Below are 71,502 nucleotides of genomic sequence, written 5' to 3'. Positions count from 1 at the left end.
GTATTCCATTGTGTAGATGTACCACATTTTCCGTATCCACTCATCTGATGATGGGCATTTGGGCTGGTTCCAACTCTTGGCTATTGTAAAGAGTGCTGCGATGAACATTGGGGAACAGATATACCTTCGACTTGATGATTTCCATTCCTCTGGGTATATTCCCAACAGTGGGATGGCTGGGTCGTATGGTAGATCTATTTGCAATTGTTTAAGGAACCTCCATACCATTTTCCATAGAGGCTGCACCATTTTGCAGTCCCACCAACAATGTATGAGAGTTCCTTTTTCTCCGCAGCCTCGCCAGCATTTATCGTTCATAGTCTTTTGGATTTTAGCCATCCTAACTGGGGTTAGATGGTATCTCAATGTGGTTTTGATTTGCATTTCCCGGATGCTGAGTGATGTTGAGCATTTTTTCATATGTCTGTTGGCCATTTGGATATCTTCCTTAGAGAAATGCCTACTTAGCTCTTTTGCCCATTTTTTAATTGGGTTGCTTGTTTTTTTCTTGTAAAGTTGTTTGAGTTCCTTATATATTCTGGATATTAATCCTTTGTCAGATGTATATTTTGCAAATATTTTCTCCCACTCTGTTGGTTGTCTTTTAACTCTTTTAATTGTTTCTTTTGCTGTGCAGAAGCTTTTTAGTTTGATATAATCCCATTTGTTTATTTTTCCTTTGGTTGCCCGTGCTTTTGGGGTCGTCTTCATGAAGTCTGTGCCCAGTCCTATTTCCTGAAGTGTTTCTCCTATGTTTTCTTTAAGAAGTTTTATTGTCTCAGGGTGTATATTTAAATCCTTAATCCATTTTGAGTTGATTTTAGTATACGGTGAGAGGTATGGATCTAGTTTCATTCTCCTGCATATCGATATCCAGTTATCCCAGCACCACTTGCTGAAGAGGCAGTCCCTTCCCCAGTGAATAGGCTTGGTGCCTTTGTCAAAGATCAGATGGCAGTAAGTGTGTGGGTTGATTTCTGGATTCTCTATTCTATTCCATTGGTCAGTGTGTCTGTTTTTATGCCAGTACCATACTGTTTTGGTTATTATAGCTTTGTAGTATAGCTTAAAGTCAGGTAGTGTTATGCCTCCAGCTTTATTTTTTTTGCTGAGCATTGCTTTGGCTATTCGTGGTCTTTTATTGTTCCATATAAATGTCTGAATAGTTTTTTCCATTTCTGAGAAAAATGTCTTTGGAATTTTGATGGGGATTGCATTGAACTTGTATATCACTTTGGGTAGTATGGACATTTTCACTATGTTGATTCTTCCAATCCAAGAGCATGGAATATCTTTCCATCTTCTTGTATCCTCTCTAATTTCTCTCAGCAGTGGTTTGTAGTTCTCATTATAGAGATTTTTCACCTCCTTGGTTAACTCAATTCCTAAGTATTTTATTTTTTTGGTGGCTATTGTAAATGGGCAGGCTTTCTTGATTTCTCGTTCTGCATGTTCACTATTGGAGAAAAGAAATGCTACTGATTTTTGTGTGTTGATTTTGTATCCTGCTACTGTGCTGAAATCATTTATCAATTCCAAGAGTTTTTTTGTAGAGGTTTTAGGCTGTTCGATATATAGGATCATGTCATCTGCAAACAGGGACAGTTTGACTTCATCTTTTCCAATCTGGATGCCCTTTATTTCCTTCTCTTCTCTGATTGCTCTGGCTAGTACTTCCAACACTATGTTGAATAAGAATCTGCATTTTTAGCAAGTGCTCAGGCCACTGTCATGCACACAGAAGCACACAGAGACCCATCAACAGGTTCTCTTCCCACTCAAAAATTCTGTATTTCTCATGACCCAAATTTTAGCTCTATTTTTCTGTGATCAAAGCAATACTAAAAGGAGAAGGAAAACAACAAATGTTAAGAATCTACTATTTGCCTGACACTATGTTTAGGCCCTTATGTACACTGTCTTATTTTTCTGTACAATAATTCTTTGAAGTAAGTATTATCACCATAGTACACATAGAAACAAAGTCAGGACTCTGATTTCAGTCAGTGGTTTTTCTTCTGTACCATACCACACAAAGAAACTACAAAAGAGCTTGTTTTACATGATACGCTCCAGTGTAGTACCTTATGTATACAATAGATTTCTTTAGGAACTCTTTCTTCATTTTTTGTCCACCGAGTTTCTTCTATTGTGAACATTGATTACATAGTAGGGTGATGATAATATAAAAACAATGTTTCATCTGCATTTCTCTTTGCTTTATTTTTCTTATCTACTTAAAATTTGTTCTTCCTATATTCTATGCATTTTTGTAAGGCAATTCAAATCCTTTGTGTGGTGGGGGATAAATTTAAAATAAATAATAATCAAAGGAGCTACAATTAGAATTCATTTCATCATTGCATTCACTTAAATAAAAATACATGAAATTGTGACAGCCCAATATAACTTCAATTTATGAGATCTCAAACCTATATAGCTAGCTAAAAAGATGGAGGGGAAGACAAATAGATGAGAAATAGGTTTAAATTTATGAGATCTATCTTTTGGATGCTTTTACTTGAGTTATCTTTTTCAGATAGAGAAGGGAAGGAGCGATGGCAGGCTAAAAGACATGAAGTTCAGGTGGGGAGAAGGAGGTCTGTTTGGCAACCAAATCAAGATGAAGTCCATGTGAAAGAGGTATTACCTTTTCCTCTCCAAGTTCAGGGGCGATTAGGAAAGTAATTAGGTCAATCAAGAAATTGTTCTTGCTGGTGACCAGTATGCATTTAGTTTGAACTGGTTGTGACAGAGATCATCTGGCCTCATGACTCATTACTTGTTATCCATTATCTTGGTCTCTAGTCCAGGAGAAAGGTAATTTTATCCAATTTCGAGCTCAGGTGAACAGAAGAAATAAACACAGGAATATTTCCCCCATGGTTGGATGGAGCTGTCTTGTGACAAGGGAATAGCAAATATCATCTGTCTGGTTTGAGATAATGTTTTTGGAAAGGACATTGTAAAGCCATATACAACGTAAGGTATTGTTGTTGTTTTGATTAAGATAATACAGCTGAAAGGAACCCTAGATATCGAGTCTAACTCCTTCACCTTACTCAGGCCTGTATGGGCACTGAGGCCTATAAAGGTCAAGCAAGTTTATTACCAAAAAGTACACACCAAGTAGAGGTAAACAGTGTAGTTTCTAGAGTCAGACAAACCCTGTCTGAAGCCCAGCTGTTGAGCTAGGGCTGGGTCTGGAGCTCACAGACCCCTCAAGCCCATTGTCCAGATTGGGTCACAAACCACTCACACACTAGGCTGGGTCACTAGACCCCTCACATGCAGGTCTATGAGCTAGGTAACCGGCAAAAAGTTCCTTGGAGCCATAGGTTGGAGAGCACCGCCACGCAGGGCGGATGCACGAGGCAGTCAATGCCAGCCAGTTGGCAGCCGCGTGCAGGTGCACTTACTCCACTACACACAACTTGCTTATGAAGAATGCACTGCACCACCCACAATTGGACCTAAGGTGTGGGGCCTGATTAGATTATTCCATTTTCCCAACCACAGCTCTGCCATTCACTGGTTTATGATCTTAGTGCTGGGGAGTGCCTTGCAAAGGTGAAGAGCTGAGTTGTACAGAGTAGAGTTTACCAGAGGGTCAGGCATTCTAGACAGAGGGAACAGTATGTCCAAAGAGAGAGTTATGAGAGGGAGAGGGAGCTGCATGAAGGAGGGATGCAGGAGGGAGCACATGTACTACTGGGGAGGGAAGAGAAACCATGGGGAAAGGAAGGCCGTTGCCCTGCCTCTGGAAGAGGAAACTCCACTGCCAGCTTTTGTTCTTGCTATTTCAGTATAACTTTGTATCAATAACATACCCAAAGAAGGCTGAATTGCTACAAACCTTAGAAAACATGGTATCGTCAGCAGTCTCCTATACTTTATAGGCCCTGACGGTATGTTGGCAGGGCCTGGGATATTACCCGTCCCTTGAAGCCCCTTCCAGTTCCCCTGTAAGCCCAGATCTTCTCTTAACCCAGTGTCCAGAAAGGCTCTCTTGGGCAACAAGGCCCTGGGCTTGATTAAAAAACATTAATAATAGCTACCATTTCTATGTGCCTGGCATTATTCTAACTGTTGAATGTACTGACTCATTTAATCCTCACAAAAACCTTATGAACTAAACACCATTTTTTTTCCTTTTCTCCTCAACTTTTCAAAACATTTTATTAGAAGTATAATACATACAAAAACATATATATCATAGGTGTACAGCTTAATGAATTTTCACAAAAATTATATACACATGTAACTAGTTCCCAGAATAAGAAATAGAAAATTACCAGCACCCCAAAGGCCCCTTGTGGCCTCTTCCAGTTTCTAGTCCCCCCACCTCCCACAAAGCAACTGCCATCCTTACTTTTAACAGCAGAGTTTAGTTTGCTTGCTTTCGTGTAGCATGTATTTGCATGTAGCTTCTTTCATTGACATGATATTGCATTTAGTTAGTTACAGGTCTGCTCATTCTCCCTCATCACTGTACAATATCCTTAACTTTTAATTTTGAAATAGTTTTCTAAACCCACAGAAAAGTTGAAAGACTAGTACATGAACACCCATGTAACTTTACCTGGAACATGAAGAACTATTATTATCTCCACTTTATCCCTGAGGACATGAAGGCAAAGAGAAATTAGGTAACTAGCCCAGGTCATGCCCCTGGGACCTAGTCTTCCCTAGCTTGCTGCTGAGTCAGTCATTAAGTCTATGGGCTAATCACATAACTTCCCGGAGACTGTTTCATTATTAAGATGAGAGTAATAATTCCTACTCCATCAAGTTTCCAGGCTGTTGTGAGGCTCAAATATGAGTGCTTTGTGAAGAGGAAAGTGCTGACTACTCCAAAGGGGTATTGTTAAAAATGCAGGCCCTTGAGTCCCACCCGCTATAGATTCTGATTCAGTAGGTCTGGGGTAGGAAGCAGAATATTTAATAAGCACCCCAGATGATTCTGATGCACTAGTTCCCAGACCACACCGTGAAAAAACACTTCCGTGAAACAATGGTTCTCACACTTCAGAGACTATCAGAATTATCTGGAGGATCTATTAAAACACAGATTGCTGGGCCCACTCTCAGAGTTTTTGATTTACTAAATTTTGGGTGGGGCTTGAGAATTTGCATTTCTAACAAATTTCCTCATAATGCTAATGGTGCTGATCAGGACCCCCACCTTGTGAACCATTGCTGTTAAGCATTTATGAAGGTCAGTTACAAGTACTATTGGTTATCTTGATAATCCAGGAGAATTTTTGCTTAAGAGTGACTTCTAAGAAATAATAGAACGGTATTTATGGAAAATAACCAGCCACTCACAAACTGAAATTTAACTCATTTCAACAACTATTGAACACTTGCCCAGGGCAACATTATTATGTGTGTTAGGGACTACAAAGAGAAAATAGAACTTTCTTGACCTCAAAGAAAAAGAACGTGTAAAGAAATAAATAATATTGCATGATAAAGGCAAGCATAAAAGTGTGCACAAAGTACAGAGGTACAGCAGAGTTGTTTGAATGATGGATTCTACCTAAGGTAATCAGGAGTTGGTGACATCTGTCCTGAGTTTTGAGGGATAAATTCCCAGTGAACAAGGTAGAGAAAACTGCATGAGCAATGATACATATGAATACAATACTAAGATATTTGGAGGGCCGAGGAGGCCATGATATGAAGGTCGGTCTAATCCTGGAGATAACTGAAAACGTCAGGAATCTCAAGTCATCGCAATCCATGGTAATGGCCTGGTACTCCCCAGGACTGGCCTCACTGCACACATCCAACGTTGGGTGTTATTCTTGCCACTAGTTCGATGTTCTCACAGACTCGTGAAGCTGAAAGGAGTTGGAAGTGCAGAGTTCGGTGTGCTTCATCCTTTATGGGCTTGGAAAGTCTGGTCCAAAGATTAGTCCCTGGAGCCTTCTCCTTCACAGGCAAATAAAAGCAGAAGAAAGCTTGCTTACCCTTAAATAGGGGAAGTGACTCACAGGTTTAAAAAAAAAAAGGATAAGATGGAGGCATTTTGTAGGTGAAAGGGCAAGAGTCTTCTGATACAAAATAAAGAGGTCAGATTGATGAGAAGTCACCAGAGCAGGGTGGATTCACAATAGGCAGACCAAACATTTCTAGAGCACCAAAAAAGCTGGAACACCAAAAGAAAGGGAAAAAGTAATAATTTGATTCTTTAAAATGCTGAAGATGTCATCACAGGAAAAAAACAAAACCATAACATTTTTTGACTTCCAAACACATTTTATGGTTTAGACGGTGGGGGAGGAGTGGGTGGTGGAAGAAATACCCTAATTTTTTTTGCTAAGGGCCTTTAGGTATGAATTTAGTCCTGTGTAATGGATACATTTTTAATGGGTCAGTTTGGAGCTTGGAGCTCTAAATACGGTAAACAGGGCTGACCTCTGTCTGTCAGAGGGCGGTGTTGACAACACCAATGTCAAGGGTTCAGATCCCCTGACCGGCCCGCCGCCAAAAAATTAATTAAAAAAAAATAAGATAAACATTATCTGTGTGTATGCAACATTGGTTAAGTAATTGAGATGAATCCCTTTGAGGGCTCCCCACAGTTCAGACTCCATAAACGAACAAAGCCCGTCACCGGGGCTCAGCGCTGTGGCTTCCTCTCTTTTGTTCCCCCTTCTAGAAGAGGGACCCGCAGCGGCCCAGGCGCCAGCTCCCCTCCCACCTCGCCACGGCCCTCTTTCGGTACCTTCCGCGAGAGTTCAGGGAGGTCGAGGCAGGCGACAACTTCATTTGGAGATCCCCTGCCACCCACTTGGGAAAAGTCCACGGAACCCTCACCTGGCCCCGGGCGTTTGCACAAACTTGTTTGCTCAAGTAATTTGGTTTCGCTTCCTGCATTTTACACAAGAAAAAACTGGGACTCAGATGTTGACGGTTTAAGTTTCTCTAAAAAAAGTTGGCCATCCTGCTTAAGCGTAGGCAGCTGTCATCCCCGAGTGACTAAGTCTCGCTGGGACAGAAAGAAGTGGACCAACCAGCGGCATTCTAAGGCCCTGTTTGGAAATTCCGGTTCAACTTTAAATTAGAAATACGTGTAAGGAATTAACTTAAAAGTCAATAGAGCAGTAAATCTGGAATCTCTTACAGGTCCGGACGTTGGGTTAGAATTTCACAAAACTTTATAAGTTCTTTTGCTCCCTCAAGGCAACAGCCTAGAAACCATTGTCTCCATTTTTAAAGCGTTCTATTCTGAGGACTGATGCTAATCAACAAGTTAGTTGTCATCTGTTCCCAAAGCCAGCCCGGGCGCCATCCATACTTGCCACCAGCCTGTCAAGACCCCTTAACCCAGGCAGGGTCCTCCACCCGGGGGGGATCCGCCCCTCCCTCCAGGCAGGGAACCCCCATCCCCGGCAAGACGCCCCCTCCCCCAGGCGGGCGTCGGGGTAGGGCAGGCGCCGCGACGCCGCCGACGGCGACCCTGGGGCTCTGACGCAGCGTGTTCCACGTCCCCGGGCCGCCTGTCACGTGTTGCGGAGGCGCGGGGGCGGGGCGGGCCGGGCGTGGGTATATAGCCGGGCGCCAGCTGGTGCCCCACTACGAACGTGTGGGGGTTTCCGAAGCCGGTCGAGTCTCTCGCCTGTCCCGCGTCCCTTCGCCGCAGCCGGTCGGTGGGTGCGCGTCCCCCTCTGTGCACAGCGGGCTGTCCCGGGCCCCCCGCAGCGCCGAGATGGAGGCTCCGCGGGGCTCTAAGCTGCACGGCCGGGGGTGGGGGGGTGGGGGGGTGGGGGGAGTGGGGTCGGGGTCTGGCCGCCTTGCCGCTTCCGCGTCCCGGCTGGGCAGGGGCGGTCTCCGGGACCCGCGCTTTCGACCTCGCTTTTGTTCGCTCAGGCTTGGCTCCTGCCGACTGCTTTAGTGCGGTCGTCACCGAGTATCTCTTGGCCTGCTTGGGTGGTCTTGGGGCAGCAACTTGCATTTGTCCCGCGGGGACGCTGTGTGAGGGGACACGCGTGAGAAAACCGTCGTCTGGCAGAATTCAGGGTCCACAGCCACGGGAGGCTCTCGGTTCTGGCGCCTGCCTTCCGCCTGCAGCGCGGCTCTTGGCGGTTTCTGGCGGGAGGGCGGCGGCGGCAGACCCGGGAGCGGCCCCGCGGGCGGCAGGGAGCAGTGTGTGCGGTGTGGATCGCTGGGGACACTGAAGTTACACTTGGACGCGTCCTGAGGTGTTTCTCAATTCTCGGAGCACCTCCTCCTTCTTGGGCTTCGTCTCCCCTAAAGTAGTTTCAGTCCTTTCACAAGGGAGGTAAAAATAATCCGCCAGAGAGCTGCGGCTTGACAGTCCTGACGCTGTGACCCCAGAGGAACACTGACGAACCCAGATGTCTCCTAAGAAGTCTCTTTGGGCTTAACATGGATTTTAACCTGGGTAGCATTTTGGGGAACAGATATTGCCCTTCCAAAGGGCAAATATTCTAGTATTCTGGCCGAGAAACAAGACGAATACACCACCGACTTCTCCTCGAGCCTCTTTTCTCCCCGTGTGTGTGTGTTTGTTTTTGGCGGTTGGCCGGTGCCGGGATCCGGATCTTTGACCTCGGTGTTACAGCACCGCGCTCTAACCAGTGCCGCCCCCCTGCTTTATCGGAAGTTTACACACAAGCCCGGAAAGCTTGCAGGCTGGGAGGGAGTGGTGCAGACTACTCTTAGCTCGTCTTGATTTTTTTTTCTCTACTTGAAATGAGCATTTGCTTGTGTTGGAGAATGGATCTGGGAGTCTTATCCCAATGTCTTGAAATAAGTCTCTCTTCCACAGATTTCTTCTTTCTCTAAGAAGAAAAATGGCATCTGTTGCAGTTGACCCACAACCGGTATGAATTTTAAATAGCTGTTTCTTGACTCCTTTCTCTCCCGAGTGTTTTGAGAAGTTGCTAACCCCCGCCCTTTGGTTGCAGAGTGTGGTGACTCGGGTGGCCAACCTACCCTTGGTGAGCTCCACGTATGACCTCGTGTCCTCGGCCTATGTCAGTACAAAGGACCAGTATCCCTACTTGAAGTCTGTGTGTGAGATGGCAGAGAAGGGCATGAAGACCATCACCTTGGTGGCCATGACGAGTGCTCTGCCCATCATCCAGAAGCTAGAGCCACAAAGTGAGTTGTGATTTTTCCCTCCAGATGCCATGGGACTGGTCAGGGGTGAGCCCCTGAGCAGCAGCAGCAACATCAGGGGGTCCTCAGCCCTTCCTGAGGCACATACTGCCTTTACCTAGAAACTGTCCAGTGACCCTTATTGTCATAGAAGGCCTGTTTCACAGCAATGGCAGATGTTCATGATACTTTAATAAAAAAATCCCTCAGAAATGCTTCTGTATTGGCACCTGAGATCAAAAGGGAAGCAACCAGGGCCGGCCCATGGCTCACTCGGGAGAGTGCCGTGCTGTTAACACCAAGGCCGCGGGTTCGGATCCCATATAGGGATGGCCGGTTGGCTCACTGGCTGAGTGTGGTGCTGACAACACCAAGTCAAGGGTTGAGATCCCCTTACCGGTCATCTTTTAAAAAAAAAAAAAAAAAAAAAAAAAAGGGAAGCATCCAGGTGGTGAACTGAAATAATTGACTTTCTTGAGACCACACAGTGATATGAACTTCTTTTTATTTTTATTTATTTATTTTTTTGGTGGTTGGCTGGTAAGGTCATCCAAACCTGTGACCTTGGTGTTTCTAGCACCATCTCTCTCAAGTGAGCTAACTGGTCAGCCCCTTCTTTTTATTTTTGATAGCATTGAGATAAAATTAACATAACATACTATTCACCCACTTAAAGTTTACAATTCCATGGTTTTTGTTATATTTACAGAGTTGTACAATCATCACCTCAATCACCCCCCCCATCCCTTTTAGAACATTTTCATTACCTAAGAAAGAAACTTCATACAGGTTTCTGTTTGGGATGATGAAAAGATCCTGGAAATGAATAGTGGTGATGGTTGTACAACATCGTGAATGAATTTTTTTTTTTTTTTTTTTTTAGTGGCTGGCTGGTTATAGGGATTGAACCCTGGACCCTGGTGTTATTAGCACCATGCTCTAACCAACCGAGCTAACTGTCAAGCTCTGTGAATGAATTTAATGCTACTGAATTGTACACTTAAAAATGTTAAAACGGGGCCGAGCCCGTGGCGCACTTGGTAGAGTGCTGCGCTGGGAGCGCGGCAACGCTCCTGCCGCGGGTTTGGATCCTATATAAGAATGACTGGTGCACTCACTGGCTGAGTGCCGGTCCCAGAAAAAAAAAAAAAAAAAAAAAATGTTAAAACGGTGAGGTTTATGTTGTGCATAATTTATCAAAAAAAAAAAAGGAAAGAAAGAAACCTCATACTTATTAGCAGTCACTCTACATTTCCTTCCAACCTTCCCTAGGCAACTACTAATCTACTTTTTGTCTTTATAGATTTGCCTATTCTGGAAATTTCATATAAACAGAAACATAAAATATATGACCTTTTGAGACTGGCGTCTTTCACTTAGCATGTTTTCAAGGTTCATCCGTGTCATAGTATCGTTTCGGTACTTCATCCCCTTTTATTGTGGAATAATATTCTATTGTGTAGATTGATCACATTTTATTTATTCATTCATCAGTTCATGGACGATTGGGTTGCTTCTACTTTTTGGAGATTATGAATAATGCTTCTGTGAACATTTGTGTACAAGTTTTTGTGTAGACATGGTTTAAATTTTCTTAAAGTGGAATCACTGGGCCATATAATAAATCTGTTTAAGCTTTTGAGGAATTGCCAGACTCTTTTCCAAAACAGCTGCACCATTTTACTTCCCCATCAACAGCGTATGAAGAAGGTTCTAATTTCTCCACATCATGAACTGCTTTTGAATAAAGATCTAAATCATTTTCCCAAATGGTTGTCAGGAACTTTTAGGATTATAAGAAACCTTTAGAGGCCATCTATTCCAACTTTGCTACTACTAAATAAATTTGGTACTATTTTTTGGCTTCCTCCTAACAGTGACCAAGCCTGGATTAAAATCTGGTCCTTGTTAAGAAGGTCCAGTGTGCTGTTAGCATACTGTTTCCTAGTGAAATCCCTAAAATACTAAGTACAGGTAGGGATTAAACTAGCATGGAAATGCTAATTTTGAGAGAGTTTTCAGATACCTTATCCCCTGAATGACGGTTCCAGGGAAGCCTGGTTACTCTTGGCATTAACAGTAGGGGCCATTTGATGAGGAAGAAGCTCATTAGCCAGCTTCTTACCTGGCCTGTCACTACCTCTTCCTGCTTCTCCCTCACACGCTTTTGTTGCTCTGTCGGTGGAAGAAAGTTGCCGGTAACCTGCTAAGCCTCTCTCTGAGTTAGAGAAACCAGGCAATGCATTTGGTCTTAAAAGATTCAACATTGTTGCTGTTTTTTATAACAAGGCTAAAGGTATACGGTATAGTAATGTGTGTTCATTCTTATAGTGTTACATTAACATTTTTCCATTTGTGATTCCTCTAGTTGCAATTGCCAATACCTATGCCTGTAAGGGGCTAGACAGGATTGAGGAGAGACTGCCTATTCTGAATCAGCCAACCACCCAGGTGAGCTTAGGACAAAAGTTCCAAGGCTTGCCACCTCACATGTTTTCGTGTTCTACCTGTTTAGCACAGGCTGGTGATGCCACAAACAGGCAGATATTTATTTCTTCTCTCAACCTGCATCTGGATGTATTTTTGAAAGAGTAATGGCCACTCCATTGTGTGTAAGAAGCAGAGAACTAGACCCCTTTGGAGTGGAATACTTTCAGTCTGATCTCTGTCAATTTGTGGCTTTCACCTGAAGATGAAGTTGTTCTCTCAAATAACATTCCGTGATTCCATGATTCCCATGTGGTACTGGATAAATGCAGAGGTGATATATAGAAACTTTTCTTACTTGGCTTGGTGCCGTGCTTAAAGGGGCCACACTCCATATGGGACAGCTAGTCAATGTTGACAAAAGTGATAGGCTCATCCTGGTGATCCTTTGGTTCAGACAATCCTTTAGTTCTGAAATTTTCTTTCAAATTAAGAATACAGCATGGCACAAAATGATAACAGTTAGAGAAAAATCTGGCTCTGTCTTTTATAATCTAAATAGATCTTAGTGTACAGCCTTTAGAATGCTTGTGTGCATCTCTTTAAATTTTTCACTTACGTTACTTGAGACACTTATTTATTTATTTATTTTTAAGATGACCGGTTAGGGGATCTTAACCCTTGGCTTGGTGCTGTCAGCACCACGCTCAGCCAGTGAGTGAACCGGCCATCCATATATGGGATCCGAACCCGTGGCCTTGGTGTTATCAGCACCACACTCTCCCAACTGAGCCACGGGCCGGACCAATTTGAGAGTATTCTAATGGTGAGAGTTATTTTCCATTTTGGGTATTTTCTTTAAATTTTGGTAACTTGTGTATAATATTAAGAGTCAGATTACCTTATTTAAAATTAACAAAAAAGTTAGGTTGGTTTATTGAAAGCTGAAAGCTCTAGTAAATGATAGTTTGGAGAAGACCTTCCCTGAGGTATTAACAAGTAATTTAAAGAAGGTTTTCTTGCCAACATTCCTGTTGCCATATGCCTCCTCCTTTCTCACTCTTCCCCCATATGCATTTTCTCCTAATCTAGACAAACTACATGCTGATACGTACAGGGCCAAGTTTAGCTTGATCTTTAGTTTTCTCACTGGATTTATGTGACATCAGAATGAGCTATATAATAACTGCATAATATCACCAACGAGTAACATGTTACCACCTTTCTTTTTTGGGGGCTGTTGGCTGGTCCTTGATGTTACAAGGTTGTGCTCTAACCAACTGAGCTAACTGGCTACCCCTTATGACGTTTATTCTGAGCCTCTTTTTTTTTCTTTAACTATATGCCTACAAGCACATGTGACATTTGTAATATTAACTAAGGTTTAGTTTTTAAAATAAACTCTAAAGATTTTAAAAGATTTATAAAGATTCTAAAAGATTTAAAAGTCTTTGAAATCATTTGAATTGGTTAATGATGACAGGCTTTTTTTCTGTTGTGTGCTTTGGTTAAAAGCCAGTGTAAGGGCCAGCCCATGTCTCACTTGGGAGAGTGTGGTGCTGATAACACCAAGGCCATGGGTTTGGATCGCTATATAGGGATGGCCGGTTAGCTCACTTGGGAGAGTGTGGTGCTGACAACACCATGTCGGGAATTAAGATCCCCTTACTGGGCATCTTAAAAAAAAAAAAAAGAAGAAGAAGACAGCTTATCACCTTGACAAATTTCATATCTGTTCATCTCATTTTCTCCTTCAACAATCCTTGTGGTATAGCAGATAAGGCAAATATACCTGATTAGGAAATTCAGGCTCATCAAATCTTAGTGATTAAGAGAGAGTGAAAGGGCCAGGTTACTTCTTTAACTCTTCAACTATGCTGCCTTAGTTAAGACCTTAAATATGTATTTGTGCCTGTGTTTCTCACCAGCCAAGTGATCTGCTTTTCCACTTGTAGGTTGTTGCAAGTGCCAAAGGTGCTGTGACTGGTGCCAAAGATGCTGTGGCAACTACTGTGACCGGGGCCAAAGATTCTGTTGCCAGCACAATCACAGGGGTGATGGATAAGACCAAAGGAGCAGTGACTGGCAGTATGGAGAAGACCAAGTCTGTGGTCAGTGGCAGTATTAACACAGTCTTGGGGAGTCGGATGATGCAGCTTGTGAGCAGTGGAGTGGAAAATGCACTCACCAGATCAGAGCTGCTGGTCGACCAGTACCTCCCTTTCACTGAGGAAGAACTAGGTAATAGGAATTTTGTCTTAGAATAATGTTTCATATGTTAATCTGTTTAAAACACCTTCATTGAGATATACTTGTTTTCAGTCTCAATTTAGAGTTGCACAACCATCACTACAATCCAGTTTAGAACATTTCTGTCACCCCAAAAGATCCCTCATGCCTGTTTGCAGTCAATCACCATTTCCTCTCCCAAGCAACCACTTATCTTTTTTTTTACTTTTTTTTTTTAGTGCACCAGCCATTCCTATATAGGATCCGAACCCGCGGTGGGAGCGTCGCCGCGCTCCCAGCGCCGCACTCTCCCGAGTGCGCCACGGGCTCGGCCCCCACTTATCTTTTTGTCTCTAGAGATTTTCCTTCTTAAAGCAATCAAGGGGGCCGAGCCCGTGGCGCACTTGGTAGAGTGCTGCGCTGGGAGCGCGGCAACGCTCCCGCCACGGGTTCGGATCCTATATAGGACTGACCGGTGCACTCACTGGCTGAGTGCCGGTCACGAAAAAACGACAAAAAAAAAAAAAAAAAAGCAATCAAGTTTCACATTGAATTATACATAGTAAGTTTTAAAAATTTAGGAGAAATTAGCTCAAAAAATTTTTCTGTAAATGAATCATCATCATTGGATTGCTTTACAGAATCATCATTAAAAAGAATCATTGTTAAAGTAGGCACATTAGTGCCTACTTTGTGCCAAGTACCATGTTCCTCAAGAAATTCAGTCTAGTGGGAAGAAACGTGTAGATACATGTAATATGTAACAGATACAGTAATATGTTCAGTGTGGTCAAGCCCAGCAGCAGACATGAGCAGTCTTGGGAAAATGAGTGTGTACTTGCTAGGTGGGTAGGTAGACTCAACAAAGTCAAGACCCAGGTTAGAGTCCAGGTCTTGTCACTTATAACTATGATCCCTTATGTTTTTTTTTGTCCTTCCTAATTTCAGAAAAAGAAGCAAAAAAAGTCGAAGGATTTGATATGGTTCAGAAGCCAAGTTACTATGTTAGACTGGGATCCCTGTCTACCAAGCTCCGCTCACGTGCCTACCAGCAGGCTCTCAGCAGGGTTAAAGAAGCTAAGCAAAAAAGCCAAGAGACCATTTCTCAGCTTCATTCTACTGTTCACTTGGTAAGTAAAACTTCATTTTAAGATATCTGAAGTGAGTTCATTTATCTGAAGGGATGAGAGTAAATGTAACCGTGAAATCCATTATCTTACTTTGTAAACAACCCAATAGAAAAATGGACAAAGAGTATACAGACAACTCACAGAAAAGGAAGTATAAATCGCTGAAATACATGAAGTAATGCTAAATCCACTCTGAGGGATCAAATACAGACTCCTCTGTAGTCCTATCACAATGGCAAAGTTTGACGCTGTTGACAGTGGTGTAGAGAAAGAGCCGTACTTGTGTACTTCTGGAGGATTTGAGGGACTGATTCAAGGGACTGTTCTAAGAAAGTTACAAACAGACCTAAACCTTGAGCAGTTTTACTTGTAGGAATTTATCTTATAGATATGTGTACTTGTTTGGAATTGCAAGAGACTGTAACAATGCATATCAACTAATAAGGGACTAGTTAAATTGATACATCACAATAGACTGTTGTGTAGCCATTAAAGATTGCCAAGGTACAGAACAGTATGTACTGTACTGTCATAAGAAAACACTTTCTTCTTGGAAGGGGAAATAGATGGCTGGTAGTAGGGAAGAGGAAGATTGAATTCCTTTCTCTTTTGTAATTCTAACTTATCCTTCACACATATAAAAATTTTTTAGTTGTCTTACCTGTGCTAACCTGGAGGTAAATTTGGAGTCAGTGGTTTAAGAGTTAAGTAGAGGCAGTAAAGAGCTGCTACTACTTGGATGACTTGCACACTGATAATAAATAGCACTGATAGCAGAGATAGCTCTTATTAAACTCATGGAAATTCTTGGTTTTTGTGTTGCCTGATTTACATCATAGATATGCAGACAGGCAAACATGAATGTCTGACTAGTTTGTTACTTTGTCTTATTTCAATGTGTTTTAGATTGAATTTGCCAGAAAGAATGTGCATAGTGCCAACCAGAAAATTCAGGATGCTCAGGATAAGCTCTATCTCTCGTGGGTGGAGTGGAAGAGAAGCATTGGCCATGATGATACTGACGAATCCCATTGTGCTGAGGTGAGATGATTGAGTCATCTTTAGTTTACTATAGTTTACTATAGTTTCTTATCAGACTTTTTATTTCAATTTTCCCATAATTCCTCTTAGTACTCTTCTCTATCAAAAGCTTGAACAATATTGTATACATAAGTTACTTGTTATGAGGAAAAGAAGAAAAACTGGGGAGGGAGTAACTTTATCTAACAACCTACTGACATGTGTGTTGCCCCAATGTGGTACAACTAAATGAGAAGCATGATCCTTGCCTTCATATTGGGTACAGACTAATAGAGGATACAGGCAGCTATACTGTCACAGCATTTTTTTGACAGCAGAAATACAGGTGCTATGAGAATATATAGAAAGGCTACCTAATGCAGCCTTGGAGTGGGGGGTGAGTCAGGTGGCTTCGTGGAAGACGTGAGTGCAAAGCTGAGAACTAATAGGGAAATGAACTAGGTGAAAGGGCAATGAGGGCACTAATGTTCCAGACAGAAGAAATAGCATGGTGTAGTCCTAGAAAGTGGTTCTTTGTGTCCCCAAAGCTAATTTGTGTTTACCTTTAAAATCAGTATTGACTATTTATATCATGCCATCTTATTTGAGGAGGATATATCTAAATTACATTACTAACATGCAGTATATTTTCTTTTTTTTTTGTGGTGGCTGGCCAGTATGGGGATCTGAACCCTTGACCTTGGTGTTATAACACCATCCGCTAACCAACTGAGCTAACTGACCAGCCCTATGGAGTATATTTTCATTCTGTCTGGTCTCCCCTGCCTGTTATGTTTCTTCAGCTTAAGGTGCTGAACTTTGGAGACTCAGGCCCTAGCTTAAATCTTCACTCAGCTATTTTCTAGCTGTTAACTGGGGCAAGTTACTTAAACTCTAAGTTAATGTTCATATCTGTGACATACAAAAAATGTGCTGCACTTGGCATTGTTATGAGGATTTTTAAAAAGTCAAAGAATCCACGTATGTGATGGACATATAACCAGCTTATGGTGATTGAACTAATTCATACATAGTACTGTTGGATCTACTGCTAATTCTTATTTGTTTTATTTTTAGCACATCGAGTCACGTACTCTTGCTATTGCCCGCAGCCTGACTCAGCAGCTCCAGACCACGTGCCACACTCTTCTGTCCAGCATCCAAGGGTTACCACAGAACATCCAAGATCAGGTCAACCACTTGGGGGTGATGGCAGGTGACATCTACTCAGTGTTCAACAATGCTGCCTCTTTTAAGGAAGTGTCTGATGGCCTCCTCACTTCTAGCACGGGGAAGCTGCAGAAAATGAAGGAATCTTTAGATGATGTGATGGATTATCTTGTTAACAACACACCCCTCAACTGGCTGGTAGGTCCCTTTTATCCTCAGCTGACTGAGTCTGAGAATGCTCAGGACCAAGGTGCAGAGTTAGGCCAGACCAGCCAGGAGGCCCTGCAATCTGAGCATAAAACTCGCTAAACCTGTGCCTATAAACAGTACGTGTATGCAGCCAGCCAGATGATGTCTTTTTTTATGTTGAAGTTAACCTGCTAGACCACTCTAAATTGGGGGAGCAGCTAGCAAGGAAAAAGGTCCTCAATTGTAGTCATTTTCAGCCGGATTAAGAGTTTTAAAGTTTCTGGCATTAGCAGATGAATCATGCTTGGCTCTTCCAGATCCTAGCCAGAACTCACAGAAAGTTCACGTGCACTTATGGTTTCATTCTGGGACCTTGTGTTGCCACTGTTACTGTCTATTTGTAATGAATAAAAATACTTTCATGTGGGCTGTGGTATAAACTGGTGTCTGCTTTAGTATGGGCTGAACAGGCCTCATCCTTGGTTTGTCTCACGATGCATGCTTGTACAACTTGATTTTAGTTTTTTATGTTTTATGAAGGAATGCTACCTTTGAATTCAATAAAATTCACTGCAGAATAGATTAGTTTTATGCTGTTTGTTCCATGTGCTTTGTGTGTTGCTTTCATAGAGCTGCTTGATCTGCGTGACAGTTATCAGTATACATACATGAATTCCAATTGGCCTGTTAGGGAATTTGGCAGAGTGATAACATTGGAAGACTAATGTTAGAAATGAAATGTTTGATAATAGGTTTTAAACAAATTCCAAACTAATATGCATATTAGAATTTGACTAGGTGATAGTTGTCCCTTCATTTACCAATTTACTGGACCCCTGAGAGAGGGGTTTTAAGCCAGTAGAAAGACCTAGTTATGGCTGATTGCCTTGCTGAAAAGAAATCAAAACTGAAAGGAAAGGCTGGCGAGTTAGCTCACTTGATTAGAGCGTGGCCTTGTAATACCAAGGTCAAGAGTTTGGATCCCTGTACCGACCAGCTGCCAAAAAAACCGCCCCAAACAAACAAAAAAACCCAAAAACAAAACCAAAAAGAAGCAAGTGAGTGACTATTTGCATCAGTTTCACTTTCTTGCAAGGGGCCAGTTAAAGTGTGAGCCCTAAAGTGAGATTGTTCAGTGTCCAGTCTCAGCTGGACTTAATTCACTGAGTTGTCGCTTTAGGAGAAAGTCATTAACCTTAGTTGTTGGTGAGGTACCTATAGAAAACCGTGTGAGAATAATAATAAGTAAAAAGACATTGGGCTCCCTGTAGAAGGTGTTCTTCTTACCTCCTGCCTAGGGTATCCAGACTTCTAGCCCCTTCAGTGGTGATCACTTATGTAGGAACTGTCATGAATCTCCTTATCACAAAAGCTGCAGTGTGTCAAACTATTTCAAAAAAGTGAATCTTAGAACTTGTGAAATAGAGCTACGTGCTTCTGCTCATCTCTGCTAAAAGGTAAACAGAGCTGCCCTTCAGCAGCCCCTGAAGTCTAAATCAAATTTGTCTCCTCTTTCTACCCTGGCTCACCCCTTCCCACAAAAACAAGGAGGCAGCACATAACTTTACATTCTCCTTTGGTGTGAATTGCATCTATCAGAGTTTTACTTTTATCAAGGTGTAAATTTTTTCTCCTCAGTGTAACTCAAGGAATCAAAATAGGTGAGTTGGAGAACAAGGACTCACTGAGATACTTGAAGCTGCTCTTTAATTTGTTCTGCAGATAAAGGAGCTTCTGATTTCTAGGAAGGGTGGACTTTTGTGATTTATGGGCTTCCAGAATAGAGCCTGTCCATTCACTTGCCTGCCTGTCCCTGGTGACTGGCATTTTCTAGAGCCTCTGATTCTTAAAAAAATTGTTTTTCTTAGTCCAAATGCAGACATTACCCTGCTCCTCTTTGCCTCAAAACTGCAGGGCTGGTATTTTGTGGTTCATCTCAATCGACTGAAGCATTCATATGCTATAACTATATGCATGTTTTCTAATCGTGAAGATACAGCTTTGTGTTTTCCTGTTGTAAAAGTTACAGTACTAGGGGCCAGCCCGTGGCTCACTTGGGCGAGTGTGGTGCTGATAACACCAAGGCCACTGGTTCGGATCCTATATAAGGATGGCCAGTTAGCTCACTTGGGAGAGTGTGGTGCTGACAACACACAAATCAAGGGTTAAGATCCCCTTACCAGTCATCTTTAAAAAAAAAAAAAAAAAAAATTACAGTAGTAACAATTGCTTATGAAAAGGAGACAGGTTTCAAAGCTATTCTTGGTGAGCAAGGACAGAATATAACGCAGACCATTCTTAGCTTCTAGTAGACCACCACCAGCCTCGATGCTTTTGCCATGAGCTGTGCACATTGGACATGGTTTTGTGTATCTGTCTTTGTGTCTCAAATTTGACTGTGCCTACATACGTTTTATTCAGTTGTCAACGTGTCTCAAAATTTGTGGTGTCCTCACATCTTTCAGCTTCATTGTTGCGTAACCTGGCTGAAAATTTTAAGTTTAACAGACTTTTTTTTTCCCCCAAAGAAGACAATTCTTTTGAGGAAAGAAAACACAGTATCTAACCAGTATCTAACACAGTATCTAACCATGGCAGGCCCATAAACATTTGGATGCATGCAGCCTGGCATGGTGTGCCTGAGTGTTCAAGGATGTTTTTTCCATTGCACTTAATAATACAGACTTTCTCATTTGTCCTGGGCAAAAAAAATCAAAAGAACATGGTGTACTGGCCGTTAATCTCCTTAGTTTTCTCATCTGTAAGGTAAAATTAATGATGCCTCAGTAGATGGAAGTGAAGTGTCAACGATGGAGTGTCTTTTTCTAATTTGCACTATAGGCATGGGGACACCATCCTTAGGACAGCAACATGGCAGTTCAGGTGTTAGTATATAATACCAGGTCATTATTAGGAAAATACATCTAATTTTTAAAAATAGTTTTTAATTCAAAATATTTTAATATTTACTGTTACATATTTGTGGGGTACAGTGTGTTGTTTCAATACATGCATATACTGCACAATGATTCATTTAGGGTAGATAGCATAGTTTTGTACCCACTAGTCCACCACTTTTCCTTCCCTCCCCCACCGTTTCACCCCCCAGCCTCTGGTAACCATTATTCTACTTTCCACTTCTATGAGAACACTTTTTTTTTATATTCCACATTGTCCTTTTGTGCCTGACTTTTACTTCACTTAGCGTGATGGTTTCCAGTTCCACCCATGTTGCTGCAAATGATGGGATATTATTTTTTTCTTATACTGTGTATATATACCACAGTTTTTTATCCATTCATCCGTTGGTGGACATTTAGGTTGATTCCATCTCTTGGCTGTTGTGAATAGTACTATGAATTATGTCCACTTTGATAATAGGAATTAAAGAGCTAATGAAGTGAAAAGGGGAAATTTAAAATTTGGTTTACCTGAGATAGCTCTTTTAGAGTGTCACTTAGCTCATGAGTAGAAGGGAAGGAGGAGCAGGACAAATCTTTAAGAAATTAGATCTATATTATGCCTGGAAGAGCAGGTTTGAAGGGATGAAAAGGAGGCCTCTTGCCAGCTTGACCTTCCCTGGGTTCTTATGGACTTGGGACCTGGCCAGCTAAGCCTCATTCCTGCTCCAGCTCCAGGAGTGACCCAGCACTGGGGCCTGCATGTGTGATGGTCTTGTGAGATGTCCCTGCTCCATAAGCCAAAGTATTTATTGCTTGTATCTCAAAGTACAATACCTTCATGCTATAGGTGTCATATTTCCAACAGATATCCTATAATTAGAATATCCTATAATATTTCCTGATAGCCACTTAGTAAGGAAAAGATGTTGAATAATTACACTGTTGAGTAAGTTCCCAGGCTAATTATAGCAGGCTACTTTATGTGAAAGATGGAGAAACTGGAAAGGTAACAGACTTCAGAGAGATGGAGTAGAATAAGACATCTCTCTTCGGCGCTTGAAGTCTGCTTAGGCCAAAGACAGATTTTTATGGTATCTTTCTTCCTCCCCTTGCTTACCTTTTGAGATTCTGATGCCACACCCCTACCGCCAAGTTTTAGAAGTTACTGGCTCCTTAAGTATATGGTGACCCTCACTGGTATCGGCCCCATTCATATTTTCAGGGCTGGTGAGGATTGAGGTCTTCTAACTCACCATCTAGCTGAGGTTGAGCTGAGACTTAGGGGTGGAGTGCTCAGGAGGAAAAGGCTGAATTGGAATACCATACTTTGAATTGGTGGTGAGGTGGTGAGAGTCAGGCAGCCTATGCCCTGTTGAGTTTGATAGGTGAGCTTGCTGATGAACACAATACATCTTCAGTTGTTAAGATTGTCAGGAAGATGACTAAGTGAAATGATAGGAAGGCAGTGTGAAAGGAAAATGCTTGGGTTGGGGGATGGCAGAGACAGAGTTGCCTGGGATTCTTCTCTCATGCTTAACTTGCTTAAACTGGGCCTGCAGATTAGAGAGAAATGGGATATAATACAATGAAAGGCTTTGAATCTCACAGGGAACCCAGTCTTGACATAGAACAGTCCTTCGAGGTTTTTAGCTTGGTACTGATTTTGTGAAAGTGCTGTTTGAGAGAGCCATGTAAAAGATATTAGAGCCATGTCATAGTACCTACATTTTGGGCTAACACTGAAAATCTACTTGGTACATTCATTTGATAGAGACAATGTGGATATGTATAGCTATATTAACAAAATAATTCAATATTTGGGTTCCTAATAGTATAAGGCATGAACTCTGACCTGCTAGGAATGTAAACGCCATAAACTGTCCTTGAGAGACTTTTAACAGTCTTAGGGGAAGATTGTTAATAAATATTCAAGTAATATTCTGGTAGAATGCTCTGTCCTTCCCTTAATGGCCCCAGGCTGCTAATATTTTTAGTTCTTTATCATTATTTTAAAATTAACATGCAAAGTATGACACTTCAGCATAAGGCAGTATAGGACAACAATTTATCATTATTTTAAAATTAACATGCAAAGTATGACACTTCAGCATAAGGCAGTATAGGACAACAATTTAGGTTTTAAGTTTTATTGACTAAAGCAAAAGAGAATGTTGTCTTAGGTGATATTTCCTATATGGGGAAAATAAAACATCTACTGTCTTACAGAACTTAAGAAAGTGAGAAAGATAGTGGACAGTGTTGTTAATTGACATTTTACAAAAGTAATGAATAGATTAAATGGGCTTTTGTGTAAATACCAGTGAGAAGACTGGCTGACCACTAAACAGGTTACCATTTATATGAAATTTTCATTTCTCTTGGGTATATAACCATGAATGGAATTGTTGGGTCATATGATTACTATGTTTAATCATTTGAGGAACTGCCAGACTCTTTTCCAAAGTGTCTGCACCATTTTATATTCTCACCAGCAGTGCATGAGGGTTCTGATTTCTCCACGTCCTCATCAACATTTATTGTTATCTGACTTTTTGATTCTAACCAATCATTTAAATTCCAACTTGGTAGACGTTGACTAATGTAAATCAAGCACTTTCCCCTTTTTATTGTCTACACAGATTAGATAGAGCACTGGAAAACTCAGCTAAGGAGGTAGCTAAGATATCTATCAGACTGACTGACTCCCTTGTGAAAAATGGCTCAAGTGAGCTCTTAGCATGGATAAAACCAAATCATCTGTCTCTCAGTGTGGGCTCCATAAATGTTTAAGAAGATCTAATTTTAGGGCCGGCCCGTGGCTCACTCGGGAGAGTGCAGTGCTGATAACACCAAGGCCATGGGTTCGGATCCTATATAGGGATGGCTGGTTCGCTCACTCGCTGAACGTGGTGCTGACAACACCAAGCCAAGGGTTAAGATCCCCTTACCAGTCATCTTTGGGGGAAAAAAAAAAAACACAAAGATCTAATTTTGATGTACCTGCTCAAATGAATTAAATACAAAGAGGTTAACACTGACTAATTGAATGTTGTACAATGGATACCAAGGATCATTTAAATTTTGTTATGATCCATGCTTACCTTCTCCCTAGGCTGCAAGTTCTAACTGCTTCTCTCAGACTCTTGTTAGCCAAGAGCAAAGCATTGGTATACAAAGCATCCTACCTTAGGGCAGGAGATGAGCAGCGGCCCACTCAGCCATACCAAATTGTTCAGTAAAGGGTAAAGAAGAGAGTGAGACAGAACTAAGATGTCCCTGGTCCTCTAATTTGCAAGCACACAATCAAGCTGCATAAGCAACTTATTATAGATAATCAGAGGTTTCTGTTAAAATCAAACCCTCGACAAGGTCAGTCATCACGTATTTGGTGTTATAGCTAACGATTACCTCTTGCACCATCCTTTTATAGCCCTATACATTAGGATCACTTTCATATAACTAACTGTTTAGGTATTTTTTTACTTCATTGACTATTCTCCATTTCAAAATAAATTTTTCTGATACCTTGTCATGTTTATAGGCACTGCTTGCAACTCACCTTTACAGCAAATTGAATCTCCACAGGTAGTGTTTCTATTCCTATAGTAGTTCCACCTATTTAGGGCCCTGGGACCCCACTAACCCAGCTTTATGCAAATTAGAAAGAGGCACCTCATCTTCCACATGTTTAGTGCCACTTTCTGGAAATTTGTCATAATAACTATGTGAACCTATGAAATCTATGATGTGAAAGGTGCCCCCTAAGGTTGCATGGTGCATAACCTTCAAAATGTACCCAGTGTCCTGGGGAATCTTAGCATGGTCAGTTGGTTTTCTTGAAAAGAATGTATTGCTGGCTTCCTGTCCTTGTAGGGAGGGTATATGGTTACCTCATTAGCTTCATAGTAAGCATCTGATTCTGAGTTCAGCCTCCATCCATGATGGGCATTCTCAGCAAGAGACTCTTTTACACTTCTGCTTAACTGTACTGCTTAATATACATAAACTTCAAAAAGTTCATGGAAATATTTATATTATGTTTTAATTCTATTTTGTCCATGAACTGTTGAAAGCACCCTCATATTCTTGTCCATAACTATGTTCATGTCAGTGAAAAGGGGATTCATTTTATAAATCTGCAAAGTGATTTCTCTTGTGGCACATTTTTTTTTTTTTTTTTTTGATGGCTGGCTGGTAAGGGATTCCTAACCCTTGACCATGGTGTTACCAGCCCCACACTCTAATCAAATAAACTAACCCAGTTGTTCCATTTCTACAAACCCCAATGAAGATGGTTAGGTGAGATCACCACATTTTAAATTAAACTGACTGTGGAAAGGTAGCATACCTCTTAGCTGCCCCATCTTCACCTATTTCCTTCACAGCCCCAAAGTAGGCTTTGGTGAGAGCCTGACATTGGTGATAGTCTAATGGAAATTGGACACTGAATCATTCTGGATGTGTCGAAGGTGAATAATTCATATGGCTCTCCTAAACCATCTTGGGACTAGAAGTACTTTTTTTGGTGGTGGTTGTGGGGACTAAAACCCTGAGTATGGGTTCTCTAACATTCTGCAAAGAACTCCACTTTAGGCCAACAGTTAACTGGTCTATAGGTGACTTTGGAGGTTTGTGTGTGTGTGTATGGCAGGGGTAGGGGGGATGGGGGGGGAGAAAGGGTAGTATTTAAGTAACTAAAGAGAATAAAAGCTACTATTTATTGAGGACCTTTTATAAGGAAGGCTTATAGTACCCTTATTCCTTACCTGCAACCCAATTAGGAATTTTTCTCACTTGAGACATGAGGAAACTGAGGTTGAAAGGGAACAAGTCACAGGGTGAAGACCTAGCCCAAAGTCTTACTGATGTCATAGTGCATATTGTTTTTGTTCTAGCACTCTTGCTCTCTGCCAGGAGAAAACTGCAGCTTGCTTCCCTGATTGGGACCCAGAAAATCCCTCTGCCTATATCCTCTGTGTTGTAGCTTCCTGTTCTATTTTACATTTTTAAAAAACAAATAGAGTGACATTAAATAGATAATAAAATTTAATAAGATAATAAGAGATGATAAAATTAATAGATATTAAAAAATTAACAAGTGGAGTTTATTTCATGTTAACATATACATTTAATAGAAATAGTTCAGAGAGCTAAGCAAGGTACATCTTTTAACCTAAAAAGGCCAAAATTGCAATAATTGGCTTTCCTGGCTGATTCCCCAAACCAATTTGTATAAGCATGGCTGGCTTTTGTGCCTATCAGGTTGGATATAATCTTTGCAAAGTGAACAGTCAAGAAGAGCTGAAGTACAATTTGATCTCCCCAAACTGAAAGCCTCAGGAACAAACTGGAAGTTTACCTGAGACCACACAGTCCTCTGAGCACGTGGGTTCTTAGAGAAAAGAGCACAATAAGGGCCACAAACACCAGGTAAGGGCCTGATGGCTGGCGAACAAAGCAAGATTTTCTTTTATCTTTTTTTTTTTTTTTTTTTTTTTTTTACCATTTTTTTTTGTGGTGGTGGTAAAATACACCTAACATCAAATGATGAAATAAACCATTTTGGCCATTTTTAAGCGTACAATTCAATGGTGTTAAGTACATTCACAATGTTGTGCAACCATCATCATTATCCATTTCCAGAACTTTATCATTGCCCAAAGTGCAAATTCTGTACCCATTAACAATAACTCCTCAATCACCTTCTTCACTTCTATCTCTCTTTTAGGGGATTTTTGTTTGTTTGTTTGTAGCTGTTAGTTTTTTTGCATCTGTTAGGTAATCAGCTATTTTTTACCTCAACTATCATGATTCCAATCTTTATTAATATATGGTAGTAATTTTCTTCTTTCAGTCTGTTGTTGGGTAAGAAACATTACTTAGCTTATCAAAGTTGTATGTAAAATGAGAGTAGAGCTCTCATCCCTAAAGACATTCCTGAGCAGAGAAGAGCCAGGATTTTATGATGGCTATTTTAATTATTAAAACACCTTTTGTTTGCTCAGTTCCTAGACATTTCTCAATGGATTCATATTATTGGAAGTCAAACTTATGGAAAAGTGGAGTTGTATCATGTTTTAAGAGAATAATAAACTAAAAGGTAGATGAATAACCAGAAATGTTTTGTGTCTTGTATTTTCAAAAGAGACTTTATTTAATAGGTTCTACCAGTAGTTAATTTTCCTTTAAAGAGAAGTTTCCTTAGTGTTTTTATAATATGAGTGAAATGAATAAAGCAAGGTTCACCCACATGTAGTAATTAATGTCTCTCAGAACTCACATGGACCTGGCTATCCACTTCATTAGTGCTTGTTTTAATATCCAAGATTCTTCTTTTACAGGTGTTTGATTTCACCACCATAGACTTGACGTCTGAGATGGATGAAATTCCAGACATTATAGCTTTGGAAGAGGAGAATGGACCACATCATTCACATGCTAATAGTCCTGTAATCTCAGGGCAAAATATTGAATAACTAATTTAAAAAAATACTCTTTTGGGTTGAATATGCAATTTGTGTCACATTAAACTTCATGTGCGTTCATGTGTTTATTCCTGTGGCTTTAGGGAGTGTTAATCTATTTTTTTTGCTACTTGGTCTTAATTGCAGTAAAACTCTGTGATCTAAACTTTTGTAAGAGATCCTAATTCTATGTTATATGTCATTTTGTATAGTTCTTCAAAGTTTAATTGCTGAAGTACCTATAATAAAAATTGGGCTGTATAAACTTGAATCAGTGATTCAAGTGATTTTTTTAAGTGATATTGTGGACATTTGTTGTCTCTTGGTCTCTAAGGATTCATCATGCATGCTTCTTTTGGTAACAGTGCACTGTCTTTTGGGGGTCTCTGGGTTTGCTGGTCAAGGTTTTTTGCTTCCCCCTAGTCTATGGGTGGGCATGTGACCAACAGCAGGTCAACTGGGAGTAAGCATAGCATGATGGGTAAGGGCTCAGGTTCTATTCTCACTCTGCCACTTACTGTGTGACCTTGAGCAAGTTACTTAATTTCTCTGTGCCTCAATGTTTTTGTTTTGTTTTGTTTTGTTTTTGGCGGCTAGCTGCTACAGGAATCCAGATCTTTGATTTGGTGTTATAACACCATGCTCTAACCAACTGAGCTAACTGGCCAGCCCAGATTGTTGTCTTGAAATACCATTTCCCATTAAAATAAACCAGAGCTTCTTGGAGAAATGGCTGATTCCACATCTGAAGCAGGAAAAGTATAAAATAAGCCTTGAATTTCTCACTATGCCACACTACAAGGAAGCCGATTTGAAGAGGTTCCCACTGGCCAAAGACAGGACAATTTGAGCCTCTATAACAGTAATAATTGCAATAGATTGAGTCCCATAAGTAAGTTTAAGTTCATGAGTCCATAATGTCATATGTATCATTATGTATGTATATATAATTACATATATAAAGAACCTAATTGGTCAACCTCAGAGGATGATAGCAAATCAATTCATTATCTTGAATTATTATTATTATTATTATTATTATTATTATTATTTTGCTAGCCACTACAGGAGTCGAGCTAGACCTGGCACCATGCTCTAACCAACTGAGCCAGCCAACTTGCCTCAATTCATAATCTTGAAAACTGATAAGTAAAGGGAAGGGATCAAGAATTTATTCTTCCTTTTATTATATCTTTATCACTAGGTAACCAAACAGCAATTGAGGGAAAACTTTTCATAAAAGTATCCCCACTAAAAAAAATGAAAAAGTGTTGATAAATTAGAATAAAAACATTTTGCAATCCCCATGAATTAATGGATCGAGGCATTTAGCATCAATACCTGTCAATAACACAGAGATATTATGTGCTGCCTGATGAAAGAGCAAACATCATCATTTCTAGTCCTCCAAAGGGACCATGTCTGACTCTCATTAATCCTCTAGGTCCAAGTCCTAATTTAAAGGCAGTACAGAGGATAGGGACAGTGGAACATGTTGACCTGCCCCTTGAGGATACAGTCAGTAAAACCCAGACTGTGGGGAACTATTTGGGTGAAATAGCCCCAATTCTTTCACAGATAAATTGTAAGGGGGAAAAAATAAGGAGCTGTGAATGATGGAGAACCTCTGTAATTATATTATTTAAAAAAAAAAAAAAAAGCCAGGGAAAGACTAAAAAAACCCAAAAAACAAAAAAGGCAAGACAAATATAAACACTACATTGTCTAGAGAAGCACATTTGGGGCATAAAACTATATGACAATGTGAGGAAGTAATCACTGTAAAAGTGATTACTTTTGGTGGTTACTTTTAGGGGAAGGAGGGACTTCTGGGATGTCTGGAAAAGTTTCAGTTTTTGTCCTGGGTAGTGGTTATGAAGATGTTTACCTTATAATAATTCATTAAGCTATATAAAGATAAATTGGACTGCCTGGGACATAAATCTTGAGTAGATGGACACATGGGCCTGCCTTTCCTGAATCTTATTCTTTGGTTTTTCCATCCTTGCTTTAGGCTACCCAATATCATCTAATAAAACTCTGTCACAGACTCAGTTCTGCTGCTTGCAACTAAAGAATTCTAATCGGTATAAGTGACCTTGGCAAGTTATCATCAATGGTGAGGTGGGAATAGACAACTTTTGTTCTTTTTGGTGGGTGGCCTGTATAGCGATCTGAACCCTTGACCTGGGTGTTACCAACACCATACTCTAAGCAAGTGAGCTAACTGGCCAGCCTCTAAAGTTATTTATTTATTTTAGTTAACTTTTTGTAGAAGTCTTGCTATAAAGAGAAGTGGAGTGGTAACTAGAAAGGCATTGGAGGTCAAAGGTTTATTTCTTTTTTAAATTTTTATTGAATCAATTATACATATCTTTGGGGTTCAATGTTGACATATGTTGATCAAATCAATATTATTAGTATGTATATTGTTACAAATAGTACTTTTCTTTATGCCCCTTGTCCAGTCTCTCCCCATCTCCCTCTCACTCCCCTTCCCACCACTGATATCCCTAGATTTCTTCTGTCCCTCTGAAAGACTAATGGTTATTCTGTTGATTTGTTGCCTAGACGATCTGTCCAATGCTGAGAGGTCTGTTCAGTTCCCCCAATATTATCGCAGAGTAGATGCTTCTTCTGTCACTCTGGAATGGGCTTTGTGGAGAGAGACATCCTCTTCTTTTCTGCTGGTGACTCTCCTTGTTTCAATGCACTCCCGTGGCTGGTGGAGCATCTGTGTGGTGGTTGTGACGTCTAGCCACTTTCACAGCAGCCGTGGTTACTGTGGTGGCTGTGGTGAGCCACCCGCATGGAGGTGATGTTTTTGGCATGCTCCTTATAACTGGCAGTGTGCCTGGTTGTGGGAGGGGGGGGTCTGGTCCCAGCTCCAAACCTCAGACCCTTGGGTGGGCCCCGAGGCACCAGTGGTGTAGCTAGACAGGCACTGGAGGTCAAAGGATTTTTTTTTTAAATGGAAGATATACCATGTTTATATATTGATAGAAGAATTGACGATGCAGGAGAAAGTAGAGTACAAATACTGCATCAAACTCTGTGAGTAGGAGAAAAGAAATGTGATTTATCGAATAAATGGAATGACTGGTCTTAGGTAGGCAAACCTTGGTTTACCCGAATTAGCAAGAGAGAAGGAAAACTACATGGGCAAAGATATAGGCAGGTTGGTAAACTGTTGATGGAAGTTCTTTTCTGGAAGCATCTGTTAACTAAGAATCAAGAAATTCACCTGAGAGTAGGAAGGAGAAAGAGGCATCAGAGGTCTAAAAGAGAGAAGATATGTATAATTGTGTGGAGTGTGAGATTTGGGAAAAATAGTAGGGTGGAGGGGCAGGCTCAAGAGCTCACTTGAGTCATGAATTTTGAGTGAGACTAGGGATCATAACTGTGTTTAGCTGCTAAACTGCAGGTGTAGAATAGGCAGAGAACTGGATTTAATAGATAGGTTTTGCCAGATAAATGTGGCAAAGAGAAAGGGGCCAAGGAGCTGATGCTGTGTTCAAGTTAATGAGTATAATGATATGAAAGGAAGTAAGAGACAGTGAAGAGACAAAAGTATTAGTCCGTTTTTGTTGCTTATAACAAAATACCCGAAGCTGGGTGATTTATATAGAAAAATGAAATTTATTGCTTACCGTTTCTGAGGCTGGGAAGTCCAAAGTCCATCTGGTGGTGGTGACAGTGACCCAGTGATCTCATATTGCAAGGTGGTGGAAGTAGAGAGAGCAGAAACTCTGCTCTCTCTCCTTTTAAAGCCCTCAGAACCATGCCCCGACCACCGTTTTTAACCCATTCACTACTGCACAGTCCTACAATCCGATCACCCCTTCAGGTTTCTTCCTTTCAATTACTATAATAGGATTTCCCACCCTCTTAACAGTCACAGTGGGGGCTAAGTTTCTAATACATAAAACTTGGGGGACACAATTCAAACTTCAATGAGTTTTGGGGGGGCATAATTCAATCCACTACAAGTATTAAGAGTGCTTGTGGCCCAAGGACTGTTGGAATAAGGAAATTTAGAGGGACTGAGCTAGAAAGTTAGGAGGCAGTGGTTGGAGTTGAGATTAAGGAAAGGTTGCAGTAATTATAATGACAAGGTCTAAGGTTATGTACCATGAGAGTGGGTGGCTGAGGTAGAATGGAAGACAAGGTTATTGGAAAGGAGGTCAAGAAACTGAAGCCAGGGTATTGGAAAGGTCACCCGCATGGATATTGAAATCCCCCAAAATTATCCCAGGAGCAATGTTGGAGAGATAGGGAATTAAGTGCTAAATATTTTCAGAATGACGTCCAGCAACCCAACGATCTTATATAGATGACTTCCACAAGGAACATTTATGGGTGACAGCATAAACTTCAAAGGAGCTGGTGGTTTTAGTGAGGCAGGAGGCAATAATTGCCAGACGTGGTAATGAGAAATAAGTAGGATACCCACCCCACTTCCAGGCCTGATGTATATGGGGTGTGCGAGATAAAACAGCGATCAATTGAGAGGACTGCAGGGGCAAGCCGTATGCTTAGGGGAGAGCCTGATTTCAGGTAGGGCAAGAAGATGAAAGGTACATTCACCATTTGAGGGCATAAAAGATTTTGCTAATGACAGAACTGAGGCTCAGAGGTTGGATGGTTTGTCCGGGTCACACAACTAGTGAGAAAAGCTGAGGATGGAACCCAGTGCTTTTTCCACTACACCGAGGCACAGTAATTCACCTACGGTTTTTTATCTGACTTCACAATTAGCATACGAGCAAAACGAAATGGCAAACACTTAAGAAACCGCAACCGTGAGGCCCAAGGGTCTTTGCAATTTAAAGGTTAAACAAGCGCAGAAAAAAGTCGCTGGCCGCGCAAAGCACTGTGGTTCTTGTAGTTTCTCAGCAGGGCATGACGGGTAGGGAGGGAGAGCGGGCGCATTGCACGGCGGGAGATGTAGTCCTCCTGTGAAGTCCCTCCTCTGCCGGAAGCCAGGCGGCGCCGGCGCACAGTGCTTTTCCTTAAGCGCGGGAGTCTTAGTTTGTGGTGGCCCGGCTCGGGCAGCTGTGGCCTCGTTGCCGATAGAGACTCCATTTTCTGGAGACTTTTACGGCCGTTTGAAGTGAAACGGCTCCGGGCGAGAGGGAAGCAGACAATGAGTGGCAATAGATGGGCCGCCGCGACCTCAGGCTTTCCGTAGCGGGGGATCCTGAGGGCCCTCCGAGTCGCTTGGCCTTGCGCTCTCTTACTTTTCAGTTGCCGTGCCAACCGCGAGGATGAGCTCGGCCTGGTCCACCTCGTTCGAGAGGGAGCATCTGTGGATGTATCTGCAGGCACTCGGCTTCGAGCCAGGCCCGGCGACCGTTGCCTGCGGAAAGATCGTGTCGCACACGTACCTCGGAGTGTAAGGCCAGGGTGGCGGGGCGAGGGTGCCTGAGCCGGGAGACGCGGGGGTGACCCTCCGTTTCGCAGACCTCGGGGGTCGGTGGATCAGAAATGGTTGAGCGGTTACTGTGTGCCATGCACGGTCTGCAAAGCTTCTCCTCCCAGTAGCTGCCGGCCTGGTGGCAGAGGCAGACAATATCAATTACGGAACAGTGTCGGAAGCACTTTGTAGGAGAGTAGTCTGCAGTTGGGACAAAACTGAAGGGGCAGCTTAATCCCGGCTGGGTGGTGGAGATAGGTGGTCTTTGCAGTAGTGGGAGCGGTGGCGCCTTGTTAGTAGAAGGGCGTGGGAACAATACGTGCAAACACCTTCAGGACTCAAGGGAGCTTTGAAGGTGGTTGTTTAGTTTATAATTTTTACTTTTTGGATTAGGAAATTAAGGCACGCCACAGTTAGCAAAAAACAGTAGAGAATTGTATTAATGAAAAGTAGAAGTGCCCGTCTCTGCTTTTGCCACAGCTGTTATGGTTATGGCCATAAATTAAATACTAAACAATATTTCTTTATCTTATCAACTTTAGACAGTATTTATCTTCCCCACTATAGCCTAATTTGGGATACATTGGCCATCTCCTATTCTCAGTCTATTCAATTTCCGTAAATTATGTAATTTCAGTTCTTGTAGTGGCTGTCTTTTAATAGTGTGCTTAGGCCACTATTTCTTGATTTGTCAATCTCAAAAGTATCTTTTGATTCCTTGCTACGTAATTTCGCAGTGAATGTGGCTATTATTTATAAGATCATTAGCTTACTTACATTTCCTTCCCCTCTTGAATTTTTCAGCTCTATTATAACTTTTGCTGTCAAGGTTAAGAGCTGTAATTAAGTTTTGTTTGTTAACTATTTGTTTACAAGTTACAGCCATTAACATATATGAAGTGCTTTGCCTAGAAGTCTGTTTTAAAAATTGACAACAGTGGATAGCATTCATCAGGTTATGATGATGTATTTATTAGTAAATACTCCATTTATTTCACATGAGTTGATGCCCCACAGCAAGTCGCATTTTCTCTGTACTGGCAGAGATGTTTGAAGCTACCTAATTAGGCTTTTCTTTCCTTTTTTTGTTTTGTTTTGGGCGGCTGGCCATTACAGGCATCAAACCCTGGACCTTGGTGTTGTCAGCACTGCTCTCTAACCAAGTCAGCTAACTGGCTAGCCCATTTCTTCCCTTTTTGTGGAATGTTTTCGTTGCAATTTTTCCAGTTTTCTTCTATTGGATCTGTATTTTCAGAATCAGAACATAAAAGCTGGTATGTTTTTCTTAATTGGTTATAAAATGTACATGAATGAGAAAAATTAATTTGCCTTGACCTTTTAAAGAGAATGAAAAATATTAATTTGTGTCAGACTCTTACATAACTTTTGATGATGTTTAGTTTTATTAACCATTTTCCTTTTATTTATTTATTTTTCTTTTCTTGCTTTTTCTATTTCATTTTAAACCACTAGGAACATGTTTGACAAGCTGAACCGTGACGCCTTTCAAATAGTTTCTTATTTTTTGTTTCAAACACTGGACCAGTCTCTCACCAAGGAAGTTTTCAAGTAAGGAAAACTTATTTCATTTTCTTTTTTTAAATAGTCATTCTCAAATTTGGAAATGGACTGACTGTACCTTCATATGAGCCAGATTTTTTTTTTTTTTGAGCCAGAATTTCAGCTTTGGCCTTTGACTATTGTTTTGAATGGATGTCACAAAATTCAGGTTTGGGTCATACACATTTACTGCTTAACCTTTATAAATCTGGGTGAATTTTTTGGGTACTTATCGTAAAATCATTATGTATTTCATAGGTAATGTAGGTTTTGTTTCATAAAATTAGTTCTTAACATTATTCATGGTCTTAATTATTAGGCAAAACAATTGAATGATACCAATCTGTTTATACACTCAATTTTGCCCTTTTTTTTTTGGCTAAGTATGCCATGCCTTACAATTTTTCTTGTAGGCAATGTTATTTGTTTTGCCTATTTTTACTTTCCAGTTCTCTTTAAATCCTTATTTTTTCAGTGATATATATAAAAGTGTCAGGTGTTGTGGGCAAAAATCATACCTATTAAATTTAGCCTATTCTTATATTCTGTTGAATACTAAATAGTTTATTTATTTATGCTTTTTGTTGGCTGTGGTACAGGGATTGAACCCTGGACTTTGGTGTTATCAGCACCGTGCTCTAACCAACTGAGCTAACCAGCCAGCCCCTAAATAGTTTAAATAGGAGATAAAAATGTGAACACTCACTAGTCTTGGTTCTAAGTTATTTTGCATGTGAATTGGGTATTATGTGTCTGAAAATGTGTTCAAATTTGTTTTGATATTTATATTATGGCAGTGTCTATCATAGAAAAGCAAGTAAATTCATCATGTAGGGCATTATTTTCATTTTTGATAACCTATTCTTAAGATTTTGCCTTCTTTTAAGGTTATGAGTGCCTAGGAGAATAGGTATACTTGGAAGTTCCTGTCATTAAGGTATATGGCTTCCTCTGTCCAAATAAAAATAGATTTTCTGATTTTTTTCCTGATTATAAATATTATGGCTCATTTTAAGCAATTCAGAAAATATAGAAAAATGTAAAGAAGGAAGTAGAAATGATTCCTAAACCCACCAACCAGAGAATATCACTGTTGACATTCCATAATTTGTCTTTTTTTATATGCATACTTAATTTTTTCTATGAATATTGAGTATAGTTTATGTTATAGAAATACAAAAAAGCATGAGGCCTTATATAATTATGCCTCAGAATAAAAATTTGAACAAAACTAATTATCAGAGGAGGGCAATAGGTAAATTTTAAAGTCTAGTTTTATTTTTTTTTTTTAGCGGCTGGGCTATATGGTGGGGATCCTAACCCTTGATTTTGGTGTTATCAGCACCATGCTCTAACCAACTGAGCTAACCAGCTAGCTCTGAAGTTTAATATTTTTGACCAAAGCTGGAGCAAAACTTCTTTTTTCATGTTTTTGTATCTTGTTGTTTAGCCACAAACCAGTAGCATCCACAGACTATGGGTGCTCTCTCATGGCATCCCTTCTCCTCTGCTCATCATATGTATCCATTTATGTTTCTCTCCTGCAGGATTCCTTTTTTTTTTTAAGGCTTAATGTAGTAATTTATTTATGGCCTCTCTGTTCATTATTCTAATGGATCCATTGAGAGTGTTGTCTTGTTTAGCTGATTTTCAGTAATTTTAGTAACTGCTCATTCCTTCATTTAATACATGTACTCATTTGTTATTTGCATTAAACCAAAGTCACATGTTTATAAAGAAAAAGACCCAATTTATTACAGGTTGGTGCCTCCCTTCAGCTGAAATCTGAGAATGTTACCTTTAATTCATTTAGCTTTAATGTTTCTATAGGAAATAAGTTTGATGTTTTTTAAAAGTTTTCTGAGTTTACGGGTTTTTGGTTCATAATTTTAATGCTTTTACTTTTAAGATTTTGCTGGCCTCCGTTTGACCAAAAAAGTGATACTGAATTTCGGAAACATTGCTGTGAATGGTTAAAAAAGATCTCTGTGAGTATTCTCTTTTTGGAAGATGCAAACTTTAGATTCTGTATATTTCTAAGAAACCAGATTTGCTGGCTAGGTGCACTGGAAATAGGTTTTAGAGTTCTTGGGAGTTTATATAACAGTTTTTGTTTAAAGAAAATTTTTTTGACCATAGATTATTTTAAGCATAATTATTTGTTTAAGGCCTCATGCTTTTTATATATTTATTATTTTAAGCTTATTTTAAAATTTGTGGCTTTATTATTATGATTATTTTTTGTGACCAAGTCCACCTAGAGTTTAGAAAAACCAAAAAATGCGACTTGTAGTTCCAATGAAATAATCCTGATCAAATCCTTTTGTGCTTCGAAAGTAGTATGATGTAGGGCTGGCCCGTGGCTCACTTGGGAGAGTGTGGTGCTAATAACACCAAGGCCAAGGGTTGAGATCCCTATATAGGGATGGCTGGTTAGCTCACTTGGGAGAGCGTGGTGCTGACAACACCAAGTCAAAGGTTAAGATCCCCTTACCGGTCATCTTTAAAAAAAAAGTATGATGTGAGGAGGGAATGGGCTGGGGCAGGCAGCTGGCTGCTTTCTACTCTGCAGCAAAATTGGAAATGTCCAAGCCACTGTGCTGAGAAGAGACAGTGCCGATGGCTGAGCTGCTACTGCTCTACAGTGGCATGGACATGCCACATGTGGCCTCTACCACAAGATTGTCATGCCCTCTAAAAAAATAGTGTGATATAAATATGAGTTATTGTTGATAAGGTCTTCAAATCATCTTCTCTTTTTTCTCCGTAGGCTGAATGTGGAAGTAGCTTTCCTCAAGTTGTTGGTTCATTATTTCTTTCTCCTGGTGGTCCTAAGTTTATTCATCTGATGTATCACTTTGCAAGATTTGTTGCGATAAAATATATTAAAACCAATTCTAAAAGTAAGTTAAGCTTATAATAGGAATTTTTTGTTTTGATTCTTAAGTTTTTATTGTTTTTCACAATTTTAAATCAAGAGATTTTAATAAAGCAAGGTAAGTTAAAACATTAATTTATCTCAAAAAGCAAATAGTTAATAGTCTACTGGAATTGTAGTTTGAAACCTTTTCATAGTGAACATAAGTTGCTGTTTACATTATTTTATTATGTTCTAATACAGGGGTTGGGAAACATTTTCTGTATAAGGTCAGATAGTAAATATTTTAGGCTTTGTGGAACACATAGGGTGTCTGTCGCATATTCCTTTGTTGTTTTTTAGTTTTTGTTGTTATGATCCTTTAGAAATGTACAATCTGTTCCTACCTTGCTAGACTCACAAAAACAGCTAGTGGGCCAAATTAGACCTGCAGGTTATAGTTGGCCTCTAATATATTGTGTTAAACGTTGTGTTGGGGCTGGCAGGTTTGCTCAGTTGGTTAGAGTGCTGTGTTATAACACCAAGGTTAAGGGTTCAGATCCCTGTACAGGCCAGTTGCCAAAAAAAAAAAGTTGTGTTGAATGTGCTTGAGATTTATTTTGGTTACTTGGCAATGTGTTGGAAATTTCTGTTTTAAAGGGATTTGATTTATTTACTAATTTATAGAAACAAAAACTTGGGATTTTAAAGCTCATACTTAAAAGAGTATTATTTTTGTAGTTTATTAAACATATTGCTCTGTTTAATTGGTTTTTCCTCATAAAACATGGAAAAGAAAATTATCGAAAAGTTGAAGCACTAAACCCCATCTGTCTTCCAATTTCTTGAGACAACCATTGTTGACATTTTTAAAAAATTTCAATTTATTTTTTTATTGTACATGTTTATGGGCTACAGTTGTTTAATACATGTATATATTGTATAATGATCTAATCAGAATATCTGTCACCTAAACATTTATCATTTCTTTGTGGTTACAATGACATTTTGGTTTATTTCCCTTTAGTGTTTTTTAAGTGCACATATTATATCTATATGTTTTATTTATTTTGAATAGGTAATACATTCTCATCGATCAAAAATCAAAAAGTGAAAAGTCTCTTCCACCTCTGTTCTCTAACTACCTAGTTTCCCTTTCTGGAAGCAACAGTGTAATCAATAATGCAAGAAAATACATACATATTTTTCCTTTTTTAAAAAATCATAAATGGTGATATAAATCCATTTTGCATTTTTTTTCACTCAACAATATATCTTGGAGATTATTCCATATCAGTTCATAGAGCTTCCTTATTCTCATCCTTTCTCTTTAGAACTGCATAATATTACATTGAATGGATGTCATATAATTTACTGAATCAGTGTTCTGCTGATAAACATTTGTTTTTTCCTAATTTTTTGCTATAAAAACAATGCGAAAGTACAAACTTTATACATATATCAGTGTGTGTATGTTCAAGTGTATGTGTTAATATGTGTATATGTATATGTGTGTATATTATTTTATATGTATACGTATATATAAAATCATTCCTGAAAGATGATTTGCTTGGTCAAAGGAACTATGCATATATTACCAGATCATTTTCTGTACAGGCCAGACAGTTTATACAGTCATGTGCCGCTTTACAAAAAGTGTATGTTCTGAGAAATGCAGCGTTAGGTGATTTCGTCATTATGCAAGCATCATAGATGGTATATCCTACTAGGTGTGTACCTCGTCTACATGATGTAGCCATTAACATCTCATGGGACTACTGTTTTAAATGTGGTCCGTCTTTGACCAAGATGTGATGCATGGCTATACTTCCATCACCAGTGTATGGAGAGTGTCTGTTTTCCCAAAGGCTTGTCAATGTATGTGATCGGTCTGATAGGTTAAAATGGAAATCTGAGTACAGTTTTAATTTGTATTTCTCTAATAACTAGTGAGGTTGAAAATTATTTCATATCTTTAAGAGCAATTTATACTCTTTTTGCACTATTTGTTAATATCCTGTGTCCGTTTTTCTCTTAAGTTATTGGTCTTTTTCATTTGTAGGAGCTGTTATTTAGTGATGTGACATATAATGTTTTTTCAGTTTATCTTTTGTGCATGATTTTAAAACACATGTATGTGATTCTGCTTTATAAACATTTGCGTATTTTAAATTTAGTGTAACAAACATTTTACCAGTTTTTGTATTAGTGGATGATCTGCCCAAATTGTATATAATCTAAACTATTTACATGAAATATGCCTATTTGGATTTAACAAGGGTTTATTGTGCATAAGGCTTCTAAGCATGAGTTACTCTATTTCTGATTTGAAGCAACTCCAGTCAACATGTTCAGTTTCTAGATGACTTCTAAATTCAGTGAACTCACTTCCTGTTGAGTATTTAGAAATTGTGGTGGTTTCTTTGGGGTAATGCTAGGACCTGGATAAATAATGTTAAGGGCAGTGTAGGGTCCCTGATTTTCAGAATATCCATATATTCATTGTATTGAGCCATGTTAAATAAAGTAGGATTTACTACATTTATTATAGATAAAAACCTGGATATGAAATGTTTGCATGGATTGTTCTCAGGGTCTACGTTGGTCGTTAGTAACATAGCTAAAAATTGTATAACAATGTATTTGTTCATGGATATATCAAATTATAGTAATAAGAATTATTTTGGGCAGATGGACTCTGAAAGTTTCTAATTATGTAACAACTCAACTTCAGGTATCCTGTTTTTAGTTGCCTACTTTAAAAAAAAGGTCATCTTGCTTTTATTATCATTAGTTGTATCTTTTGTGTATGTGGCATACTAGCTGTATTAATTAGTTTCTATTGTTTATAACAGAATTATCTGAAACTGGGTAATTTTTTTTTTTTTAAGTTGACCGGTAAGGGGATCTTAACCCTTGACTTGGTGTTGTCAGCACCACGCTCACCCAGTGAGCTAACCGGCCACCCCTATATGGGATCCGAACCCATGGCCTTGGTGTCATCAGCACCACACTCTCCCAAGTGAGCCACGGGGCCAGCCCTGAAACTGGGTAATTTTTAAAGCAACACTATTTATTGCTTATGGTTTTGGAGTCTGGGAAGTTCAAGTCCAGGGAACACAGCTGGTGAGGGCCTTTTCCTGGTGATGACTACAGCAATGCAGGGGGGTATCACATGGCAAACATGGCAGGAGCAGAGAGAGAGAGCTTCTCACATGCTCTTTTATATATATATATATATATATATATATATATATATATATATATATAATTTATTTATTTTTATTTTATTTTATTTTATTATTATTATTTTTTTTAAAGATGACTGGTAAGGGGATCTTAACCCTTGACTTGGTGTTGTCAGCACCATGCTCACCCAGTGAGCTAACCGGCCATCCCTATATGGGATCCCAACCCGTGGCCTTGGTGTTATCAGCACCACACTCTCCTGAGTGAGCCACGGGCAGGCCCGCACCTGCTCTTTTTTAAAGCCATCAAAACCACACCCATGACCACCATTAAACTGTCAATGGATGAATACATTCACTAGGGCATGGTCCTCACAATCTAATCATCTCTTCAAGGCCCCACCTTTCAATTACCATAATAGGATTGACCACCCTCTTAACTTTCACAGTAGGGGTTAAGTTTCTAATACCTGGAACTTTGGGGGTCACAATTCAAGCCATCGCTAATGCTGTGGATTAATTATATGATGTTAATTCCTTAAAATTAACAATTTTTTGGCTTCTAAGTCTGTTTTCTGTTATCTTGTTTTCCGTGCAGATTCTTCTCTACCTTTTACAGAGACATTTAATGTAAAGCCACAAGATTTGCACAAATGCATTGCCAGATGCCACGTAGCACGTAACAGATTTTTACAAATTTTGCAAAGAGAAGATTTTGTTACCCAAAAATATCAGGAAAATGCACAGTAAGTAATACTTTGATACTTAGAAAATAGTTCCTGCCTTTTTGAACAAATATCAATATAACTTCGGTAGCAATAATTCATGCCTACCTCAAAACCATGGCTATTATTTTTCCATTATAAAGCCAGATAACTTCTGAATAAAGTATTTTCAAACTTTAAGCATACTGTAAATGAAAATTTAGAGAAAAGGAAAGATCACTTTAGTTCATCACCCACACCAGGAGCATGCAGCGTGTGCAGCAGCCAACGATGCCTCCCTCTTCTGCCAGGCCGCCAACTGGGAGCCCATGTGCACCCCGTCTCTAGCCCACAAGGGGCTGTTGCACCATGTAAACCTGAATACATATTAAACCCTCAAACCTGCAAAAAAATATCACCTTAGTTCAAAAAATTCAATTTTCGTGGCTGGTCCAAAGATAGTGAGTTGTCTCATTTGATTGTTCACAGTTAGTTACATATTAAACTCCTTGTTCTACTCTTCCCCTCTTCTCCCTACTGCACTTGACCAGTCTTTAAAAAAAAAATGCAGTTTTCTCCAGTTGTTTTTCCCTTTTTTTAATAGTTTTTTTAAATAGTTTTAAGCTGTGTTCCTTATATTTTGTATTGTTTTTTTGTCTTGATATTTCATTTTGTAAATTTTTCCATATTGCCATAGTATGTTACTTTTAATGTCTATTTAATAGTCTGTTGAGTAGATATTTCATTAAGTAGATATTCCTTCAAGTCAGTATTCCATAATTTCTTTAACTGTTTTTTACTATTTTATATTTGAGTTCATCTATTCAACAAACATTTATTTGGGGTTTCTTTTATGTTCCAGATATTGATTAGGCACTGGTGCTATATAGCATTAAACAAGACAGGCAGGATTCTTACTCTTAAGGAATAGGAATAGTTTGTGTCTAAATTTTTACAATTATAAACAACTACAGTAAGATAACTTTTGAAATCTTTGTTACTAAAGCTGCAGAATCTTTCGAAATTACTTTAGAAGTTAAATGTCACCTGACTGTATTAGATAACATTTAAATTTACCTCCTGAGTGTGTGAGACAAGAACAAGACAGCAGAGTAATCTTGCTGATCTCCACCATTCTACTCAAGAAGTCTGAGAGTATACTACTTAGAAGTTTTGGTCCATCTCAGTAGCACCCCATATGTTAGATCACCCATGTGTGTTAAAGGGAGTCTGGATTCCTTTAGCTGCCTCTTGGGTGTCCCCAGAGGCCTTGGGCAAACATATGAAAAGAAAAAAAAAAAAAAAAAAAAATCTAAGTGGGCTATACTAGTTAATTGTGATGAAATTATTGTTGTCATGTTGTGTGTTTTCTCGCAGATTGTCAGTTAAGCAAGTACGAAATTTGAGATCAGAATGTATCGGACTGCAAAACCAAATAGAAAAGTAAGTGATTTTTAGAGCTGGAAGTTTCTTAGAAGTTAGCTTAGCTCTTGCGTTTTGCAGGTGAGGCAATGAAGAATACCAGAAACATTAATTAAAATGATATTTCAACAGTTAGATGATGATAGAACGTAGTTCAGACTCCTAGTGTGGTTCTCCTTCTAATAAATTAATATTGCTTTGAGCTCGAATTTTGTTTTTAATTGGAATGGTTGTTAGTGGGTGGGTCTACAGACCAGTTAGCTCTTTGGATGTTAAACTACCATGTGGTTTTCTAATTAGATTATTTAATTTTTACTAGAATGGAACCCTATGATGACCAAAGTAATATACAAGAGAAAACTGAAAAGGTGAGACAACTTTTGAAGGGAGAAATTTTTTTACTTTTGTGATATGCAGTGTTTGTTTAATCAATTGGATTCTTATATGCTTTCTTTTTTGCCAATTTTTTTTAATGCTTGTAGGTGATATATATAAAGATATCAACAAGGTATTGTTAAACACTTGAATATAATGGAAAAAAATCAGCTTATAATTTATAAGATTAAGTATATACAAAAGCAGTTTTAAAAATGAGTAGTTTAAAATCCTTCATGCCAGCAAGAAAAGTTCTGCTAGATTATAACTTAATCAGTGGTATCTACTTATCTAAATAAAATATGTTAATTAAAGGGAGATGGTTAAGTGTGGAAGAAAAATGAGGAGTAAAATTGAGGCTGGCTTGGTGGTAGGGAGGAATCTGGCAAATATAAATGATCTCAAGAGGTTGGCTTTGATGTGGGATAAAAGTGTTTTCTTAGGCTTTCTTTTTTGGATGGAATCTTTCCCAAGCTCTTTGTTGTGATTCTGTGATCACCAACACACCCATGTAACCAGTATCCTATTTAAGGAATAGACATTACCAGCACTCCAGAGTCATCCTCAAACTCATTTTCATTTACAACCATTTCTCCCCAAGGGTAAATACTATCCTAACTTCTTACATTAAAGATTAGTTTTGCCTGTTTTTGAATTTTATATAAAAGGAGGTATACACAATGTATTATTTTGTGTCTTAGTTCTTTGATTCAACATTGTGAAATTTATCCATGCTATTGTGTGTAGTTGTGTCTTCATTCTCGTTGTGTAGTGTTCTATTTTATGAAAATAGCACATTATACCCTTTTTACTCTAGATCTTTGCATTGTTTCCAGTTTTTGACTATTACAGATAGAAGTCTTATGAATATTCTTATACATGAATTTTAGTGAACATGTGTTAATATATACCTAAGATTATTTGTTTTTAAAGAAACATTTTTTTCCCCATGTTGTTGCTTTTCTGAAAACTGAATGGCTTAAAATTGATGTATAGTATTTTTTTTTCTCTTGAAAATCTTTTTTTTATTTTCCCTGAGAAATCTTTGTTAGATTGATAGCATGTCAGAATACAGGAAATGCCAATTGTATCTTGATAGTGTAAGATTTATTAGATTTGTTGAAAATCATAGTGAGCTAGATTCTTCTGAGAAATTGTTTAGTTTTAGGGCCCCTGCAGAAGTAAATCAGTGCTTTTAAACTATTAAAATATAGTTATTTAGTTTTCCCACCAGAAATCATTTCAGGAATACTTCATTTGTTTCTAGGACTGAGTATATATTTATGTTTACATTTCTTTATCATATGTACAGATAACATATGGACTTTAATATTTTGTCTTTCTCTGTTTTCAAAGGTTCGGTCTTTGTGGGCTTCAGTGAATGAAACACTCACGTTTTTGGAAAAAGAGAGAGAAGTTGTTAGTTCAGTCCTCAGTCTTGTTAACCAGTATGCTTTAGATGGAACTGATGTTGTTATTAATATTCCAAGGCTGTTACTTGACAAAATTGAGAAACAGATGTGTCAGGTAAGCATTTGATATTAAGGAAGGTTTTGAGAAAATTCCCCTCAAGTAGTTATTTTATATATTAAAAATTGTTTTTCTTGCAATATTTTTTTGTTGCTTTCAGAATTAATTTTTGTGAATATATCTAGTAAAACCTTCATAAAGAGGAGTACTTCATAAAGGTGTGTTTATTTATATTCATTAACTTTTATTAATTGTTTATACCTTCCACAGTACTCTGTCTAATACAAGAGTACTTCAGAAAGTTAATGGAAGGATTCATATTCTCTTTTAATTCCATTTTCCCCCGAACTTCTTGAAGTAACCTTGTAGTGTAGAGAGTATTATGTTACACAGGAAGATGACACTGTACCTGTTCTTTATAAATTCTCAAAGAGAACAGCAATGATCTCCTTATTACCAAATGTCCTTTTAAAATGTTTCCAACTTCTGGTTTGTCTTTTATTTAGATGCTGTTAGACATTCCTTTTAAAGTCTTTTCTTCCTTTAGCTTTGTCACTTCATGTCTCTGCTTTCCTGTGGTTCTTCAAGACTGCTGTTCTCAGTTTTTTCTACTGGTTCCGTTTTCTCTAACTTTTAAGTGAACTTGTTCTCTGTGGTTCCTTAAATGCTCCCTTTCCTTTCCTTCTTTACAGGTTTATCTGTATTTTCTTACCAATTCCATGGCTTCAGTAGCCTCCTCTACAATTAATATTATCAAATTGGTATTTCCAGTCTCTCTTCTTCAACCCAAACTATTATTACGTTACTTCCAGTTGCTTATGGGACATTTCCATCTGGTTAGCTTACATATTTTTTTCTTGGTAAGCACAGTTTATTAAGCATTTACTATATACTGTATGCCAGGTATTGATTATAGAATAGGGGATACAAAGATAAAATATTGTAACTCTGAAGAGCTTTCACTTTAGTAGGTAACATGACAGGCACATCAAATTCAGAGTGCATAAAAATAAAGATCTGCAAACTCAGATTCCTACAGGGTCTAGGCAGGTAATGCATGTAAATGAAGTTCACTAATTATGTGTAACAGTAGGCAGAAAGTAGGAAAGTGATGAGGTCTTTGGAGAAAATTACTATAGTAATTTTTACATGAGATCTATGATTTTTAAAATATTGGCAACTAATTCAAATGATTTTAAAACATTGGAACTGTGCAAGCCAAATAAACATGTTGAAGATTGGATGCAACCTTTAGGGGTCACCGATTTGTGACTTTTTTTTTTGTAATAGAATGGTTATAATTTTTTCTTTTCTTGCAAATGTAACTATTTTAATTTTATGTGGCATACAAGGTCTCATGAAAAGTAAATTATATCAAATTACACTAAAATATCTTGTATTGTTACATATAAATATTGTGTCAAAAATATTAAATTTATATTTTATACATATCATTATTTATACTGTAGTCTTTTCTACAGTATGGGTCCAAGAACAATTTATCATTGTGAAGTTCCTTATGTACACTTTTCACAATTCTTTTACATACAATTTAATTATTTTGGTTGTTATATTCAAAGTAGAGTTGATAATATTTGAGTTATTGCAAATTTCTTTTTACTTTGATATAAAAAATCATATAAAATATTAACAGACCTTAAATATATTTTTAAAACTTTTTTGTGTAAATCAAATTTACTATTTATTTTTTCAAATTTTTATTGGTAATGTTAAATTAAATTTGGCCTGAAGATGCCTCCACATACATGTAAGCCCTTGCAAAACCAACTGCAGTCTAATTCAATGTGACTTTTGTTAAAAAATGAATTAATGATCTTTTCCCCAAACCTGCTCTTTCTGCTCAATCTTTATTTTTCTTTCTATCTTTTTGCATTTTTCAATTCTAGTTTTCAACCTTTAATATAAAATATAGCACAGCATGTTAATTCTTCCACAGTGGTTTTCACCAGATCAAAGTTATTTACATAGTTTTATGTTTGGGGGGCAATTGATTTTTTTTCTCACTCTTCTTTAAGGTAAACTTTTTATATCATAGTAAAAAACAAATATATTTATATAACAGTTTATTATCTTACGAACCTATAGTTCACTGCTTTTTTTTCCCCTCTGAATCCTTAGTTGCACATAGGAAATGTTTATGAGGCTGGAAAATTGAACCTCTTAACAGTTATTCAGTTATTAAATGAAGTCTTGAAAGTAATGAAATATGAACGTTGTCAGGCTGACCAAGCAAGATTGACAATAGACCTTCACTACCTTGAAAAAGAGACCAAATTTCAGAGGGAAAGATTATCAGATCTGAAGCATATGAGGTACACTAGAAAGACCTTCTGTTATTTTATTGTGGGAGGAGTAGGGTGGTTTTCTAAGCAAAAGCTCTTATATAGTTACTCTTCCACTTTGGCAATCAAGTGTGAAAATTTTACTAGTACTCGAAAGCCTTATGTAATCAACTCCTATAGAGACAAATGAAGTAGAAAGGAAAATTAATGTAGTTTTTCTTTGTCTGGGATAAATTAATTGTCCTGAGTGATAATTCTTTATGGAATAATTTTAACTTTTCTCTAGCTTGTCTCTTTTGTTAGGTCTAATAATAAAACTGGGCCTCAGAAAAGTTCTTTATTTGAGCAGAAAGACTGGAAGGTATGAGCTGTCTTTAGGAATGGATAAGCAGGAGTAAAATTCTTTTTTTTTTTTTTTTTTTTTGTCTTTGTCGTGACCGGCACTCAGCCAGTGAGTGCACCGGCCAGTCCTATATAGGATCCGAACCTGCGGCGGGAGCGTCGCTGCGCTCCCAGCGCCGCACTCTCCCGAGTGCGCCACGGGCTCGGCCCAGGAGTAAAATTCTGACTGAAGTTTAGAGCCAGGAAAAAAATTGTATTTTAAAAATAAATGGAGTAATAGATGTATGATCGCTTTCTGGTCTTAAAATGAGAAAAGGTATTTTAGGTTCTGAGTATTCATATGTGTGAGTTTATTTAATTTATATGTGCTGTATTGATTGGACTTTCATACAGCTGGAATTTTATATGACTGTTTCCTTCCCCTTCCCTGCAACTATTGTTGTCTTCTTAAATTTTACTTAGATTTTTTTGTATTCATGTTTTTGAATAAAGTTATTTTTTATGCTATTACAGGTATAAAATTAAAGAAGATCTCACAACTATAAGACATTCTGTAGTTGAAAAGCAAGGAGAATGGCATAAAAAGTGGAAAGAATTTCTTGGTCTCTCTCCTTTCAGTCTAATTAAAGCCTCAACTCCAGTAAGTAATGTTGACTTACCTTTTGGAGAGTAGATTAATATATGGCAATCTCCTGATTTATCATGTTACAAATGACCTAGAAATGCTATGTGTCATCTTTGCATCTGAGCCTACAGTTCAAATGTTTTTGTTTCTGTAATTTGTCTAAATATATAATAGAATATTCATTAAACTGTTGTTGTCATTTAAAGTTAGTATTTCTAGATTTAGAGGTTTGTACTAAAAAGAAAACGAAACTTTCCTCTTGATGTGAGGCAATATGACATTGGAGACATAGCTGTTAAAACAAAGTAATCCATTTGTTCCTAATGTTGTACTTTTTGGTTTGAAAATAGTTATAAGATGTGTTTGGTAATTTTATCTTTGTTAGGAAAAAAAATCATCCATTCATAGATTAATTTAGCATTGTTATGGTGATAGTTAGTAAATGTATTTATTTCAAAATTGTGAATTCTGTGTTTTAAGGCTGTGGATCTTTTACCACCTATGTCTCCCCTTTCATTTGATCCTGCCTCAGAAGAAATATATGCAAGGAGTATTTTTGTTCAGTATCCTGCTTCACTTCCAGGTTGGTTATTGATCTTTTTCTTTTTTAAATTTCCCTCCTGTAATTATTTCTTCTTATTATAATAGTACTTTATATTTATTTTTTCTCCCAATTATTTTTTAGTTTGGTGAAATGCACATAGCATAATATTCACCATTTCAGTCATTTCAAAGTATGCAACTCAGTGGTATTTAGTAAATTGACAGGGTTGTGCTGTCATCACCACTATCTAGTTCAGAACATTTTCATCATCTGAAAAGGAAACCCCATACCCATTAAGTAGTCACTCCCCATTTCCCCTTCCCCAGGACCTGGCAGCCACTAATGTACTTCCTGTCTCTATGGATTTGCCTATTCTGGATATTTCATGTAAGTGGAGTCATACAGTATGGGGCCTTTTGTGTCTAGCTTCTTTCACTCGCATAATTTTTTACTTAGCCCAGAGTTTTCAAGTTTCATCGATGTAGCATGTATCAACCCCCCAATTTTTTCTTCTTTTTTTTTTTAAAAAACAGCTTTACTGAGATATAATTCACATACAATTTGCTTATTTATAGTGTCCAATTCAGTGGTTTTTACTGTATTCACAGATATGTGCAACCATCATTACAGTTAATTTTAAACATTTTAATCACCTCAGAAAAAAACCTCATCCCCAATGCCTCCTTCGCTCCCCTAATCCTAAGCAGCCACTAAAATAATTTCTGTTTCTAGATTTCCCTGTTCTGGATTTTCATACGAACAGAATCATATAATGTGTGGACTTTTGTGATAGCCTTCTTTCACTTAGCATAATGTTTTCAAAGTTGATCCAAGTTGTAGCATGTATCAGTACTTCATTCCTTTATTTGAATATATTCCATTGTATGCCTATACCACATTTTGTTTATCCATTCATCTGTTGATGTACCTTTGGGTTGTGTCCACCTTTTGGCTATTAGAGTAATGTTTCTATAAACATTCATGAACAAAATTTTGTGTGGAAGCCCACAATTTTTTTTTAACCTGAAAGAGTACTACAGTAATTAACCTGAATACCCACCACCTGTTTGAACAATAAACATTTGCCATATTTGCTTTATATGTGTTATGTATGTATTTTTCTAAACCCAAGTAAGTTCTAGACATTGTGATGCTTCACTCTCAGTATTTCAGCATGCATTCCCATAAAAATGACATTTTCCTATATAACTACCATACTGTTATCTCACTTAAAAAGTTAATGTCTGTAATATCATCTCACATTTAATTCCTTGAGCTATCTTGCCATTATCACATTTAAAAAATTAATATTTCCACTATATCTAATATCCATTTTATAATCAGTTTTTCCAATTGCCCAGTAATGTGTGTAAGAAACTTTAATTGGGTTTGGTAAATAGAAGATAGGTAGTTGAAAGAATGAATGAATAAAAACAAATGGGCTGGTCGATTGGCTCGGCCGATTAGAGCACAGTGTTAATAACACCAAGGTCAAGGGTTCAGATCCCCTTACCAGCCAGCCGCCAAAAAAAAACAACAGATGAATTATATAGCCAAGCTAGAGCAGGCAGTAGTGTAGGCCATATTTCAGGTAGTCCAAAGGTCATGATAGCAGTTAGCACTGGACTTAGGAAGAAAAGGGTGGTGGGTAGGTGATTGGTTTGAGAGTCAGGCCTATTTGGGGAGGACACTGGTTGGGTAGACTAGAGAGCAAGGCTCAGGATAGGTGCGGCTAGAAGAGTAGACAGACAGAGTAGGCTGCATGGTTTGATGAGTGAGAAAGGGCTTTAGACAGAGCATTCTGGTTTCATGATAGCTTTGAGAAGTCCTTAATTATGAGATACAATTATTTTGATAGCCCTTGGCTATTTGGTTGACACTGTTAATTCAGCTGGGAAAGGCCTTTAAACTCTTGCTAGGCTTAGTTTAAGCCCTTTGAAACCATGGAATTGTCCTTATGTCCGTTTGGAGATTTTCTTTTCTTCTTTTTTTGTTTTGGTGGCTGGCCTGTTCTGGGATCCAAACCCTTGACGCTGGTGTTACAAAGTGGTGCTCTAACTAACTGAGCTAACTAGCCAGTCCATTTGGAGATTTCTGTATCTGCCTTGAGAATGTGGAATATTTCTGTTTGTTTAGGAAGTTCAGTTGGAAGTCCTCATTTTAGAAGTGTTTGGTAGTTCTTTGGGGAAACCCTGTCCTCTGGGCATTGTACAATTTGTACTCTTGGGATTCCTTTTTTTTCCTTTCCTTGGTCTGAGCTGGGGAATCTCAACATTATTTTGTACTTTTTGTGGTAAAACAACTTTTCCCCCTCCTACACATTACATCTTACTTAAAGTAGTTTACCTTTAAAGTGTTTTTTAAAATCTTATTATATTGAAAAGTACAGAGAATAATATAAACATCTGTTTATCAAACAGCCTTTTTTGTCAGAGCTTTGCAATGTTTGCTTTAGGTTTTTTTTTTTAAAGTACATATGTAGATAACCTTTCTTTGATCCCACTCATTCATTACTTTCACGGAGATAATACTTACTATTCTGAATCTTATCTTTATTCTTAATAATAGTTTTGTTACATATGTATGGATCTATAAACTATGTAATATTGTTTTTATCTATTTTTAAAGTTTATGAATACAGGTTTTTTTATTATTGCCCAAAATGTCCTTTGTAAATGCTTGTTTATTTTTTAAACCAGGATCTAAGGAGGATTTTCTCATTGCATTTGGTTTTGTCCTCTTAGTGACAATGTGTTCTAGAATAATGCCCCCACCTTTTTAAAAAATGATATTGATATAAATTGTTTTTAACAATCATTGTATATTTAGATTTACCAACATGTTTATTGATTTTTGGTCTGTTACTTATTTTACTCTACTCCTTCCTTTTGCAAAGTATATCTCAAAGTATATACTTTAGTTCTTTTAATGATAGACCCTGATTAGTAAAATCTCTTAGTCTTTCTGTGAAAATGTTTTTTTCACTAAATCTTGAGTGAAAGATTAGCTGGATATAGAATTTTAGTTCTACACTTATTTTTCTTTAGGACTTTTCATGATGTGATATTGTTTTCTGATTTCTGTTTCTGAGACATTTGCTGTCAGTCTAATTGTCATTTATTTATAGGTAATTAATTTTTGATATCTGGTTGCTTTTATGATTTTTCTTTATTTTTATTATGCAGGTTCATGGCGTCATGTCTTAATGTAGATTTGTTTTTATTTAGCCGGTTTGGGACTTATATGTGCTTATTTATTCTGAAGGCTCATATCTTTGTTCAGTTCTAGAAACTTATTCACCATTATATCTTCAAATATTGCTTGTCTCTTATTCTTTTGATCCTTTCCTTCTGTAACTCCTATTGTTGGAACTTCTAATTCTATCCTCCATATCTCTTAATTTCTCATTCATATTTACAAACTCTTTGTGTCTCTGGGCTTCATTCTGGGTATTTTCCTCAAATCTCTCATATGGTCCCTTTTAACTAATTATCTTTTAGTTACGTTTAATCTGCTTTTTGATCTGTCCATTTAGTATTTAATATTTATGAATGTACTTTTCACTTCTAGAAGCCTTATTTGCTTCTTTTTCAAAACTGCCTCTTCTTTTTCATGGTGTCCTTTTCTTTCATTATGACTTTTTGTGTCTTTTTTGCTAATCATTTAACATCTCCTGATTTTCAGTTTTCTCTTATCTCTTGTGTTTCAGGTACTTCTGCTCCTATATGTTGTGCTTCTGATTCTTATGGTTGTTTGCTTCCTATTAAAATATTTGATCATGATCTCAACTTCAGTGGGTCTCTCCAGAGATCCTGGAGGAGTTTCATGGGCTCTGGGGTTTTAGAATAGTTTCTGTAGAGTGACCTACAATCCCAGTGTTTTCTTTCTTTTTTTCTCTGTTTGTGTCTGTGTCTTGTCTATGTCTGTGCCTTTGTCTGTCTTTTTCTTTGTGTCTATATCTATGTCTTGCCTATGTCTGCGTCTATGCCTTTGTCTATGTCTATGACCCAGATGTTTTTTTTTGAATTAGGCCAGTTAATGCCTTTGGTTTGGGATTTCTACAAGTAGCCAATATAATTTTGGATTTTCTACCTCCTTTTGAGTAGACTATGTTTTGAATTTCTTTCCTTTCTTTTTCTTTTTCTTTTTTTTTTTTTTTTTCACCAGGACTCTAGATAGGCAGTAGGCTTCCTTGCTACTTCCCTGGTCCAGTTGGCAGATTTTTTTAATAGTCTCCCTTTCAAGGTTAGAGCAGCCTTTGCAGTGTCCTGGCCTTATGACAATCTCTCAGTTTCAGATCCCAGCCTGAGTGGCCTGAGATGATGTTTCTTGTTAACTATGTAGGCAGTAAATCTCCAATTCAGCCTCTGAAACCTGCCTTATTGGGCCTTTGTTTCTCAGTTTGAGCTTACTGTTTTGATCAAGCTTTCTGTCTTTGGTTCTGGCTGGTATTTTGTTCTTTTGGGCATTCCTTGTTTTTTTTTCTTACACTTAGTAATTCTAATGTATTTATGGTAGGAGTTAGTGTCTGCTTCAGCTTGGTTTGCTCTGTTTGGTAAGTTCAGTTTTGTTTTTACTTCCCAAATTCCCTGTTCTATGTGTCCCCTCTTTTTCTGTCCTCACATTATTTTTTTGGATGGCTGGCCGGTATGGGGATCTGAACCCTTGACCTTGGTGTTACAGCACAGTGCTCTAACCACCTGAGCTAAGTAGCCATCCTGTCCTCATATCTTAAGTGCTGTAGTTTAGATCTCAGCAATTCTTGCCTGAACCTGTGTTCTAACTAACTAGCTACTCTGCCTCCAATATTCAATCTGTTCTGTGTTTCAAATGGCTATTAGTGATCTTTCCGTAATGTGAATATGATCCTTTTCATTTCCTGGTGTACAACACATCAATGGCTTCCTTTCACCTTTAGGGAAAAAAATAGTTCTAAATCCTTTTTCACTAACAACTCTTACCTTACAGATTTTCTTACATGCCAGAACAAATATGCATCAGCTCTGCCCATCATCAACAGATGGTGTTTATAGTTGTGTGTAATAATTTTAGTTTATGGTTATCTACTAATTTTGTGGTATAGTTGTATTTGTGCTCACTTTTGGGATGTTTTATAAACATCAGTAATTCCATTATAATCAATAGAGTCAGGGTATTGAAAATGCTATAAGAGGTAGCATACTATTATAGTGGATTAAGAGGAAAACTTTGCATATTATACACATTGGCTTTTTATATTGTGACACTTTGGATACATGTACAAATGGGAAAGGCTTACAGAAACTAACATGTTGAAAGAGGAGGATGCCCTGGAATATCAAATCCTCTGTAATTTGGCCATGGCTTACTTCACCAATCTTACTTCCTACCATGCTTCCTGGATATACCCTGTACTCCAGCATTACCAATCTCGTACCTTATTCTCTCAGTACCTTCATTACTTTCTTCCTGCTCGTTCCTCATCTGTCCAGGTTTCTCTCCTCTGCCCCCTTGCATTCTTTTTTTTGGGCAGCTGGCTGGTATGGGGATCCAAACCTGTGACCTTGGTGTTACAAGGCTGCCTCCTTGCATTCAGTGCATACTTCTGTCATAATATTATAGCAGTATAATATAACACTTCACTTATCACTGTCCTTTCCCATACTGACTCCTTGGAGGTAGGGTATCCATCTTTTATTTCTTTTTCCCATTGTTAGTTCAGTAGTGGCAAATAGTTATTCAATGATGGGTTGATGAATAAATATGTAGGCTGACTGATGTTATAAATGCTGTGCTGAAATATGCTAAATACTGCAACTTTTTGGCCTTGCTGGCTTATGTGATAATTGCATGATCTTAGTACTTAAACATGAAGCATGGTTACATAACACTGGAACATTATGGATTGTCACTTTTCTGGAAATTCATTTTAGTATGAGTTATTAGTCTTTTTCTAAAAGCCTACTACTAGATATTCTCTATTATTTTCCTCCCCATCCCTTTACATATAACAATTAAATAATTACCTTTTCCTATTACTGTTCATATTATTTTGATTTTTCTGTTTAGAAGTTGTTCTAGAATTTCAAGAGCTCCTTGAATATTAGAATGTACAAACATAGCTAAAGAGTAATTAATTTTTCTGTTTCCTTAGATATACCTAATCAATATAACCAAGAAAATGGTTGCAGAAGAGATAATGATACCCTGGGAACTGTACATGATTTAGCCAACAGGTAAAACAAATTTGATTTTCATATTGATTTGTTTTTCTATATTAATTTTAGTCCTATCTTAAGCCAATTTCCAAACTTCTGTACCATAGGATAGTGCGTCATTTCACTGTCTTAACCAGACAGTATTTTTCTAGTGTAGACCCAAATTTTCAGAAAAGATTCAACATATATGATGTGTGGGCATTTTTTCCCCCTTCTTCTTTATCTTAAATATTGGGTTTCGTGGGTATTATCTGATTATTGAAGAAAAAAATACGGGAATTTTCTAATGCAAGTTGGGATTTATTGCCTTTTTGTGTGTGCAAACTTTTTTGAAACCACTGTGACTATTGACTAGATCGAAGAGTTTTGGGGCCTTTGAGATCATCTAGATTGGTAGTTTTCATAATATATTCTGCAGTGCCGTCTGGTGCTGTGGATTAGGGCTGGTCCACTTCGGCCTGAGCAGCTTGCTATTTTTATCTGTAAAATATATTGGGGTTTTTGACAAACCATTTGGTAAAACAATTCTTGGCTTTAGAAAAAAATTGGAAGACCTAACCCCTAAAATTTAACATATGAAAAAACTGGACCTACTTTGTTGTAACTTTCTTTAGTATTCTTATTTTATTTATTTTTTGCTTTTTTTATTATCCCATTTTGGACTGTTGCCAGGGTATATAAGCTAAAAAACCTCTAGACTAAAAATATGTTATCCACTTAGGGAATATATTTGTTCTTTGTTGAAATTAAGCATTATTAAGTAGCAATTAAACGGATACTGAACAAACCTTATGTATTATTATTATTTTTTGATTGCCCTTTGACCTAAGTAGGTGTCTTTTAGTCCAACTTTCTTAAGTAGATGAGGGACAAATATGAAAATAAAATAGTTAGGAAAATTGTAAGAGAAAATTCTAAATTTTATTAAAGCACTCTTCATTCTACATACTCTTATAGTACCTAAAGAAAAATAATGAAATATTCTATGAAGATCTAGTATTGAAGAGACAGTAAAGTTTCTGGCTTTCCCTTTTTACCTCCATATCACAATTGTTCTTATAGCTAGCTAGAGGGGTATAGTGGATACTTCCCAATCTCAATTGTGTTTTTGGTTTGTCTTCCCTTGGGAGAGCAAAGAAAATATTTTGATTAAGGTCTTTTGCTGGACTAAAGATTGATGGTATACTAGATTAATACAGAAATCAGATTTTATCTGTGAATTCCACTTTTATCTGTGAACTCCACTGAACCTCAAGATTCTTTTTGGAAGAACTTTGTACTGAGATACACTATGAGAATTCTACAGTAGCCAGACACCCAGCCCCTGAGAATTTAGTTCAGATGGAATCTCTTAATGTAGGAGAAAGAAGTTGTATTATTTTCTGATACTTTATTTTAATTATAGATTTGGGATATTGCAGGGAGGTAGAGGAAGGGTTTTGGTGGCAAGGGATAAACACTTTATGGGATATGAAAGATTATTACTGCTAGATAGCAGAACAAGACCTGTGAAGATTTGAGTTACTGGGATGTGGAAGTAATCCGATTGCTCATAATTCTTAACTGTTAAAGTTATTTGTAATTAATGTTTCATCAGTAATGTGTAACGTGTTTCGATTGCACTTAATGAAAGAAAAGAATACCTTTTTTTGCATGTAGTTCAGCACTTACACTAAATATTTTATTTGTAATGGCATCATTTTACATCAGTAACAATGTAGTTAATTGGGAAATTCATATGTGGATATGATCAATATAACTATTCAATTAAAAAACATAGAAAGAATGTAGTTTTTTTTAAAGAATGTAGTTTTTAGAGTAGGTGTGTTGAGAGTTACTTTCACATACAATTGGTGTTGACAGGTACCAAAAAATGTAAGTAGCCTTCTCTGTAAATCTCATTGTTTGTTTCGGTCAAAGTGAGTTGATGGAGGTGGCATCAGACTTAATACTAGAATTCAGTTATTGGTGATGCTTTTGCTGTACATTAAGGGCACTATCTTTCTTTGCAGTGGTTTTTGGGAGGATCCCATGATATTCCTAGTGGTGATGATGCTATTGTTCTAGACCTTTCTTTAACCTCTACATTTTCTCTTTTATTGCATTTTAGAGATAGTGCAGTATGATTTTGGATATATGCCAGCTAAACATCCTTAGAGTTAGAAATCAAATTCCAATCTATCTTTCTTCCCTTTTTATAATTTCTATTTATTATTTCGCTGCTAACTATGAATACACAATAATAACAACAGAAAATAAAAATTAATAATTGGCTAAAATTTCTAACAAATCACTTGTCAGATTTTTTTCTGAAGTTTTTCTGAGTCTTGTATATTGTACAGTCATGTAAATTTAGTTCTTATCAAAGCATGAATACTGTCTTATATTCTAAAGTATGAAATTTTCTAAACATTAACATAGTATAAACAATTTTTGTGTGTATGTATGTTTAACTAACATTATATTAAGTAATTTTCACTTATAATGGCTTTGTAACATTGCAGTTTTTTGTTTAGACTTTTAAGTATTCCCCAATTTTTTTATTTTTTACTACCATAAGAAGCATGTCACTTTTTTTTTTCTCTTGGAAGTGTTCTTTCCTTAGGATAAATTCCCACAATGGGATCAACACCCATTCTTTTGATCTATCACAGTGCTAGGATTTCATAGGCCTTAATATTGGCATGGCAAGTAGATAGAGAATAAGGACTGAACAAGGGCAGCATTAAAATTGTCTTGGATTGTGATGTTAGCAGGGCTAATAGCATGTTGCTGATTTGGAAACGAGAGAGAGGAGCATATGGAATATGTTTCCATTGTTCTCTATTACACGGCTCTACAGGAATGATTCAAGAGAAACAGTTGTTGTCACCTATAGAACCCCACCCTCAAGTGACATTTACTTATTGATTCTGTCAATCCATTAAACAGTCAACATATATGTATTGCACCACCAAGCACTGTGTTAGTTATTGAGAGTGCCTGGGAATAGCCCCTTGGTAAAGACATAGCCTTTGTTCTGATTGTCTAGTGGTGGCATTTTAGTGGCATTGGTCCATAGATTGCTGGCCCTGTTTTAGCAGGCTTTTTGATAATTTTAGTGTAACGTTTTGCAAAACTTGAGATAAAATCCCAGTAGATGATTTGCCTTCAATATCTGGATTATATCCTGTCACTGCTAAGTTGAAGTTTGAGCATTGCAGTGATTTTGAATTGTGTTTAGAAGGTAGGTGAAGATTCCGAGTTCATGTTTGAGAAAGTTTGAAAAATTATATTTGCTATTATATAAAACATTTGCAAAGCTGTTAATTTTATACTCTGGCAATGAAAAGAAAGCAAAGCACCAACAAGCTTGCTGTTGAAAGTGATCTCTGTGGTACTCCTCCTATCTTTCATATTACCTAGGGTAGAAAAGCTTTTGGCCTTTGAATTTAGATCTTTCAAGATCAAGATAAAGTAATTACTTTAAAGTTATCATTTCTTTGAAAGTTTTTAAATTTAATAACATGACATAACATTAAATAGCATGCAAAAATTTAATAACATGAAATGGCATGAAAGAGGCATGAAGTTTTAATATTTATCCAAAGGAGCAAGGGAATCTAAAGGATTAAGGAGTATAGCACATAGAATGCAGCAAACTAAAACTCTGAATAATCTTAATTTTACTATAAGTGTAACATAAACATATTTGCTACAGAGCAAAATTCAGCATATAAGAGATTGATTTTGGACATGAAATATCAAAAGAAACTTAAAGTCTGCTACAATGAAATTCTGTGATCTGGACCCTGAGGACATTGTAATAATGCAATTCTAGTTAATTGAATTTGTTTTTAATGTATACTCAAGTTTTTAAGTGTTCATCAAGTCATTTAACCCTTTTAAAACATAGTGTAGACTTAAAAAAACATATAATGGACAAGTAAATTGTTCATACCTGGGAGGCTGATACACAAGTCGAGCTGAAGTATTGCTCTAATTGTCACCTTACCTCCCTAGAATAAACTGCCTTTCGATGACCGGGACGAATTGAGTGAAATCGTAACGGACAGATACGAGGCAGACAGTTTCTTTAGAATATTCAAATGCATCAAGTGAATGGAATTCTTTCTAACTTACAACTTGGATTTATTGTCTTTTTTAGCCCTGCCTCTGTCCTGTTGCAACCAGCTTCATCTTCAGATAGAAACAGTGTTACACTACTTGAAAAGGTACATTTTAAAACAATTTTTAATTAAGTCTGACTATACTGAATTATGATAAAATATTTATTTTTGTTGATATTACAGTTAAATTTAATTTCTATTTTCACATTTCCCAGTATTTGTACATTTTGTACCACTTCTTTTTTTTTTTTTTTTTTGTCTTTTTCGTGACCGGTACTCAGCCAGTGAGCACACCGGCCATTCCTATATAGGATCCGAACCCGCGGTGGGAGAGTCGCTGCGCTCCCAGCGCCGCAGTCTCCCGAGTGCGCCATGGGGTCGGCCCCATTTTGTACCACTTCTAATTATAAGTTATCTATTGCTAAGTGGGAATATTGGAATTAATTAATTCTGCCAGTGAACATATAATTTCACAATAATATTAGCAGCCTTTTATAGGTTCGTGATAACCAATGAATCTCTAATGAAAAAGGCTTCAAGAACAAGCCATGGTTATTAAGGTTTTAATATTACATGTCTGTCTTCTTCAGGACCTAGAAATGAGAACTCCCAAAGAGAAAAACAAGACCATTTCTAAGAAAATATCAGAATTTGAAGCGGAAGACTCTCTATCATCAGATATTGCACAGAATACAGAGAATAGTACATTTGGAGGGTCTCTACCAGCCAAAAAGAGTGATCCATTCCAAAAAGAGCAAGATCATCTGGTAGAAGAGGTAAGAAAAATACTGTAATAAGTATACTTAATTATTTTTTCAATGGCGTTGAGATCATAAGTGAAATATAGTTAACTATTGATTAACTGGGGTAATTTGGGATAAAGAAGGTCACAGATAATAAAAATCATGGTTAAAGCAAAATTGATCCTTCCAAAAAGTAGAAATAGATTTAATATAAACTTATTTATTTAAGATTACATCCATGGTTTAGAACCCATGTCCCATTCTATAAATATCCAAGTGTCAAAATAATATATGTAAGGTATTTTATAGATTAACCATTGCATAAATTATTAGATAAATGTACCCAATCATTATACTCTATTAATAAATTAGTTTGTCAATGTTGTCTGTTGCTTAGCTGAGCTTTCTCTTTTTTGAATATTAGAACAAAGAATATGCAATATCATATTATCACAGAGTGAAGGTTTTGTTCTTTTTGCTTCCTAAATAATTCAAAAGTGATTAAATCCATTGTTTTTCATGAACTTGGTTTTCCTAACTGTCTTTAATACGATTCTGCTTTTCACTGGAAAATGACCACATGATACTACTATTTTCAGTATTACAGAACTCTTTGTGCACAAATTAAATACTCAAGCCATTCATTAATGTTATTTTTTTTACATATTTCCCATAGCATACAAACATTGTTTGAATTTTGCTAAGCAGCCAGAAAATAAATCAGTTACTTTTTTTCCCTGAGAAACTGAAAGGGAAATTTGGTTTAGTGGATATTAATTCAGGTATTGGAGTTCCCTCCTTTATCCCAGTCCTGATCAAACTAAATGAGCATTGCCCAAATAAGAGAAATAGATGTCAGTTATTTTTATTGTTTGTAACATGAGGACCAGTTTCATGGTCTCTACTTTTAAATCTCTAAAGTTCTATTGTTTTTCTTTATTGACTCTATGCTAAAAAAAAGATGGTCAGTTGGTCTCTTTTTATTACCTAATTGTGAAAGGAAAGGCACATTTTCTGGATAAAGGAATTTAGATTGGCAGTGGAATGGGATGGGATAGAAGAGGAGAGTCCTAAAATCTCATAAAACTCTGAAAGGAAAGTGAAATTAATTTTCTTTAATTTTCTTTACAACAATGGGTATTTAGTATTTGAATTCCAAGAAGCCCTCTCTTTTCTTGGGCCAATATGATTATGGTTTCAGGAAATGTATTTTTTAGTGACCTAAAGGGGCAGAGATTTTAATTTGCATGCTTTTATTTTCCAGTTTTACTGGTATTTAGTTAATAGAGAGTGCTATTTTCATATTGTACAGTTTCTTTTCTCTATTTTAGAATGTGTCCCTATGCCTTGTTCACTAATTTAGATCTGATAATGAAGTTTCTGGCAAAGAAGTATGTTGTCAGAATGTATTCTGTTTGTGAATAGAGGTGTCACTGTGCAAATGGATTATGATTAAGAATTTGCTTGCTTTAAAACTAGTCATTTTTATCAAATACAGAGTTGCAAAGCTCAAAGATGTGGCAGATAACAGCTTAGGTCACTGCATAATCAGAACTGCCCCTAAGTCTACCAAAGTGTAAGGATCCTTATCTGTTCTCTCCTTTAAAATGGGTTATTCATTTAAGATAAAAGAGGAAATAGTTTTGTGCTTCATTTCACTTTACGGGATTGTACCTAAGATGATATACAGAGTATCTGGAAGCTTCATTGTTGCTTATTTTGAGGTATCTGTTATGGGAAAGGCTGCTGACTGTGAAGTCCTTACTATTCTTTCTACCAGTGGGCTTGGTAATTTTTGCTTTACTTTTGCTTTTCTGTTTTAGGTTGCCAGGGCAGTTTTATCTGATTCACCACAGCTCTCTGAAGGAAATGAAGTAAAATTAGAGGAACTAATTGACTCTCTGGTTTCTAATCCCTTCTTAACAAGGAAACAAATTCCCCGTACTCCAGAAAACTTGAGTAAGTTAATGCTTTCTACCCTTTTTTCTTTCTTAGGTATTAACATTATTAGATCCACGGTCTGAAAGATCTTTAGGCCACATATTTTAAAAGTCTTTTCTGTTTATTTGGCAATAACTATTCTGAAGGGACTTTTATTGAAGTATTAAGTATGGCCACTCACTTATATAGCAGTCTTTCAGTAGTATTATTTTGTGTCTTTATTATACTCAGAATAACCATTATATTTATGGAGCATGCACTGAGTCAGTAGCTTTATCTTCAATTATACAGAGGTATGATCAGCTCTGATAATATACAATTTTGTTTTTGTTGTTTTACTTGGCTTTTTCTGGAAAGTATTTTATCTGATCACTTTTAAAAACTCTCTACCTCCAGATCTGACCTGGAATCCATATTTATAGAATATAGAGGCTATGTTCTCTCAGTTAACAACCAGAATATCAGCCAAAAACTATGTGTGCATAGATCTTTACCCCTCCCAAACTAGTCAGACTGCCTGATACTTTTTTCCCTATAACATATAATTTGTGTAGACAAAATTGTGATACTGGCGTCCTTATGTAGGCAGATTATCGTGGTTGAATGATTAAATATAATGTCCATTTTGCTGCTGATTTAAAGTTGAACTGAGCCACGGCCTTGGTCAGTATACTGTATAGCCTGTGAAACAAAACTGGTCCTGCCTTGTGTGTTTTTGTAAATAAAATTGTACTGAACACAGCCTTGCTCATTTGTTGATGTATTGTTTATGGCTACTTTCATGCTACAATGGCAGAGTTGAGTAGTTGTGACAGAATGGGTGGCCTGCAAAGCCTAAAATATTGCTATCTGGCCCTTTACAGAAAAAGTTTCCCAAACCCTGGCCTAGATGGACAAGAAAATGTCTTAAGAAGATATGTAATTTATTTATGCTGAGTAAAAGTATATGCACATTTCAGGATTAGCTTTTGTTATATGTGTTTACTTGTGTTTGATCAGTTGGAGATTGGAATTCTTTGATATTATTGAGGTTTGATATATTGTGGAGCTTTGTCATCCAGCCATTATATTTATGGAGCATGCAGAGTCAATAGCTTTATCTTTAGCACTGGAAATATAATGTAAAATTGCATGCTCTGTGTTTGGGAATCTTAGTAGATTGTGTTTTTTCCCCCTTTCATTAGTAACTGAAATTAGGAGCTCATGGAGAAAAGCTGTTGAAATGGAAGATAACAGGACAAAACCAATTCAAGTGGATACTGAATGTAGAGAAGTATTGCCAGAATCCTTACCTGTGTTACATAATCAAAGAGAATTTAGCATGGCCAGTTTTCTCTCAGCAACCACTGAATCAGATTTTTGCCAGTCTCATTTGCCTGAAGAGAAAGTTGTTTCAGATTGCCTTAAGTGTGTGCCTCAGAAACATGTGGTGACCAGTCACACAGGTGAACCACCAACACAAAGTCAGTCAGATTTGCTAAATAAGGATATAATTTGCAAGCAAGATTTGGAATATACAGCTTTACCAACCCAGCTTTTAGAACCTAGCCAAACAGAGACATTCTTCCCTGCTGTAGGCAATAGTATAAACGTGGTGGGTAGCAGTGAAGAGTATATTAAAATATTGGACCACTCACAAGCTTCTCGTAAGGAGCCTTCCACACATAAAACTATGTTATGGGACTCATTTCAGATATCAAGTGGAATTAGTTCTAAGAGTTTTAAGGATATTGATTTTGGCATATTACACGAAACTCTTCCAGAAGTTGGTCACCTAAGTCTGAATAGCTCCAGTAGTTCAGAGGCCAATTTTAAACTGGAACCAAATAGTCCTGTGCACAGTGGCATTTTTCCAGAAGATGTTGTGGGAGAAAGACATAATACTCCAGAATCAGACTTCAATTTAAATGCTACTTACAGTAGGTATGAGGCTCTGAAGAAATCTCTTTCCAAGAAAAGGGAAGCATCTTACATCTCTAATCTTGAAACACTTGAAAGACATGAACCAGAATTGAGCCCTACTCCCCAAAACATGGAAACAGATGATATGCTTAACTTTTTGGATACAAATGATTTGCACATTGACCATACAAAATCATCTTTACGCACATCCCTTGGAGAAAGAAAACGTTCTCTTTCACCCCTAATTAAGTTTTCTCCAGTGGAGCAAAGATTGAGGACCACAGTACCATGTAATCTTGGAGAATTTCTACCTAATTTAGAAGGTAAGATTTGACTAGACCTATGCATATTCACCTGTTGAAGTTTTCTCTCAACTTTTCATAAAAATAGTACACAGTGAATGCTGCATGATCTTTGTTGTTAATATGACAAAATATGCTCTATTTCTTCTAGTATGAGAGGAGTGAGCTTCACTTTATGGGTACTTTCAGAATCTCTATTGATGTGTGTATGTTTGATACAGGGATGGGAAATAACCCCCCAGACCTGAAACTTATCGCTTTTGTAATAAAAGCTACTGAAAGTGAATCTCATGAAAATCTTCTTGTCTACTGGAAGGTGGTTTTAAAAAAGTTAAACACTAGTAGTGGTATAATATCTGTGATGTGCTTTGAAAAAGATTTGGTGGGAGTGGGGAGTAGAAACAAAACCAAGGTTGGTCAGTGTATTAGTTTCCTAAGGCTGCCATAACAAAGTGCCAAGACTGGGTGGCTTAAAACAACAGAAATTTATTGTTCTGGAGACAATAATTTCTAGAGGCTAGAAGTCCAGAATCAAGGTGTTGGCAGGGCCATGTTCCCTCTGAGGCCCTCTAGAGGAGACTTCTTCTTTGCCTCTTCCAATCTCTGTTGGCACCAGGTGTTCCTTGGCTTATGTGGCAGCATATTTCTCATTTTTGTCTCCATCTTCACATAGTGTTCTTGTGTGTCTGTGTGTCTTGTGTATCTTCTTATACAAGCACCAGTTGTATTAGTTAATTAAGGGCCCACCGTATTCCAGTATGACCTTATCTTAGCTAATTATATCTGTAATGACCATATTTCCAAATAAGGTCACATTCTGAGGTACTGGGGTTAGAACTTCAACACACCTCTTTTGGGGGACACAATTCAACCCATAACAGTATTAATAATTATTGAAGCTAGGTGTGGTGGATACAGTGGGCTCATCATAATTCTCTCCACTTTTGTATGTTTGAAAACTTTTATTATATAAATAGTTTAAAAAATTGCTCTAATAGCACATCAGGATAAATGTGGATCTGGTAATACAAATTTATTATATATCACTGATTTATCCATGATTATTAAACGCTGGCATATTGAAAAGTATTCTAGGAGGAATGTATCGATCTTTGGAGAAAGGGTATTTTAGTGAGAATAATAGTAATTTTATCATACTTGAGTATTTGCATAAGTGTGAGCCTTTTATTTCCCTGAAGACTGAAATTTGCTACTATTTGGAATCTGTCCTATTTATTTATTTATTTATTGTAATGTTTGCTTATCCCTTTCTTTTTTTTATAATCAATTTTGCAGAAGACGACATGTTGAATAAGAGCCTTGGTGTAAACGACTCTCCATCTGATTTGACAAGATGAAGCAGTACCCAGTTAATTTGATTATGATACACTTAAATCGAAGCTATGTCACAGGATAGAAACTGATTTACAACTTAAATACACGTTAGAAGTGTAGCACTCTTTCAAGGTCTAAAAAATCCTTAATGCCTTTTAGCTTCCTGTAATGTTTTTAGGTAAGGAAAGTATGTTTGGGTTTTTTCTATTTGTAGCGATATGGGATTTAAATGTAAAGTATTTTGAAAGCAAATATCAAGTTTTGGGAAGCCATTCTGATTTCTTGAATACTCTTGTAAGCATTAAGTAAATGATAAAAGTAGTTTAATTTATTGTGCTAAAATTTCAGGTAATTAACATAAGGATGAGTACTGTTTGCTATACTTTCACTAAGTGGTTAATATTATAGCCATTGAATATACTGAACTTTCATTTTAGAAAAATATATAACTTCTATTGTTTCTTTTTGGAACATTCTGGTACTAACCAAAAAAAGTAAGAAAAGTAGTACCTTGGGATGTGTAGTCAAGATGACAGATTTTAAGACTGGGAAAGCTGTAAACAGGCTTGATGATTATCCAAGTAGATTGTTCCTGAGAAATGATGTTTGATGGAATAAAGTGCATGTGATGATAAGTGAAGACTGGGGCAGAATGATTTAAAAAAAGAAAAAAGATGGAAGAAGATGACTAGCCACTTTTAAGGAACACTGTCAAACTATAAATCCATTCAGTGGATTGTATAATAGGTTTATATTTAGTCTAATTTAGACTTTGAGAATTTGATTCTAGTTATATATTTTAACAAAAATATAAATTTAAAAAATTCATTAGTGTTTTATTGATGTTGGTTTTTTGGAGGGGTGGGGTGGGGTTGCTGTTTTGGGGATAGGAGGTAGTTTTGATTGTTACTTTACTACTCAAAAACCATTGAAGTTTGCCAGTGCTTACAGAATAGCCCCAGAATAACTTGAGAAAACTGAACTTGGGGTTAAATAACTTGTAACACTTGTACAGTCTTCTGCCTCATTCTGTCGGGCCCACTGGCCCAGAAACGGCTTGTCTGTAGCATCCAAGTGAATGTATGCCATTGCCCTCTGTGAACCAGGAGCAGTGGAACAGGCACGGGAAGGGTGATAGCACCTATAGTACCCTCTGTAGGGCCCCAACTCATAACCTTCAAACCTTGTCCACTAGCTCCCAGGAAACTGGCAAGGAGAGGAGAAAAGTTGGAGAGGAGAGTGGAGAGTTCTGGAAGTAAGTGGGCTTAATAGTTCATCTCTCTTCACTTATCTTGGGCCGCCTTTTTCTCTTTGTTTGTCCTGACCCAGTTTGAAGACCAGTCTTAAGTTAGCACGTATAACTTCCTTCTCTGCAGTGGAAAAGAGGAAGAGAAGAGCTTCTCCTAAGGTGCTATGTTCCTTTATTAGTTAATACAAGAAATTAGTGACTCTGTAGGTCTACTGGGAAATCTCTTGTTTGTTTTAAGAAAACCCATGGTTGGCTGGTTAGCTCAGTTGGTTAGAGTGGGTGTTACAACACCAACGTCAAGGGTTTGAATCCCCATACTGACCAGCCAATGACAACTAAAAAAGAAAACCTAGTATCTGTAAATCAAAAATTAACATGTTAGGGAAAAGACATGGCTATCATATTAGCATCTGCAGAAGTGCCAGGGCCTTTGCTAGATACTTAATACAAATTATTTAATTGTCATAACTGTAAGATAGCAATTAATACCTATTTTACAGATGATACTGAAGCTAGGGAGCTTCAATGATGTGTCTAAAATGGACTCAAGGCCCATTTGTGCTAGGATTATCTGGGTTGCATCTTAAAAATGCAGGTCTAAAACGGGGATTAGGAATCTGTATGCTTCCTTGGTCATTCTTAGGCTCAAAGAAGTTTCATAATCACTTATGGGATACAGATTCACATTTAGCCCTTGGGTACCTTTAAGAAGCAGGTACATTATCGCATATATACTGCTTTAGAGATCGCTATCTGATGGGAAGCCAAGTTCACCAATAAAGCCTTAATTACTGAGGATCAAAAGATCAAAATATCTCTGGACATGATGGTTTTACGAAAATCACACTGAGTTATACCTGTGATAGGCTTGACATCCTTCCTTGTTCTTCGTGTGCCAGTACCATAAGTAAAAATACCTCACATCTATCACTTTCTTCTCCTAAACCATTGTGATTGCAACTTTTTGCCTTCAGCCTCTTCACTATCCAGTATCTCCTGCATAGTTGCCTTTTGACCTTAAGGAACTACTTTGACCATGCCACTTCCTTGCTTTAAATTTCATTAATGATTCATTGCTAATGCTAGAATAGAGTTCAAAGTTAAAGGCATATAAGTTCCCCTACATAGATTTCCTCCATTCTTCCTTCCACTGTGATCTCTCATTTTTTACTTAATACCTCAGTGAGCATGGATCTTTAGAAATCTTGATTCACAACTCTCCTGAAGTTGGAATACCTTTTACCTTTCCCTTCTAGTTTATCACAATTATAGCTCTCTTTTAAAGCTCAGGACAAATCTTATTTCCATGTTGAAGTCTTTTTTTTTTTTGGTGGCTGGCCTGTACAGGGATCCGAACCCTTGACCTTGGTGTTATAACACCGTGCTCTACTCAACTGAGCTAACCAGCCAGCTCCTTAAGTCTTAATCTATCCATATGCATGTGCCTATCCCTTCTCTGAAATCTCCTGTGGTTTATCATATGTACATACACATACAGTATATAGGCGTGTGAGGTGTGCATAGAAGGGTACTTTGAAAAGTTCATGGAAAGATTTGTATTTTTTAATTTTTCCACTAACTTTCTGAAGTACCCTTGTATATCACACACATACATATGCCCCAAGGGCCATGTGCCATCTTTAGCAAATACTTAAGTATTGGAATTGTTTTGTTTGCTTCCTACATGATGGAATAAAAGTAATGGTAAAGTGGGCCAATTTATTGCTTTAAATGTATTTTTTCTTATTACATTCTTATCAGATTATATGGAATGTACCTTGTTTTATTCATTATTTGTAAAAATATAAAGGTGTGTAAACTGACTTCTACATTTAGATAATGCCAAAATGTCCTAATTATTTTAAAATGTTTAAAGAGGACAAGCATGTAATGTTGCTAAACATGAAAAATGTTATCAAGTGGAATAAAGAGTAGTTGTAGTTAAAGAATAACATTTAGGGACAATTTAACTGAAAACAAAAATACTGACAAGTATTTTGAAACCTTTTCTCTACCATGCCTATGAAGTCAATCTTATCTAAAGGAAAAATACGAATTCTTAGGACCTGCATAAAATATACTATTCTGAGTGTATTAAAGAAAATATGTTTAAAGGCATTTTCCTCAATATAAAGAAGGTATTTGCTGAAGTAAAGTTCTCTTTTGCATTAAGTTGCAGATACATAGTTGCTCTAGAGATCACCTTTTTCCTTATGCACAGTGAATGGCAAATTCACATCCTAAGTTTAAAATATTTGAATCCTCTGAGACTATTTGTAAATATATTCTACGTACTATTGTCTTGAATAAATTTTTAATATTATACAATCTGGCTTTGGAATTTCCTATATATCAAAAAAACATGCCCTGAAAACCATGAAATGATCACATATAAAAGTATATTAATAACTTGGTCAACAAAAGAAATGTGAGAAGTTCACAAAGTCAGGTAAGAGTATTTTGTTACTGTCATTTTAATTACTAGATTTATTACATATAGTATTTTTAAATGATTTTAAAAGTATATCCAGTTGGGGGGGAGGGGGGGGAGGGAGAAGGGAGGGAGGTTTTGGTGATGGGGAGCATTAATCAGCTACAATGTATATCGACAAAATAAAATTTAAAAAAAAAATTTTTTCAGTAAAAAAAAAAATAAAAAAAATAAAAAAAATAAAATAAAATGTATACCGGAAAAAAAAAAAAAAAAAAAAGTATATCCATACTGTCAAGAGTTTTCTCATTTGGAGTCTTTATACTACTTGCCAATGGCCCTAATTAGATGATTTTAAAATTTACATCTGAATAGCTTCTTACTCTTTATGGGTAGTGACCCTGTCATCCAAATCTTCTGCTAGTAAGGCTTTAACAATGTTTTAATAACTTTATAAAGCCTTGGAAGTTCTAAAGCTTATATTACTATCTATACAAAGATATTGCCTCATCTATAAAATGAGAGGCTCAGGAGTTGATCAGAGGTCTTTTGGCTGTAAAATACTCAGATTTCATTTAAAACAGGCTGGCCAGTTAGCTCACTTGGGAGAGTGTGGTGCTAGTAAAACCAAGGACACAGGTCTGGATCCCTGTATCGGCCAACTGCCAAAAAAATTAATCTACGAGATGGCTATTGCTAGAACTGGAATGGGTCATTTCAGGTCTGTGTTCTGATTTCACTATACCACACTGCCAGATTAGGAACCTCAGAATCCTTCCCCAAAAGTAGGTACTCTAAGAATCTGATTTAATATTATTCAATTTCCAGATAAATACAAATAGAAATGTGATCTTGCGCAAAGTTAGTGAAACACTTCCTTGAGAGAACTCAACTTCCTGGGCTTCAGCTTCCTAAGTATGTGAATTTGGAGTTATATGAAGGAATAATCTATACCTGAAAAGCTAGGATTTTTATGGTTAATTTTTCTATCAGTGGAGGAAGTAGTAGGGTGTAATGGTTAGGAGAGGGGGAGAGTGATTGCCTGGGTTCAGCTTAATAAGGTCATACCAGTTTTCTCATCTATTAAATGATAAAAGTAACCCACCTCATACGTTGTGAGGATTAAGGAAAATGCACACATCAAGTACTTATGAACACCTGGCTTTTAGCAAGGGTTCAAATATTTAGCCAGGCTTCACATCCAGTAATTTGGGGAAGAATAGTTCAGTAGGTGGTAATGACAGCTAACAATTAGTACTGAGTATGAACTAGGCACCATTCTAAATGCTTTCCGTGCTGTTTTAATTTAATTCTTTTAATAATTCTACAAAGCAGCGGTATTCTTATCCACATTTTACAAATGAGGTAACAAGCACAGTGAAATTACCTTGCTCAAGTTCACAGAGCTAGTAAGTGAAAAGGCTAGAATATTAACTCAGGTGGTATAGCTTCAGAGTCAATAATCTTAACCACTGCACAGGTGCTATCAAGCATCACTAAAATGGTGGGGGCTGAGCTCACAAAAACAAATTTTTCAGTTAAGCAATACCCGTGGGCAGTCAGAATCTTAGATTTACATATTAAGTACCTTCAAATTGTTTTAAATAAGACCATATATTAGATTACTAACAGTAAATGTTTATTATTCATAATAGAAGCAAAGAAGAATTTATAAATGCATTTTAATACCTTGCTGATAAAATAACATTCCATCTTTGCGATCTGATAAGGAATACAGGGAAGATATTGGTAAAGGCTTTGATGTGCATTATCTACTATAACCAGGTAATCAGAATACACACAAACCACCTACTTTAGTGTTACACCATACCAACTTTTGAGAAAGGCCATCTTGAAGCTCTACTGGATAGCTGAGTAAATAGCGTCCAACGTTTAAAGACTGGGGAGTAAGGAAAAAAGATGGAAGTAGTAAGAAGCACACATTTAAAGCCCACTTTTAAGCACACGACATTGAATATTAAAAATGAGGGGTGCAAAAAAAAAAAAGCAACTCATTTTTAGAAAGAGCATTTGGCAATATTCAACGCATAAGGAGACTGTGCTTGGGGCCATCCACTCTCTCCAGCTTCTCGAAGTGTTTCCTGGCATTGCGAATGTTGATCAGAGTAGCTGCAGAAGGGATCGACGGATCCGACATAACAACCATCACGTACGTGTTTGATGTGAAGATGTCGATGAAAGCAGCGAAGTTAGAATTTCTAACTTCCATGCTCTGGAAAGAAGCGGCCAATTTACTGCAGCTCAGCTTGAACTGCTTAATGATGTTGCTGATCTTCTCAAATCGGTGGACGTCACGCTGCTCTTTGCACTGGTAATGGGAAATAACCAAGAACGTAGCTCTCTCAAACAGCAGAACTTCATCGGCCTCAATAATTTGGGCAAAATTCCTTAGGTTCATCTCGAGTTGCTGAACATTGGGAATCAGCTGATAGACAATACTGGACCAGGCTTTGTAGAGCGTTTCATCCCAGATGGATGTTCGAAAACAGGCGCACTCCAGTGGGCGAGACAAACGCCTCAGGTCTTCCTCTCGCTCTTTAAAAATCAGGTCACGCTGATCCTCCTGAACCAGATCCATTTTGTGCACCAGGCAGAAGATTTTGGCATCAGGAGAGTTCTGGAGGATGGCCTCCAGACAAGACTGGTAGTAATGCATGTCCTTTTCCAGTTCGCGGCTCTCCACGTCAAACACGTAAATCAAAACCTCGACATTACGGAAGATGTTGTCTCTCTGGCTGGTGAAGTAGTTTTCCATGAAGGTGTCCTGACCGCCACAGTCCCACAGGTTCAGCACCAGGTTCCCCAGGAATCGGACGTGGGAGTGCTCCACATCAATGGTGGCACCCAGGCGCCGGGTGTCGCGAGCAATATAGTTTGCAAAGATAATGGACCTCATGCTGGTCTTCCCCGACCCGCTCTTCCCCATCAGCAGCACCTTTTTCTTCATGGCCGTATTTGGCATCACCCGCCGGGGCCGCCGCGGACTGGGCCTGAGGGCGCGGCCTAACTGCAGCGCGGAGGGAGGGGTCGAGGGCTGCGAGGGCTCCGCAGGCTGGGCCTCGGTGGGAGCGCTGCGCAGCTGTGCGGCCCGGGAAGCCGGGAGCGCGAGCTCGGGGTTAGGAAGGCCGCGGCGGGGCTGGCTCTTCCTCCGAGGAGAGGGCCAGGGCCGGTCGGCTGTAACAGCTCTGGAGAAGCGCTCGCCTTCCGGACAGGCAGCCGCTGAGTCCCCGCCGCCACCCACTTCCGGCGGCGATCTCGCGAGAGCTCCTGCTCTCGGCCGTCCTTGCCCGACAAGCTTTGAGAAGCTGCTCCTTTAATAAAACCGATCAGGGGCGACGCGAGAGGTGAAATGGAAGGGAAGCTCAAGGACTCTAGTGTTGTGTTCTTTTCTTTATAAGCTAGGCTTACGGTTGCGAGGGGTAGGTGTATGGTGGGTCGGGAGAATGCTGCCCTCTCGTGGCCCCCCCAAACCCCAAACACCACCGCCACCGCAACCGGCTGTAAGGGCGAGGCGTGCTTGCGAGGTTTCCGCAGGGACAGCAGGCGGGAGAGGTGGAGGGAAGGCCTGGCTTCTCGGCCTGCTCGGGCCCCTCCAGGTTCCCTGGCCTGATGAGTACAAGGGCGGAGCAAATGAGAATGTGCAGAGGAGGGAAGTTATACTTCGAGAAGTTGAGCGATTGCCGGTGTTACACAGCTAACCTGTGTAGCGAATCTAATCTGGGAGACATCCTGACTCCCAGTTGGTGGTTTTCCCACTTCGGGGCAAGTTCCTTTCTCATGCAGACTTTTCCCGTAATCTCAG

General features: G+C 37.9%; 3 protein-coding genes and 1 non-coding gene across 8 annotated transcripts; 3 read left to right on the top strand and 1 right to left on the bottom strand.

The window, feature by feature from the left end:
• Positions 1 to 7,553: 7,553 nt before the first annotated feature.
• On the top strand, positions 7,554 to 26,935 carry PLIN2 (perilipin 2). 5 transcript variants are annotated; one of them, XR_010021885.1, is made up of 10 exons: positions 7,577 to 7,658; positions 8,801 to 8,855; positions 8,940 to 9,135; positions 11,501 to 11,583; positions 13,515 to 13,800; positions 14,737 to 14,918; positions 15,825 to 15,959; positions 17,016 to 17,306; positions 25,463 to 25,630; positions 26,542 to 26,625. XR_010021885.1 is itself a non-coding variant. In XM_063080937.1 (9 exons), the coding sequence occupies exons 2-9, from the start codon at positions 8,826 to 8,828 to the stop codon at positions 26,674 to 26,676; spliced, it is 1,338 nt and encodes a 445-aa protein (XP_062937007.1). In that variant the 5' UTR covers positions 7,554 to 7,654; positions 8,801 to 8,825; the 3' UTR covers positions 26,677 to 26,935. The 5 variants fall into 5 exon arrangements, 4 of the variants coding, with proteins under 4 accessions (XP_062937007.1, XP_062937006.1, XP_062937009.1 ...); XM_063080937.1 differs by lacking the exon at positions 25,463 to 25,630 and having other exon boundaries at positions 7,554 to 7,654; positions 26,542 to 26,935; XM_063080936.1 differs by lacking the exon at positions 25,463 to 25,630 and having other exon boundaries at positions 26,542 to 26,935.
• Positions 26,936 to 31,744: 4,809 nt separating this feature from the next.
• On the top strand, positions 31,745 to 64,735 carry HAUS6 (HAUS augmin like complex subunit 6). Its single transcript, XM_063080978.1, has 17 exons — positions 31,745 to 32,059; positions 33,554 to 33,649; positions 35,550 to 35,628; positions 36,411 to 36,543; positions 40,284 to 40,431; positions 41,767 to 41,832; positions 42,131 to 42,179; positions 43,543 to 43,713; positions 45,796 to 45,989; positions 46,815 to 46,941; positions 47,407 to 47,509; positions 53,604 to 53,685; positions 57,815 to 57,881; positions 58,367 to 58,552; positions 60,343 to 60,478; positions 61,645 to 62,685; positions 63,961 to 64,735. Exons 1-17 carry the CDS (start codon positions 31,932 to 31,934, stop codon positions 64,020 to 64,022), a joined length of 2,868 nt encoding a protein of 955 aa, XP_062937048.1. The 5' UTR covers positions 31,745 to 31,931; the 3' UTR covers positions 64,023 to 64,735.
• LOC134365324 (small Cajal body-specific RNA 8) lies at positions 57,609 to 57,739 on the top strand. Its single transcript, XR_010022028.1, has one exon. It is a non-coding gene; the product is annotated as a small Cajal body-specific RNA 8 (non-coding RNA).
• Positions 64,736 to 68,967: 4,232 nt separating the features above from the next.
• RRAGA (Ras related GTP binding A) lies at positions 68,968 to 70,955 on the bottom strand. Its single transcript, XM_063080678.1, has one exon. It carries the CDS (start codon positions 70,660 to 70,662, stop codon positions 69,721 to 69,723), a length of 942 nt encoding a protein of 313 aa, XP_062936748.1. The 5' UTR covers positions 70,663 to 70,955; the 3' UTR covers positions 68,968 to 69,720.
• Between the last annotated feature and the right edge of the window lie 547 nt (positions 70,956 to 71,502).

This window comes from Cynocephalus volans, chromosome 16 (genome assembly GCF_027409185.1).
Source record: "Cynocephalus volans isolate mCynVol1 chromosome 16, mCynVol1.pri, whole genome shotgun sequence".
Lineage (NCBI taxonomy): Eukaryota > Metazoa > Chordata > Mammalia > Dermoptera > Cynocephalidae > Cynocephalus > Cynocephalus volans.
The sequence above is the reverse complement of the archived record's forward strand: the minus strand, read 5'-3'. Positions and strand labels throughout refer to the sequence as shown.

Excerpts from the sequence above, each read along its gene's own strand:
- RRAGA (XM_063080678.1), bottom strand. The coding sequence starts at position 70,662 with ATGCCAAATACGGCCATGAAGAAAAAGGTGCTGCTGATGGGGAAGAGC.
- HAUS6 (XM_063080978.1), top strand. The coding sequence starts at position 31,932 with ATGAGCTCGGCCTGGTCCACCTCGTTCGAGAGGGAGCATCTGTGGATG. Across the intron at positions 43,714-45,795 it reads TTGAGAAACAGATGTGTCAG|TTGCACATAGGAAATGTTTA; the intron begins GTAAGCATTTGA and ends CTGAATCCTTAG. Across the intron at positions 46,942-47,406 it reads TAATTAAAGCCTCAACTCCA|GCTGTGGATCTTTTACCACC; the intron begins GTAAGTAATGTT and ends CTGTGTTTTAAG.
- PLIN2 (XM_063080937.1), top strand. The coding sequence starts at position 8,826 with ATGGCATCTGTTGCAGTTGACCCACAACCG. Across the intron at positions 14,919-15,824 it reads TTCATTCTACTGTTCACTTG|ATTGAATTTGCCAGAAAGAA; the intron begins GTAAGTAAAACT and ends AATGTGTTTTAG. Across the intron at positions 17,307-26,541 it reads ACACACCCCTCAACTGGCTG|GTGTTTGATTTCACCACCAT; the intron begins GTAGGTCCCTTT and ends CTTCTTTTACAG.